Raw genomic sequence first — 54,442 nt, 5'->3', positions numbered from 1 at the left:
ATCCCGTGTGCTGCAACTAAGACCCAGTGCAGCCAAAATAAGTAAATAAATAAATATTTTAAATAAATAATTAAAATTAAAAAATAAAATATCAGTGTAATTTAGCACATTAGCAAAATGGAGAAGGAAAACATGATTATTTCAACAGATGAAAGAAAGAATGGGACAAAGAGCTCTGTGCGTGCCGGCTCGTGAGTCCACATCACTGGGATTTGTGGAGCTGAGGTGGGGGGATAAGCACACGCTCCCACTGGTAACAGCACACAGCTGGATGCAGCTGGACGCAGACCCAGGAAGCTGGGCCTGGCCGCGGTGCTCTGAACTGCAAGGCTACAGTGCAACAGGCCATGGGGTCACACAGAGCAGTGTTTATATCCGAGCTCTGCTGCCCATGGGCACGAAACCGGCGCAAAATGCTGAGTACCTGTGAGCTCCACTTTTGTCGCCAAGAAGTAGAAACAGCAACACCCACTATCAGGTCTGCAGTGAGACATAGATGCAGTGGAGCTCACAGTGACTGGCATAGGATCTAGAAGCCGGTGGCCCTCACCAACAGGAGCTGCCACTAACACTTCCATCACTGACCCCTGGTGCTGCCCCCACCCCCGAGCTGAGCCCAAGGTGGGGAGGGAAGTGGTTAAAGAACATCCAGGATGAAAGCGTCTCCAGCTGAGCCCGCTGTGGGTGCCAGCTGTGTGACTCCTCCTGAATCCCACACTGTGACCTGCAGTGCGAAGTGGGGACATGGGTCACTGCTTCTCTGGTGTCACGTCTGAGCCGTGCAGCACCCTGACAGCTTCAATTCTCTGATTATGTCCCTGGGACACACACAGGCCTGTCAAACCACAGGGGAAGATGCCCATTGTCATTCACGCCCTGTGGTGGCTCAGCTGAGGTGACAGGTGCCCACCGCACACCCTCTGCAGGCGTGGCCCAGCACTGCTGCTCTGACCTTTACAGCTGCTGTCATCTTGTCAAAAGCTGCCACACAGCATGACTGTCACTTGGAGGGAAAGCTCAAGGCAGGAACCTGGGCCCCAAATAAAGTAGAAGAAGCTGTTCATCAGGCTGTCGTTCTGAATAAGTCAGTGGGCCGGGTGTGGGGAAGCCGGGAGTGGGGAGCATGAGGCACGTGGCCTCTTCAGCCTCTCGGTCTCCCTCCAGGACTAGGCAGAGGCCTCTGCTGGCCTCCCTGCCTCCAAACCTGTGCTCCAGCCATCCTCTGCACAGGGCCTGAGGGGCAGAGAAGACCACTTCCCTACCCCAGCCTGACCATGGAAGCTGAGGCCCCTGAGCCAGACAACCAGACCCTCCAAGGTCCAGCCTCTGCTCTAAGTCCACCTGCTGCAGAGGCTGGGGGCTGGGGGGACTGGGCTCCCTGCAAAACCTTCCTTAGCTTTACAGGGTCCAGCCCACGCAGCCTCACTCTCAGAGCGCCTCAACCCCGAAGTCTTTTCTGGTCAGCTTGCCCCCTGGCTTCCCACAGCCTTTGCTCTGTTCCTGTCATTAGTCACTTGTCACCCAGTAGGAACCATGACTTCTGCCTCACTGTGTCCATGGTTTTATTTTTAAATTTTTATCCTTCACCTCATATTTTTCTTCCTACATTTTATTATGGAAATTTTCAAAACTACAGCAAAGTGGAAACAATTGTACAATGGACACCCCTCTCTCCACTACCTGGATTTACAATTTATATCTGACAACATTTTTCTTATCATTTATCACGGGGCTACCTCACCTCCAAACCCTTCATTGTGCATATCTTTACCTGGTAACAATTTTTGTTAAGATTTCTCTTTTTGAAATACAGCAAACAAGTGTTTCATTTGATGACTTCTGACTAGGCAGACTCCCAACCACTGCGCCACCAGGGAAGCCCCCTGCAACTTCATTTTCATCCTGTAACTGTTGGAGGAATTGGGTATGGGGTGTTGGGAAACAGAAGAGGCTGCTACCTGGACAAAGAAAATTCTTTTATTTTGAAGTGTCTTCTGCTCAAAAATCTGAAACCACCACCCTGCCTTCCACTTTGGAGACTTGCCGTAGTTCAGAAGACCCCCTTAGGGAGCGGCGGTGCCTGGGGCACAGGGGGCTCTGCTGCAGAGGTGAAGCAGCACCCGAGCGGGGCTGAGGGCAGCAGGAGACACAAGGAGGAAGGAGGGTGTCCAGGCGGAGGGCAGCGTGCACTGCTCCTGAGGATGCGGCACGGGTTGTGCGCTGGGCTATCAGACGGCCCTGCACTCGGCTGCCGCCCTCCTTCCCGTCACCTACATGGAAGAGGAGGCTGCGTCCAATCTTCACCATAAGGCTGGGACTGGCCATGTCCCTAATCGGGGCTTTCTGGTTCCATCTCACAGCCCAGTGAGCTGAAAAACCACATATCAGGGTATCAGGACATGTCCCCGGAGAGCAGGGTGATAGATGTTTGGAATTAAGACAGGAGTGGAGGAGGTGTAAGTGGGTGCTGGATTGGGTTCTCAAGATCAGATCCTCACCCTGAACCTGCCAGGGGTTGGGGGGTACCTCCTGCCCTATCTTAGCTCCAGTTTCCCTCTCTGTAAAGCTGGAATAGTAGATCATGCCTAGCTCATGGGTTCGGGAGGTTTAAGGAAGTGTAAAGATTGATTGGTGCACAGTAGATGACTGCTTGTCGGGGATGTCATTTTGGATGAACACAGGGTACATGACTTGGCCTGGCACAGATCTGCCCATTTCTGGTTCCTCTTGGCTTTTTGTTTGTGGCAGGAAGGGTATACTGGCTCTTTTTGCCTCATCTAGAGCCTGACCTCTCCATATTCAGGCAGCTGAGGTTTCCCTTCTCTGACTGTACCTACTTACAATATGGTTTATTAGTTTAGAGTTATGCTTCTTTGCAAAAAATAATCCTAAAGTGTAAATTGCAAAAATAATCCTCAAGTGAGACTAAGGGGCAGCAGCCCTGCTCAGGGTGGACCAAGTTGTGTTGACAAAGGTGCGTATGCAGGACACAGTCCCAACTGCTTTTTCCAGGACAAATACGGATTCCCGTGTCATGGTGAGCAGGGCCTTTATGAAGTGTGAGCAGTGAGGGTGCAGCCTGGCAGATTTGGGTTCAGAAGCAGCATTGTGCTGTTGGCCACTGGGCATGGCATGGGCTGTGTCACTTAGGGAAATCAAGGCTGCCCTGAGTGGGCCACACGTCTGATTTTCTTAGCACAAGGTAATCAGGTCACCTTCCTTGCTCTTTTTCCAAACCTCAGTGCTCTCCCCATTCTCCCATGTACTTAGGCTCTTCCAAGGGCAGGGTCACTGCCATCAGGTGCCCTTGGAGGCCAGGCAAATACCACAAGTAAGAGGCGTGGGCCAGGCCAAGCCAAGGACGATTGGCTGCAGTGAGCGGGGTCCTGGAGGGAAGTTGGTTGCTGGGCCATTATGGAGCTTTCCGATCCGAGAAGGGCAGTGGCCTCTAGCCCAGTCAATGGTCGCCCTGCAGAAATACAAATCCACTGATGCCAGATGTTCTCACTTTTCCAAAGAAGCTAGTAATCTGGATTATTATCCAGATTACTAGCAGACTATTACTTTTTTTGAAAATTTTAAAAATTATTTTTTATATTGAGGTGTAGTGATTTACAGTATTATATTAGTTTCAGGTGTATAACATATGGATTCAAAAATTTTATGGCTCATACTCCATTTAAATTTATTATAAAATATTGGCTATATTCCCTGTGAGGTACAATATATCTTGTAGATCATTCATTTTACACATAGTAGTTTGTACTTCTTAATCCCCTACCCCTATCTGGTCACTCTCCCCTTCCCTTTCCCCATTGGTAACCACTAGTTTGTTCTCTTTATCTGTGAGTCTGTTTCTGTTTTGTTATATTCATTTTTGTTTTATTTTTTTCAGATTCCACATATAAGTGATAACACAGTATTTATCTTTCCCTGTCTGACGTATTTCACTAAGCATAGTACCTTCCAACTCCATCCATGTTGTTACAAATGGCAAAATTTCATTTTTTATGGTTGAGTAATATTCTGTACTGTGTAATATTCCACACATATATACATATATCGCATCTCCTTTATCCATTCATCTGTCAATGGACATTTGGGTTGCTTCCATGTCTTAGCTATTATAAGTAGTGCTGCTATGAACATTGGGTTGCATGTATCTTTTTTTAAAATATCTATTTATTTATTTGGCTGGATCTGGTCTTAGTTGCAGCGCGTGGGCTTCTCCCTAGTTGTGGGACGTGGGCTCTAGAGTGCACAGGCTCAGTAGTTGTGGCACACAGGCTCTCGAGTTGTGGCACGCAGGATCTAGAGCACATGGGCTTAGTTGCCCCATGGCATGTAGGATCTTAGTTCCCCGACCAAGGATCAAACCTGCGTCCCCTGCATTGGAAGGCGGATTCTTAGCCACTGGACCACCATGGAAGTCCCGCATGTATCTTTTTGTATTAGAGTTTTCTCTGGATATATGCCCAGGAGTGGGATCGCTGGATCATATGATAACTCTATTTTTAGTTTTTTAAGGAACTTCCGTGGTGGTTATACCAACCTACATTCCCACCAACAGTGTGCAAAGGTTCCCTTTTCTCCACATTCTGGCCAACACTTGTTATTTGTGGTCTTTTTGATTATAGGCATTCTGACAGGTGAGAAGTGATATCTCATTGGGGTTTTGATTTGCATTTTTCTGATGATTAGTAATGTTGACCACCTTTTCATGTACCTGTTGTCCATCAGTATATCTTCTTGGGATAAAAAATGTTTATATAGGTCTTCCGCCCATTCTGTAATCAGGTTCTACATTTTTTTGATATTGAGGTGTACTCCCTGTTTATATATTTTGGATATTAACCCCTTATCTGCCATATTACTTACAAATATTTTCTCCCATTCATTAAGTTGTCTTTTCATTTTGTTGATGACTTCTTTTGCTGTGCAAAAGCTTTTAAGTTTAATAAGATCCCATTTGTTTATTTTTGGTTTTGTTTCTTTTTCTTTAGGAGACAAATCAAAAAAATATGGCTACAATTTATGACAGAGTGTTCTGCCTCCTTTCCTTTCTAGGAGTATTATGGCTTCCAGACATATATTTAGTTCTTTAATCCAAAATGAGTGTATTTTTGTACACGGTGTGAGAAAATGTTCTAATTTCATCTTTTACATGTAGCTCTCCAGTTTTGCCTGCATCAGTTATTGAAGAGATTGTCTTTTCCCCATTGTATATTCTTGCCTTTTGTGTCATAGTTCAATTGATCATATGTACATGGGTTTACTTTGGGGCTCTCTGTATCTATGTGTCTGTTTCTGTATAGTACCATACTGTTTTGATTACTGTAGCTTTGGACTATAGTCTGAAAATAAGAAGCATAATACCTCCAGCTCTGTACTCTCCCAAGAAATTTTTGGCTATTTTGTATTGAGAAAGTATGCAGACTTTTAAACATGGGGTCCAATTGTTTGAAGACACTTGAAAAGTTAACAAAATATGTCATCCAGCCAGCTTCAGCCCATAGGCTGAGAATCTATTTTCTTCAAGCAGAGAAATTGCAAACTTTGCCTTGATCTGATGGGACCTGCAGGAAGACCTGAAGCAGGAGGAATCAGACTGCCAGGTCCAAGGCTGTGCTGGCATTTTTGAGGAATATTTTTCGAGTTAATTGACTTTGGGCAAATCAAGCATCTGGGATTGGAATTAGCAGCCTGGGCCAGGAGGCAGAGGTGGAGGCTAATAACCTTGGACTTGCAACAGGATGACTTGCATGTTATCCTGGACAGCTCCCCAGAGGGCAGGCCCAATAACTGCCCTCTCTGGATCCCCCAGTATTTGCTTCAGAGGCCAGAAATCCCCAGCAGCCTGGAGAGAGGCTATGGCCCAAAACTGTATCTTAGCAAATCAATGTCTCCCACCCTGACAGAAGGAGGTGCTTGCTGAATCCCTGGGGGGTTGTGTGAGGCACGTGAAGGGGCAGGAAGAGGGAGGAGAAAAGCACTCATTGCAGACTTCAGAACCACAGCTAAGACAGGTTTTCAGCTTCCATAGAGGATTCTCCTGTGCAGGGTCCTCGCCTCCTTCTTGCCTCACCCAGGTCCTGGCCTTGCTCCTGGGGTCTCCAGCCTGCCATAGGCAGAGAGAAACACAGGGAGGAGGAGCAGACTACCAAGTGTCAGAAAGCCCCACAGACACCCAGGCTTGTGTGCTCAGCTCAGACAAGAGTCAGGACTGTCTTCAGCTTGTGTTATCGTGGTTCCTCTGTCATTTACGTAATGGAGGGCCTGGTGGAGAGCACTGCCTGTGCATCTCAGGGAAGACCTTGGACCATCTGGGTTGGAAACGCATGGATGGGTTCACCTCTGTGGAGGGGATGACATTGGGTGCCTTTAATGATCTTAGTGGGTCAGAGGCGGTGGTGAGAGGCCCCCTGATTGCTCAAAGCCCAGCCCCGCTGCCTCAGAGTGGACCATCAGTGACAACAGGTGAGCCCAGGGAGAAAACAGATGTTGGTTCCGACACAACTGCTTCCTCAGAGGAGTCCCCTGGGAATTCAGTTATGGGGTAGCCTGCAATAATTGTGAGATCAGAGGGAAGTCAGCACTCAGCCACTCCTAACACAAACCTTTGGATGTTGCCCTTACAGAATCCTACCAACTTGGGTTTTATGCATATGGCCTAAGTCCAGACAGAATGAAAGACTATACTTGCAGATATAAGTTGGACAAAACCGAAGTCTTCAGTAAGTACCTACCTTGGTGCCTCCAAGTAACACACTTCCCACATTGCTCTGCATTCCTTAGAGCCAACCAAGACTTCAAAGCCCTTGCTGACCACTCACTGTGGACACTGTGAGTATAGAGGCAGCATGGACAATGGAAGGAGGGACCTGGCTGGGAAGCCTGGCCACTGCTCCCTTCATCTCAGGCCAGGAAGTGATCAATCCCCAGCACATCAAGAGCTTCTTGGGTCAGGGTGTACACCTTTCAAGGCTGGGTTGGGGGTGCTGGGTCTGTCCTCACTGCTACACTCCCCCCACACTTTCCTCGGCCCTCACTTCCCTTGAGAGACAAGGACTTGAATCTCACGAGTCTGCTGGTGGGAAGTGGAGGCGGCCCCAGGGCCCTGAGTCTGGGTCAGGTGCACTGAGTTCACCCAGGACCGTGTGGTCACCTGGGATTGAGCGAGGATGCCAACTGCCAGGCCTGGGCCCCGGAATCCTGGCTCTGGCCCACATTACATGTGTGATCTTGACCTAATGAGTGTTCTGCTCTCAGCCTCTATTATCTGTACTGTGAAATGGGGCCAGTATAGTAGGTGCACTAACTAAGCCCTATCACATATTGTAAAGCTACTGTTTGGAAATACTCAGGCACCAGGTGTCCCTCCAGGATGGGTGAGAGGCCTGAGGAAGCACACAGTTGGGGAAGCAGATGTGTCCTCAGGGCTGAGGTGGGCCTGCTCTCCCCCACAGAGCGCCTGGGGACAGTGGGACTTTCTCTTCTTCCTCAACTCTCTCAGTTAGCCCCATGATACATTGATTTAATATGATGATATTATGTTCAGTGACTTCTCATTCCAGGGCCATCTAGTAAACCCAGAGTGAGCCCTCGCCCCATCACACTTCTGGGCCATCTCTCCTTCTTCCACGGGTGCATAGAACGCGCAGGGCTCTGCCGTTGCCACACTCTCTCACCACATAGTGTGTAGATGGCCTCAGGGAGTTAGGTATCTCTTGGTTTATACTTCAGAAGTGATTTGGACTGAGTAACACATTTATATGGGGAGCTAATGTTTACTACATCTGGTAGTGGACTGTGTCTTACGTGCACTACCCCAGTTAATTCTCAAAAGACCTAGTGTTACTGCTTTGTATGCAGCCGATGCGGCACGAGCTAGAAAGTAGACACAGGTGACCTGATTGCATAATATAGGACTTTGACCTTGCTGATGACAGTCCTTGAAAAAGATTGGGAACAGCCTGTCCTCCAAGAAGTGTATTCAGATACCTTCTCTGGGTTCAATGGCTGTACTGTTTTCTCACCCTTGCTGTCACCTGTGTTTCCCTCTGAGGTGGACCAGCATTAGGGTTTCACATGTCCTGCGCTCCTCTGCTGACCGCCGTGCTGCACGTGGTCAGAGGCTGACCAGAAGTGGAGGATCAGGACTGTTTATTGCCATGAGCCCCGATGCACTGATGAGGACTAATGTGGTTGTCTCTAACTGTATTTTCCTCTGATTAAAACATCTGGGAAAACATTTTCGTATATATAGAAAAGCATAACAAGGAGTAATTTTAAAACCAATATTTCTGTATGTTTTATATTATCTATTTTAGTGTATAATGATTTCATATATTAAGAAATCTTTAAAATACAGCAATGGAAATATTTGGTTTAATCAGTTAATATTGGTTTCAAAGCTCCTCTGCAGTCAACCATGCCTTTCTTGGCCCTCAGTATACGAGGTGCCTGCATCACCTCACTCTCCCTGCTCTGTGAACACTATGGAGATTACACCACATTTCTTTGTGATTTTTTCACACTAATCCCAATCACCCTAACCCTCAGGCACAAATCCTTCCCCCTAAATGTAACTGGTGATTAGTTTCTATATCAGTACCAATGAAGGGGAACACAGTTCAGAAGTTCGTAGCTAATCTGAGAACTGAGTTATAGCCAATAGGTCACGTGGAAGGGGACCATCTGTGTGGAACAGGCCTGACCTGTGGCCACTGTCAGGGTGTGAAAAGATTTAGGGCTCAGGAGAGACGAAGGTTCCACAGCTACTAGTTACGGACTGTCTGAGCCTCCGGAGTGCCACCTCCCAGCTCCCATAAAATTACAGAACAAGCACGAACACAGAAGCCCTGTTCCCCTCAGGCTTCCCTGTGTCCATAAATGTCACCACCACCCACCCAGGCGCTCTGCTCACTAACCAGCACATCGTCCTTGACTCCTCTTTGCTCTCATCCCACATCCAGTCCACCTGCAGGCCCTGCTATCTGTGTGTCCAAACTTACCCGAACCTGGCCAGCCATGCGACAGGCTCACTGCACTTAGAATAAAGCCCAAACCCCTTCTCAGGGCCCACGAGGCCCCGCCCCCGCTCCTCACTCACGTCTTTCCCACAACAAGCTCAGCTAGTTCCGCCTCAGGCCTCAGAACAGGTGCCTACAGCCTGGACCCTCTTCCCCAGACCTTTCCCTGCCTTTCCCCTCATCTGGTTTCACTCCGGCACTTATTTTCTTCATTGCTTGTTACTTTATTGTCTGTCTCCCTCTCCAGTCCCACAAATGTCAGGTCCTTGAGAGCAGGGCCTCTGCCTGCCTTGTTCCCACTAGACGCCAGAGCCCTGACAGTGCCTGGTGCACAGTAGGTGTCAGAAGAAGGCAGAGAAGAGAAGCTGCATCTGCCAAAGTGGTAGCTCTGCTTCCAAGGGCAGGCAGAAGGGGAGGGGCGGATGGGTGGACAAGTCCACTGACATTCTTCTCATGTGATTGCCTTTCAGCTAAACCACCTGACTCAGTGACTACAGAAAAAATAATTTGCCCAGGACATACTTTTCTTAAGGATGGACAGTAAGTGTTTAGGTTAGGGGGCCATTTGGGCAGGTGTCGCTACCATGAGTACAGAATGTGGACTGCCCCCTTTACTGGGGCAGCACCTGTCTGTCTCTGGGAGGGCTCAGGGCATCCTCCGCACCTGCCCTGGTTGACAATCCCCCGAGGTGCTCAGGGATCCGCGGTGGCCCAGGCTCTGCTGAGGAGGGCAGGATGTGGGAGATGGTGTGCCCCAGGGCTGGTACCTTTGCTCCAGGCAGCTTTTCCGAGTGAAGCCAACATACCGTGTACATACAGAGGAATCGGGATGGTGCCACCATACAGCCATCCCTGGTCACTTCGCTCCTGGTCTTGAGGGCATCTGACCCCATGCAGGGCTCCTCACTGCCTGGTCAGCCCTCATTGCAGAGGTCAATCTCATGGTGTCTGGGGGTGAGCTCCCCTTACCCTTGCTGCCTGCATTTGAGGAGCCCCAAATGCCTAAATGCAAAGCCATTATCATGAGGAGAGCTAGGGCTACAGGTTGAGCCAAGTACAGGAACTGTGTCTATCCTGTCTCTTGGGTCACCATCTGCCCTTTCTGTGCTTTAGGGTGGTCGTTGTTGATTACTCTCTGGACCTGGGCAATACCTGGAGTGAGAGAAGATTGAATGTCACCAGCAAAGACTGTGTGAGTGAATGTTGGGCTGCAGCATCCCTCGGGCTAGCCAGAGACCCTGCTTGGGAGGGAGAGACAACCAGGGATGCAAGAGAGGGGAATAACATCACCAGGGAAAGGCCAGCAAGTAAAGAAGTAGCCTTTGCAGGTATGCACCTCTGGTAGCATTTCACAGCCAGCTCGGTGCCCTTAGTCCTTTACTGTGGAGCTGTCCCCCTACTCTGGTTTGTGAAATTCACTGGAATGCTTCTACAAGACTTGGGGTAAAGCCAGCTGCCCAGGTCCTGCAGAAACTCTGCCCTCTCTGTGAACCAAGTATCATTGAAAGTATGTGGAAGGGACCAATTCGAGCTCTAATCAGAGTTCAGAAACAGTGCTGAGGCTCTGCCCACCCTGGACCCACCTTGCCACCTCCCCTGGCGCCAGCCTTGTGGTGAGGAGCTCAAGGCTCCATCCTGGATTCCAGCCGGGGTGAGCAGGAGAGGCTGGGGGACTGTGTACAAGGAGACAGGGTCCAGGGCCTCTGAGACAACTGGGCCCTCCAAATCGGGGTCCCCGGCACAGGGGTCTGGAGAGTGGGAGCAGCTGTGGCCATGAATAGTCAGGGTGTGTTTGCACTGCGATGGTATAGCAGCGGGCAGGGCTCTGGACCCCTCTCATAACCGACACAACCCTGGCCTCCCACGCCTGTTTGGGGAACACCGACTGTCACTTAGCAGATGTCATCAACCTCCCTGCGGCCACTCCTCCTTTCTCGTGCACCTCAGTTGCCCCTCTCCACTAACTGGCTCTGACCTGTGCAGGGGGACTCTCCCCTCTGTTGCTGGGAAGCTGGCAGGGCCGGTGGGAAGGGCGGGGCTCAGCTCAGGGAGAGGAAGCTGCGAACAAAGTGCTGCTCCCAGGGGCCCTCTTTTCCCAGCTCCACAGCATCCGGGCCCCTTAGCCTGGGGCAGCCCGCCATGGGGGACAGAGCACATTAGCCTGGAGTGAGGTTTCCCTGGGAGAAGGAACGCGTGTGCCTAATGCCACCGCCCATGTGTCCAGTCCCAGCTGGTGAGGGTTCCCGCAGCGTGACGATCCCCTGTGTGTCTGTCTCCGCTTGTCCCTGCACAACCACCTCCGGACCCGAGATTAACCTCCACGTTTCCCAGCAGCAGTCCTGCCACGGAACGGCCCCCGTCCACAGGCACATTGAGAACTCGGGAGCCGCCCGTGACTCCGGGCCCAGCACAGGGTCACCCTCAGCCCCACTCGGCCTCTCCTTTCAGCCTCGCTGTTTCCTGGGCACAGGTTCCCTCTGCCCCCTTCCCCCCCCCTGCTTCTCTCAAGCAGAGGCTTGATGTAGGGAAGGGCTAGGCAGCGCGGGTCCACAGATGCAGCACACATGCCCTTATTATGCACAACAAGAGGAGAACAGAGCCCGTTCCTTAATCCCCCATGTGGACCTGGCCTGTGTGTGGGCTTTCTACAGTCGCTCTCAAGTGCCCGCTCACTTCCTCACTCCAGATGTGCAGACGGAGCCTCCGAGAGTGGGAGTAGCTTGGCCCGAGGTTGCAGAATGGGGAAGTAGGGGAGGGAGGCTATGGGGAGGTGAGCAGGGTGTCCTGCCTCTGCTCTTGCACCCACACCTCTCTGGGGCCCTGAAGCCCCTCCCTCACCAATCTGTGTGTCGTAGCATTTTGTGGTCCTTACAAAACCCCTGTGCTCTCAGCCAAGGCAGGCAGTGAGGGCAGGGTTGTCACTCCTTGGAGGACTGGTATTCCTTGACTGGGCCCTGGGGAGAGTCTTGGAACAGGGCCAGTGCTGGGGGTCTGTGGCCCAGGGCTCAAAAGTGGCACTCTGGGTACCAGCCATGATCTCCTCTCCCCACTGTGATCCCTCTGGATGAGGCTCCCCTCTCCACTAACTGGCTCTGACCTGTGCAGGGGGACTCTCCCCTCTGTTGCTGGGAAGCTGGCAGGGCCGGTGGGAAGGGCGGGGCTCAGCTCAGGGAGAGGAAGCTGCGAACAAAGTGCTGCTCCCAGGGGCCCTCTTTTCCCAGCTCCACAGCATCCGGGCCCCTTAGCCTGGGGCAGCCCGCCATGGGGGACAGAGCACATTAGCCTGGAGTGAGGTTTCCCTGGGAGAAGGAACGCGTGTGCCTAATGCCACCGCCCATGTGTCCAGTCCCAGCTGGTGAGGGTTCCCGCAGCGTGACGATCCCCTGTGTGTCTGTCTCCGCTTGTCCCTGCACAACCACCTCCGGACCCGAGATTAACCTCCACGTTTCCCAGCAGCAGTCCTGCCACGGAACGGCCCCCGTCCACAGGCACATTGAGAACTCGGGAGCCGCCCGTGACTCCGGGCCCAGCACAGGGTCACCCTCAGCCCCACTCGGCCTCTCCTTTCAGCCTCGCTGTTTCCTGGGCACAGGTTCCCTCTGCCCCCTTCCCCCCCCCCGCTTCTCTCAAGCAGAGGCTTGATGTAGGGAAGGGCTGGGCAGCGCGGGTCCACAGATGCAGCACACATGCCCTTATTATTCATTTCGACGGAGGAAATTTATAGAAGTAAATGCATATTTTAAGGAAGAAAATATTTCAACCTAAGGAACTATTTATAAAAGCACAAAGTTAGTAGAAGGAAGAAAATAATAAAGATTGGAGCAGAAATAAATGAAATAGAAAACAATATTAAAGATTAACAAAATGAAGAGCTAGTTTTCTGGAGAACATAAACAAATTTGACAGTAGTTTAGTTAGACTAAGTGAGTAAAAGAAAGAGAAACCAAATTGGTAAAATTATAAATGAAGGAGAAGACATGAAAACTGATATTACCAAAATTAAAGTAATTATAAAACTCTACTATTTAACAACTACACATCAACAAATCGGACAATATTGAAGAAAAGGGGAAAGTCCTAGAAAGTACAACCCACCAAGACTAAATCCTGAAGAAATAGAAAATCTTAACAGACCAATAATGAGTAAGGAGATTCAATTAGTAATCAAACCTCCCAACAAAGAAAAGCTCAGAACCAGATGGTTATACTAGTACATTCTACAAATGTTTATAGAAGAATGAACAACAATCTTTCTCAAAATTTTCTGCAAAAATTGAAGAGGAAGAAACACTACCAAAGACACTTTACAAGGCCAGCACTACCCTAAATCCAAAGGCAGAAAAGGACATTTAAGAAAGGAAAACTATAGACCAATATCCCTGGTGAATATAATGGAAAAAACCTCAACAAATTACTAGTGAACCATTTAAAGGATCATACACCATAATCAAGTGGGATTCTACCCTGGAATGCAAGGATGGTTCAACATACACAAAATAATACATGTGACAGATCAATACATTAAAGGATGTTCAACATCCTACTCATTAGGAAAATGCAAATCAAAGCCACAATGAGATATCACCTCACACCTTTTGGAATTTCTATCCAGGTGCACTAATGCATGGAGATGCTTGGAGGGATCCATGTCAAAAGCCCATGTCCTCACTGAAAGGGGTCTATAAAATGTACATTGAGCTTTTCCACCACTACGGTGCAGGAAAGCCAAGTAGAAGGGATGACATACACAGGTTGATTGAACCAACAGACAGAACCTGTCACTGTGGCACTGAGTACAGCTCACCACATGAAGAGGCTGAGGGGACACATACATGCAACTCTGTTCCCCAAAAGTATCCTCTCTCCCCTCAACTGTCTTTGAGTAAACAATTTTTTGTGGCATGTGGCCAGTGGTGGTTCAGAGCCAGCTCATAGTGCCTTGTAATAGTAAACTATTAATAAATTATATAAACACAATAAATATCCCAAACTCACCACTTCCTAATTCTTTTACTAGTTTTCACTATTGAATATCTTGGTGCGGATGGTACCGCAACGGTTGGGTCTGTATGTGGGCTGTGGTGCCCTGCTTCTGTGCATTTCTGCCCAACTCCACACCTAATGACATCAAGTCAGCCATAATGGGAGCATCTATGGCATATGCTATAAATCGCGGCTTCATTTCTTGGTTCATTGTTTTTCTGGACTTAAGAATGTGAGGGGGATAAGTTAATTCAGTTTAAACTAAAAATTATGTCCTGTCTGAATTCTTTCCATTGTGATTAGTGCAAAAATTTGAAAGAATATTCTTCAACTGTTAAACTATTCTCTATTTTGAAAAAGACATCACCCAAAACACTGAGAAACAAGTGAAATTTAGACAGCTGTCTTCATTGTTTCATTTTCATGTTAACTTTACCGCAAATGAAAATACCATCTGACATTCCTGTTGTAACTACATGCTGAGAGCCAATTATTAAACATTTACCCGCACACCACCCATGAGACCCAAATGATTTGGAATTCTGGGCACTGGAATACCAGAGACACCCTCCTGGTGTTAGAAAGGGGGCAGGAAATCCTCCAAAGGGCAGGAAGAAAATACAATACAAAAAGAGAAGTCGGAACTGCAAAAGCAGGTGCAAGGCAGTTAAAGAAAAGTAAGAATTAAATCACAAGTGTTTTGCAAGGACTGTTTTGAGCAAGGCATATGGTCCAGACACAGAAACCCATTCCATATCTCTTAGGGGTGATTTTCATTTATTTACTCAACAAATACAAATCTCTGCTCAGCCTGTAGATAAAAAGATGAACACAGTGGGGCCACTACTGCACATTCAGTAAGAGGAAGAAAGCCTAGTTATAGTAGGATCTACTGAAGCCTGTGCTAATGGTGTGGGACAACTGCGGTAGGACCAGGGATGAATAGTCACTAATAATGTGCTACCTAAGAAATGCCCCATCAAGGAGGTGACATTAGCTCTGGAGTTTGATGGATGAATAGGAGTTTTCCAAGAAGCAATGGTGAAAATAGCACAGGCAAAGAAGGTCTAGGCATCCTCCAGTCATGAGGAAAAGGTTGAGGGACACAAGTTTAGTAGGACAAAGAGCCACCCCTAAATGATACCCTTCTATTCATACTAAGCCATCCAGACTCACCTGTGACTCCATCCCCACTGAGTGCGTCAAGGGAGGGAAAAGGAAGAGGGTCACAGTAAGAGCCATCAATCAACTTGCACAGCTCCTTTCTCTACAGACCTCAGAACAGCTTACCTTCATTAACCCTCATGTCCTCAGGCTACCCTGGGAGGTGGAAGCAGGCACCCACCCCCCATCTGATGCCCTGCCCGGGTCACAGTCCAGATGGTGGGCTGAGGTATTCATAATTGCCCCGCCTGCCAGATAGAGCAGGTAGATCAGGGGCGCAAGTCAGGGGTCCTGATTCCCAGTGCAGAGACTCACAGAGAAGTTCTGCCCACACTCCAGGGGCCAGTACCTAAACTGAAGGCTGAGAGAGGACTACTTTTATCCCCAACAGAAATTATAATCCAGTGCTATGCCCTTCCACAGCTAGCAAATTTATCCTGTGTGAGGACTGCCAGGTTTGCTGTCAGGGTTGCAGAGCCAAAGCTCAGTGTGTGTGGAGCCTGCTGGGGCCCCAACACTGTCCTTGCTATTACCCAGCCTGACCCTCTCCTCCTGGAGAAAGACTGCGTGTCTATTTATCTGTGTACCCCACAGGACTTCATGAGGTGGCAAGTAGCACACTCTCAGGAAGTGTTGGCTGCACCGGACTTAAGGGCACTCTTTTGTACCCAGGTTCTCAAACCAGCAAATGGGAAGGCAGGATTACATGATAACTATGAGAGTAAAGCAGACATCCGATGGTTTGGTTTGAATTTATGCTGCCAGCATCCTTCCTAAGAAAACCTAATTTCAGTTTGAGGGGATTACCAGACTCTCTGAAGCAGCTCAATCCCTGTACTTTTCCAAGATTAGTTCTCCAGTCCTCCCTTTGATGCTGGGATCTATCCTCTCCTCTCCTATCGCTTCTCACCCTCACCAAAACCTTCTAACTAATCTTCTTGACTAAGATGGCCAGAGTCGGTCTTTGTTTTTGATATCTAAAGAACCCAGACTGCTATAGATGCAGCAACTCACCCTGACTCAGAGCGCAATGCCACCTGCTTTCACCTTCAGCATTCCATCACAGAGGAGGGACCACACCGCACAACTCTGCCACGCAGAGGTCAGGCTCAGTACTGCCCCGCATCTGTCAGCATCTGTCAATACAGCAGCTGCTGTACTGACACAAGGCTTCCACCAGTTAGTTTTGACTTGGTTGACAACTCTAATACGCTTGCACCCTGATTCACAGCAGATTATTTTCCTTGCTGCTCTGCATGCCAGCTTTCCTCACAAATCCTCACATGTGCTTGGACACTTTAAACCCCTGGACACGGGAGCTGCTGCAGCACAGGTGACCAGAGGGTAAAAGCTGGACAGTAACATCCAGACATGGCGGGTTGGGTCTGGAGCTGTTCCTGTTCCCTGCTCCCACATCTGGGGGCAGCCATCTCTCCACCAGGCCCTGCCCCTGCACCAAGTGTGGGTCTTCCTCTCCACTCTCTTGAAGTGACCACAACTGTTCTTCACACATTCATACACTTGCTTCTCCTCTGCTCACCTGTCAAAGCTCACCTGTCAAAGCTTCTGCTTTGCCCTTGAGGCGCTCACGGCTGCAGGGGAGACACACAATGGCCATAAGTAAGGGTGGCATCCAGGAGGAAAGGGAGCCGTCAGCCCTTCTGGGAAGACATTCATCCCTGCCCTTCCCTGATCTGCTCCACCAGCAAGTTCTTAAGGCTTGCAAACCCATCTTCAAGCGCCCCCTCAGCTTGTGAGAGGTTTGCTGGACCACGCTCAGCTGAGTGTTCCGAGTTGTCATCGTTAACAAATATGTCTCCTGAGCCCAGGAGGACCGTGAGGAGGGGACAGCTCTGCTCCTTCCTCACAGGAACATCACTTGAGTTCATCTTAGCTCTTTCCTCTTGCCCTGCCTCCTGCCCCACCTGGAAAAGGAAGCACAGGTGCCTGCCCTCCTTCTCACTATCTTGGCAACAGGAGTCTGTGACACATGTTTTGCATATGTCACCTCCTTCCATCTACAGCACACCTGAAGGGTCATCACCCTCTTTCACAGATGAAGAGGACCCAAGTCCTGCAATACTAAGCATCCTGCCCTATGCCGCCTGCAAGGATGAGGCGCAGCTGAGATTGAAACCCAAGTGTGTGTCGCCAAGCCTGCTTTGGTTGCACTGGCCATGTCACCCTCCCAGCCCCCAGAGGTGAACACCAAGTCAACCATGTGACCCAAACACCAAATGAGGGCATGTTGAGGGTTTAGGTCTCCTTTTCCTGCCTCCTCTCCCACTTCTCCCAAACTTTTACCCAATCAAAAAGTCAGATTCTAGGGCTTCCCTGGTGGCGCAGTGGTTGAGAGTCCACCTGCCGATGCAGGGGACACGGGTTCGTGCCCCGGTCTGGGAAGATCCCACATACCGCGGAGCGGCTATGACCCGTGAGCCATGGACACTGAGCCTGCGCGTCCGGAGCCTGTGCTCCACAATGGGAGAGGCCACAACAGTGAGAGGCCCGCGTACCGCAAAAAAAAAAAAAAAAAAAAAAAAAGTCAGATTCTATGTCTAACCTCTGAGCTTTCAACAGCTCCTGAGGAAACACACGCCAGTGTTACCCTTCATCCCACTCCTGTGTGACCCTGGGTTTCATTTGCCGTTTTATCCTGAAAGGATGTCCAAACTGTGCCACCAGGGACATCTGAGCCTCTCCTAACATCCTTTCCAGACTGATTCCTCAAAGGAGATGCCATTGACATCAGAGATTAATGAGAGCCAATGTTCCTAGAAGAGACATAAGTGGCTTTATCAATCCAGTGAGTGACCCTGAACTGACTATCCCATCTCTCTCAGCCTCAGTTTCCCATCAATAAACTGGGGTTGGGCTAAATTATCTCCACAGTCCTTTCCAAATCTACCAACGTATGACTCCAGCTGGGATGAAGCTGGAGTAATTACTTTTTTAAAACTCAAAACCAAAAATATAATTAAGAAATAAGAAAAGGTATTTTTTAAATCCTGAACATAATACTAGGAAATGAAATACAGCAATGTATAAAAAGGGCAATACATCAAGACCAATGAGGGATCACCCCAGAAATGCAAGTCTGATTCAGGTTTGAAACATCAATAGAATTTACCACATCAGCAAAAGGGAGAAGGGAAACATGATTATCTCAATGAAGGAAGAAAAAAGTTGTAATAAGTTCAAGTCCAGCATCGTAACAGGAACAGCCTGACAAAAGGCATCCGCACAAATTCTCTCAGCTAACCTTATCCACAGTGGTTCAATGGGGACAGCTTCTCCCTGAGACCTGGGACTTGACAAGGATGCCCTCTCTCCCCCCGAGAAGGTCCCTGTGTCAGTGTGGGGAGGATCCTGTGCAGTTGATTTTCTGATAGAAGCCAACTCTCAGAATCATCAAGAAGTGTCTGATGAGGACAGGGGTGTAAGAAAAGTCATGACTGGGACTTTCAACTCCGGGTACCAAGACATGGGGCTCCTAGACACGAACATTCTCTGTAAAAGCCTGCTGACCACATGTAGGTTCACATTCCGAGCTCACCGAGCACATAAACCTCAAGAATTAATTGGAACAGGCCCTGACACCTGTTACCTCCTTCAGAAAGGACCCTAAGTCTCTAGAACAGAAGACCAATCCCATTAGTAATGAGAAGAATGCAAATTAAGACCAAAAAGAGATGCTGAATCGATAGGAAAATATATAAAAATAGGACAATACCAAGTGTCATGAAGAATATGAAGCACGGAAGACCCAGTAGGTTATTGGGAGAAGTACACCAACTGTCTCAATTCCAAAACACCATTTATTTAAAATATTCCATTATTTTAAATACCACTCCAAAAATGCTTTAGATCACTTCCAAGTTATGTTTTACGTATTGAAATACCTAAGCTTACTAGAGAAGGATTTTAACATATATCACTCTCCTTTTATGCATACAAAAATGAAGGTAATAAAATCAACTGGTTAAGGTATTCTAAAAAGTTTTACATTCACAGTCTTAGCTTTTTAATCACTTTTGACTTAGAGTTGTGTATGCGCACATAGAACAGAGACAAGCCATCGCCACTCAGCCTTCTCTGATTTCTGGTCACAGAACCCAGGAGAATAACAAAATCGTTCTTGTTTTATGCGACTGATTTTGGGGTGATTTGCTACACAGAAGAAGATAACTGCAATGGCCCTCATTCACAAAGGACTTTGACATCCTTACAGGCCTTCCTCCACTTCTAGACCCTTCCATCCACTGGGTCACATGAGTGACCACTGCAGCACTCTAGGCTCCCAATTCCTTGACCCAACAGTGATGTCCTTATCTAAGCCACCTCAGCTGCCTTCTTTCAGTTGACAGAAAGGCAGGGTTTCCCGAGGAATTTAATGGCCACCTGAGAGGGATTGGGATAAAGAACAAATGGACGCTTCATCTTACTCCCACCCATGGGAGTAAGATGGGACTGTCAATAGCAGGACACTGAGCAGACCTGCGGATCACAAAGCCACCATGCCAACCTTCCTGTCCATCATAAGGGACATCACAGGGGAGGATTATGCAGGTAGTGAGGACATCTCCCAGGGCCAGCCTCTTGCCTCTTCTGCCCTCAGGGCAGATACCAGGGGAGGCTTACAGCAGCAGTGCACCTTAGTGAAAGGGCTGGAGGAGTGGTGGTCCCTTGGAACCAGCGAAGGTAGCACATGCCCCAGCCTGAGGTGGCCTGAAGTGGCCAGGGTGTAGTGGGACCACGGGGACTGGCCAAGAAAATGGGGAATGTTGGGCCCGGGATGCTGGGCTCCATGCTCTTCCTGATGCTGGCGCTACAGCCTCTACAGCTGAGCCCAGGGAGATCCCTGCACCACCTCCCAAACCACAGAAGCTTCCACCTAGGCACCAGCCATCACAGAAACAACTGGAAGAAGCTGAAATCCTGCGACGGTGCCTTTGACCTGTACTTCATAGTGGACGCGTGAGTGGCTCTCCCGCCTGGCCCAGGTGCTCCTCAGGGCACCTCTGTCCACAGGACCACTGATGACAGGAAGTAGTCCAAGAGAACCCAGCCTCTGAGAGAGGGGAGACAAGAACAGTCTTGATTAGACCCAAGCAACACACCTCTGTGGCCTCCTTGTTCCTGAGTTAGAATTAGTGCCCCAGGCCTTTGTTCCCAGGAACATTTATATTTGGAAAGTAAACAAAACACCATAGAGTTTCTGGATGGTTGTCAGTCTCTCCATCAGCTTGACCTGGATCTGTGACCTGCACGTCCCTTAAACAGCTGGAGGGGCAGGTGATTGCTAGAAGCTGTCTTGTCAGCACTCGGAAGAAGCTCACTGTGATTTCTGGGTTTGTTTGGTGTTTGTTCTGTTTTGTTATTTACCCGAATGACCTCTGTTTTTCCTGGGCCCCAGGGAGATTGCCGTGTCATCTGTTAGGCATTCTCCTAGTGTCACTGCTTAGGAAGTCCTTTGCTTGGCTGGTTCTAAATGTTTTGCTTCTTCCTTTGACAACTTGGAGACCCACGTTACAGTTTGTGTGCACTTGATGAACAGTCTGGTCTGTCTGCTTGTGGCCTTGGGAAACCAGGGTTGTGCATTTTGTACCTTCTGGCCCTCAAGGAAGGAAAGGGAGGGGCGTGTCCTCAGACTGGACAGATTGCCTAGGTTCCATTTTCAACTCCTCCGTGGGGCTGAGGACAAATTTTACTCATTCAGTAGTAACAGCGGTATGGTTCCCAATATCACTGAAGCACTTTACGGTCCCCAGAGCCCTTTACTGCACATCTGTCATCCTCAAAACATTCTGGGAGGTAGAGTAGGGAAGGTATTTGCTTATGCAATCAACTGGAAAGGGGGAAAGCTCCTAGACATTGGATGAAGTAGCCCAGAGGTTAGTGGGTGTGACAGGACTGAGTCTTGCTGGATTCTGCAAAGGGGAAGAGGAGCTGAAGGTGTCCAAGAATGGGCCCTATGCACCCATTTCCCATCCCCAGGCCATCAGTGAGGAGTAAGCCTAGAGCATGGCTACAGTGGGCTAGGCCAGGTTTATCTGAAAGCACAGCACCTCATCCTCACCCGCTTCAGGCTCCTCAGTCTCCGTCCTGGCACTAACGTTAAAGACAATGGGAGCAAAAAACTTGATGGAGACCAGGAAGGGCCTGCAGTTTTCCCTGCTGGTGGGTATCATGATGTCAGGACAGCAGTGTCCCAGGCCTAGTTTGCAGGCTGATGAGAAAAAAAATGGTAATAAAACAGTCTGAGTAACACATGCTCCCTGGCCTGAGGCCAGGGTACCTGTTGGGTGTCCATACGTGAGGGATGAGAGCCAACGTGTCAGAATCGCTGGAGGCATTTCTAAACAACGAATTCTCCCTCTTTCCTTGTCTTAAAGCCCCAAGCAAAATGATCAACCATCCTGGTTTGCCACCCAAAGACCCTCATCCCCCTGCACATGGGTCTGGTCGTTTACCCTCCCCAGCACTCACAATGATGGAAGTCACCACCAGGGTGACCCACTGAGGTCACTGAGGGAGTGTGGCAGCCTTTTGCTACCTGGGATGGGGAGGATTTGCCAAAGTGTCTGCTGGAAGCTCGAGAGGCAGAAACACTGCCCACTGGATGGATGCGCCTCATCCCTCTGACTCAGGTCTTCTTTGTTTTCAGGTCACAGAAGGCGAATGCTATTTGGAAGAACATTTACAAATTAGTGGATGAAATAGTGGAGAAGTACACAAAGTACGGCTAGTGTTTTCTTCTGCCGGGCAGGGTACATAGCTCTTTAGACTCGGTGGTCACAGAAGTACCTTTGGTCAGGAGCACAGAGTCCACAGGGGTGTTCTGAAGCAGAAAGGACAGATCACGCTAGTTCCATCAGGTCTCAGCAGCTTTTTTGGCTCCTGCCTGAGGTCAGGCCACATTGTAGGGGACACAGTCTGCCCCTGAGGAGCGCACAGATTAATAAACAGGCAAACCAGTAACCAAACGCTGAGTTAAATTGTGCCAAGGGCTAAAAGAAAAGTGAAAAGGAATTTCTAGTAACTTTAAGGAAAAAGCAAGTATTCTTATCTTTTTAAAGTCAAGTATGACTTTCTAGGGGATGTGGAATTTTGAACTAGATCCTAAAGAATGGGGAAAAGAGGGTAGAAGAACGATGAAGGACATTTCTTGTGGAGTGAGTGGTCTACTTGACTGGAGAGTAGCGTTAACTCAGGGAAGGCTGAGAGATGAGTCTAGACAGAGCACGGTGGAGCCAGAACCACTGAGGATCATAATGCCAGGCCAAGGGGCTTAGAATTCCGCTGTGAGTAGTTGGGAGCTATAGATGATTCTTGAGCAAGTGTCTAATATGATACTTGAGGTCCTCCAGGTAGAAAGTCTGATACTAGTGGTTAAAATGATTTGTAACAAGAGCCAAGAGCAGTAGAGAGCACAGCTAGGGACCTATGGTAGCAATTGAGAGAAAAAATAATGAGGGTCAATGGAGCAGAAGACAGTGGAGGGAGAGAAAAGGGAGGGATGTGTGAAAGGCTGAAAAGAGGTAGAATAATTTCTTTGAGATGGTCAGGACATGGGGAGGTGGGCAAGGAGAGAAAAGGGGTGAGTCTCAAAGTATTTTACAGTAGGAAAGAGGCCAGTTGGGAGACTCATGCAGAAGTACATGAGTATCTATCTTCTTGTGCATGCCTGTGTGTGTGAGAGAGAGAGAAAGACCGACAGAGAGATTTGGGGTGGGGGAGTATAAAGAGGGAGCAGGAAGGCCCTACACCTCCACAGGCCTCAGAATCCTTTACTAAGTTATAGGAACTTCCAGTGTTCAGGAAACGGGTCCCCGAAGCAATACACTTGGAATGGGAGCAGGGAAATTGACATGCACCCCCTTCCGGGTTGCTTGTTGACTTCGTCTTCATACTTCTCCAGCCCTCACATGCGGATGTCCTTCATCACCTACTCCACTCTGGGCCACACCCTCATGAAGCTCACCTCAGACAGGTAAGTACTGCTTTAATCCCCCAGGCAGGCCTGGTGGGAGTGCTCACAGGGAAAAACAGGGAACTGAGGGGTTCCCTGAGACCTCATGCGGACCCACTGGGAGCAGGCTGGGCCAATCTGGGCTCCCCTCAGTGTCCACTCTGACCCCCAGTCCCGGCTCCATGGCTCCCACTGACCCCTGGCTGCGATGGCCCTGGCAGACCCCGTGCTGCTAGACCATCTCCGCCCCCTCTAAGCCCTGCCCTCCACCTGTCCTGTGTCCTCTCAGCGCTCTTCCCTTTCCTGAGAACTGGCTCACTGCAAGGACTCCTGGGATCTGGTGGAGCAGATGTGTGGGCCCTTTGTGAACATGGCCTGTGTTGGGCACCTGCTCTGTGTGTCACTCTCTGCTCTGGGCCAGTGGGGGAAGAGGGGAGGCACAGTCAGAACCAGGAGGCGGGGGTGGGCAGTGCTGAAGTGCTGGAGCTTCAGTGGAGGGGAGCTTGGTCCCTTGGTGGGTCTGAGACAAGGGAGCCCATGAGTGTGGGCTGGGGTGCAGGAGGGAAGCATCACACGCCAGCATCCTAGGCGGGCCGCTGGGAGGGCCCAGCGATGTGCCCAAAGCCCTGGAGGTGGGAAGCTACAGAGCTCCTGAGTAGCCGGCAGGGTCCGACGCTCGTGATGCAAATGACGGGAACCCAGGGAGTGTGTTGGTGCCAGTGCGTGGACACAGCACTCCCCATGCCTGGCTCCCAGGAGAAGCAGGGGCTGTGCTTCCTGTTAGGTGAGCTAGGGGAAGACGTGGTTTTTTTGTGTCCCTGTCTTCTGCATTTCAGAGACAGAGACCTGAGTGAGGTTGAGGTGGAAGATAGCAAGCCAGTGGGGGGCTGTCAGGCAGGTGGCAGAAAGAGAGGCGGGGGCTGGGCGGGGGCCTCTGGGGGAGGAGCTGCCCGTGGGGGACAGGAGGACCACTGCCTCCTCCAAGGTAGGGGTTCAGAGCCTGAACCAAGGGAGCTGTGGGGAGGCTCTTGAGGGTCTCTGGGGTCCTCTCTGGAAAGTAGAGGTGACGATGCCTTCCTCAAGGGAAGGTGTCAGAAGTGGGAGTGGGCTCAGGGGAGTGTAAAACGGGGTGGAATCTTAAGAAGTGAAGGGCCTGATGAGGGCATAAGCAGCCTAGTGCACAGAGCTGGGAGTAGGGACGGGGCGGGGAGAGCCCAAGAAAAAGGCCCGCTCAGGCAGGAGTGAAGCCTGGCCAAGCTCAGTCCCGGGCCAAAGGCTGGGGAGAGATGAGAGCTCCAGCATATTTGGGGGTGCTGTCAACAAAAAGGAAATCTTCCCAAAAGTGTCAGGAAGAGGGGAGGGTGTTTGTGCTGGGGTGCGCAGGGCCTGGTTTGGCCTCCACTGGCCCTGGGTCACAGCCTCCTCAGCTCCTGGGCTGGGTCAGGCAGGGCAGGACCTGGGGCTCTCAGATCGCACCTCGCGGCAGAATCCCTTCTGCGCAAGGCAAGAGCCAGCCTTCAGAGACCATGTTCTCCTTAGACTTGCTGTGACAGCTCAGCCCATCACACTACATTAGCCTGAACCTAAGCCCCACCCCTGGTGTGTCCCAGTCCCATCCCCTGCTATCTGCTTTAACAGAGGCCGACAGCCCATCCCCATGGCAGCCTGGGGCCACTTCTCTTCCTCCCACATGGACGGGCCTCAGGCCTCTTTCCCAGCTTATGGTCTCTTTCTTCAGGAGCACATGAAGCCCAGGAGCCCTAGACTCTAACGGAGCATCCTGACTGCTTCCTTTAGTACCGATCCAGAGGGGGAAGTGGCTTGGAGGGACCAAGTCCACCTCAGGAATCTGTGGCAGGGGAGGAGGGCACAGGGCAGGGGTATCAGCAGAGTGACCTTTCCAAACTCAGCCTTGCCTGTTGGAAGGTGATGTGCCCTCACCAGGGACCCCTTAGGTGCCAGCAGTACCGCCAGTCACATTGGGGGTGCTGGATTCACAGGTGCGCAGCCATGGGTGCTCCCGCCTCACCACGGACGGTCAAGGCAGCGCCCTTGCTGAGTCCGCCGAGGTCTGCAAGCCTGAGACAGGGATGAGCACATTGAAAGCCAGGCCCTACCCATGGGACCAGCAAAGCAGCATCCTCCACACCCGCTGAATGGGGGACAGAGAAGCGTTGACCAAGGCCTGTCAGTGTCAAAAACACAGGCAGAGAGGTCACCACAGGGCCACATGTGTCCTCTCTGGTCCAGGCAGGTCTCCACAGGGCAGAATGGCACCAGGACAAGTGGTCTGTTTTGTAACAGTCAACCCTCGTTCCTCCTCAATTCCCTTTACTGATTTTTTTCAGAAATGAAATTCGTGATGGTCTTAGCAGACTTCAGAATATAGTACCTAGTGGAGCCACAAACATGCAGGAAGGATTTAAAAAGGTACAGATCCTACAGCTCTGAGAATTTATTCTGCTTTACCAAGTTCTTAGAGTATTATTGGGTCATCTCACTGCCCTCCACCAATTTCCTTCATTTTGTTGCAGGCAAATGAACAGATTCACCGAGCTTACTTAGTAGGTAAGCTTCCTGCTGGCGTTACTGTGCTCAGGTGGGACAGAGCCAGGTGCGGGCCTCAGCGAGGGCTGGTGCAGACCCACCTTGGCCAATCCTAGCGCTGACCTTGGAGCGAGTCCCTTGTCCTCTCTGTGCTGCGGGTTCCTCCTCTGCGCAGTAAGGATTAAAACCACCCCCAGGGATGCTTCCGAGAACCACATGGCTTCATGCATTACATTCCTGGTTCTTACTAGGTATCAAGTGCTTGACCTATGGTTGGGCTGCATGAAAAAGAAAAGAGAACTTCCAGGGATGGCGAGCAGACGGAGTTCAGTTTAGGGAACAGAGACCTTGGTGTCCCCCTGGCTGCCCACACTTTGTCCACCACAGCTCTGGCTCTGCCTCCTTTTCCCTTGAGCCTCTTCCCTCCGGTTGACTCTCATCCTGTGACTGTGCCTCCACCAGTGGAAATGGCTGTACTTGGCCCAGACCACCTGCATCGAGACTGTAGGGTTGCAGCCCTTGTCAGGAAGGATGCATGGGCTGCTGGGGAAAGGCGGGGAGCTGGGCGGGGGCTGCTGCCCAAGCACCTTGACCTCGAGTTCTGAATAGCAGGACCCACAGAGCCAGCAGGAGTGCCTGCCGGCGCCGCCCAGGACAGGGCCCACTGCCCCCTGACCCAGGGGGTGTCTTGTGCAGTCATTCTGGCTGCTCCTCCCTGCGCTCACCTGAGAGGCTTGTCCTCGTCCAGTGAAGTAGCTGCAGTTGCCTTTCAGGGCAAAGGCCGTGCCACCTGCCCATAGTGAAGGTCCACTAGGAAGGGCTCTGATCCAGTCTCAGGCTCCTCGTCTGTCAAGTGGGTCCTGGGCTGAGGCCCCTTCTCCCTCCAGGCGCTCTGGGTGGTGGGTACTCGGGTCAGGGTGGCCTCTCCCCAGGAGGAGGAGGTGTGAGAGCAGTGCTGTGGGCCTGGCAGCCTGAGGCAGGTCACTCCAGGTGCCCTGCTGACCAGGCCACTCCCTGCTTCTTCTGCAGACAGCAGTGCTTCCAGCCTGATTATCACTCTGACCACTGGACCACTGCTGCTAAGGACGTTACGAGCAACTAAGAGTGAAGTGAGTCTAGTCCATCATTACCAGCTTTGTGCTCCATGTATTGGGGTATTTTTACTCAAACCTTTTTTTCCCTCTTAGGCTGCCAAAGCTCGGAATATGGGGGCCAAAGTTTACTGCCTGGGCATGAAAGACTATAAGAAACACCAGGTAATTCAGAACAGCTAACCAGGTGTTCAGCTAACCAGGTGCCACTCTTGAGCCCAGATAGGGAATGCTTTCAAAGGCAGCTGTCCCAGAGACCCCCAGATGATGGCCCTCTACCCACCCCAACTGTTTGGAGAACACATAGCCACCGCCAATGTATAGCAAATGTTGTGGAAACCTACACACCAGAGGTGTGGATGGACGAGCTTTCCACTCGCTAAGGGTGGGCTGCTGGCAGACACCAGGATGTGGCCCTTGGAGTCCAACACATCATAAGGCAAGAGCCTGTCTCCTGGGACAGGATCTGCTGTGTCCTCAAGCCCTGGCTGTGTGCCCACCATCTCCACTTCCCTTGTAGCTGTATGATATTGTAGAAAGAAAAGACCAAATGTATGGGATAGACGAATTCAAGTCCCTGGAAAAGCTTGTTTCCTCGGTGAGTGTGGGCTAACCGTGAGAGGGGAGATGGGGTGTCTTCTCCCTATGCCTCTGCCATCAGTCTCCCTGACCCTGCCACCCCACTGTCTGTTCCAGCTGGTGGAAAATTCCTGCATGGAAGTGACGGCTGGGGACACTTACTTTGTCTGTTCAGGAGGTAGGAGCCAGAGTCACATATCTATACAGAAGTGTGTGGTTCTATGTGTGTGTGTGACACATTTGGGTGGGGTGTGGGTGTTGTGACTGTGGGGTGTGTGTACATGGTGTGTTTCTGTTTGTGGTGTGACTGTGTGTGTGTGTCGTATGTGTGGTGTGAGTGGAGTGAGTGTGTATGGTGTGTGTGTGGTGCCTATGACTGTGGTGTCTGTGTGTGATGTGTGTGTGTGAGCTGATTGTATGGAAATCTGTCCAACACATGAGTGTGCAGATATATAAGTCAGTGTGCCATTGTATGATGCGTGCACGTTGGGAGTTGTGTGTGGATATGCATGTGTAATTACTTTTATCATCCAGCTTTATTGACATGTAATTGAAATATAGCTCTGGATAAATTTAAAGTATACCACATAATGGTATAGACTTGAATACATATATTGGAAAAAGGTGACCAAAATGAATTTAGTTTATAAAACTAAAACAAAAATTTCTTTTAAAAATTAAATATATACTTCAAAACCTTCAACAATGCTTAGCAAATGAAATCCAACAACACATAAAAAATATAATACATCAAAACTAATTAGGTATCAAGCCAGAAATGCAAGTCTGATTCTGTATGTGAAATACCAATGTAATTCACCACATCAGGAAGATGGAGAAGGAAAACATGATCATCTCAGTGGATGAAGAAAACAGTTGGACGCAGTTCAAGCCTGACAAACACATCCAACAAATACTCACAGCCAACGCTACACCAACCGGTTCAACGGGGTCGGCCTCTCCCTGAGATCTGGAACCTGACAAGGATGCCCTCTCTCCCCCCGGAAGGGTCCCTGCATCAGTGTGGGGAGGATCCTGTGCAGTTGCTTTTCTGATAGAAGCCCTCTCTCTCAGTTTTCCTGTCATTAGTCACTTGTCACCCAGTAGGAACCATGACTTCTGCCTCACTGTGTCCATGTCTTTTGTTTTATTGATCAGTAAATTCTTTTTCTTTCAAACTTTGATTATGGGTAATTTCAAACCTGCAGCAAAGTGGAAACAATTGTACAGTGGGCACCCCATCTCTACCACCTGGATTCGCACTTAATATCTGACTGTATTCTCTTTCATATTAATCTAGCTAGCTCTCTTTCTCTGTCTCACTGTCTTCATCAGTCAATCTGATTTTTTGATGCATTCCAAAATAAATTACCGTCATCAGGCTACCACACCACATATCTTGAATTTGGAAACAATTTTTGTTAAGATTTCTCTTTTTGAAATTCAGCAAACTTAAGTGTATCACTCGATGAGTTCTGACAGATGCACGCAATACCTGTGTAACCACAAACCCCATGGAGAGTCACAGCACTACATATGCCCCCAGAAAGTCCCCTCATCTCCCTTCCCAGACAATCCCTGGTCACAGCTGGTCCAGAGATTGGTCGGTGGTACTGCCAGGTCCTCTGTGGGGGCTTTCTGCTTCCAAAAGCCTATCAAAACATGTTAGCAGGCCAGCTTCAGTCCACAGCCCAAGAATCTGTTTACTTCAAAAGAGAATTTGTAAACTCCACCTTGATCTGAGGTGACCACAGGAAGATCTGAAGCAGGACGAATCAGCACTGCCAGGTCCGAGGCTGTGCTGGCATTTCTGAGGAATATTTCTCAAGTTACTTGACCTTGCGCAAATCAAGTATCTGGGATTGGCATTAGCCGGCCTAGGCCAGGAGGCAGGGGTGCAGGCTAAAGACCATGGACTAGCAGCAGGAAGATCTGCATTTATCCTGGCCAGCTCCAGGGGCCAGGCACTCTAGCTGACCTCTCTGGATCCCCTAGTATTTGTTTCAGTTGTCAGGAAGCACCAGTGGGGACCCAGAAGCCTGGGGAGCCCCTATGGCCCAGAACTGCCTATCAGTGTCTCCCACCTGGGCCTAAGAAAGTGCTTGGTGAATCTCTGTGGTGGGCGTGGGGGGTTGTGTGAGGCACATGAAGGGGCAGGAAGAGGGAGGGGCAGAGCACTCATTGCCAACTTCAGAACCACAGCTGAGACAGGATTTCACCTTCCATGGGGGATTCTCCTGTGTAGGGTCCTCACCTCCTCCTTGCCTCACCCAGGTCCTGGCCTTGCTCCTGGGGTCTCCAGCCTGCCATAGGCAGAGAGAGAGAGACACGGAGGAGGAGCAGACCCCCTAGTGTCAAAAAGCGCCACAGACACCCAGGCTTGTGTGCTCAGCTCAGACAAGGGTCAGGACTGTCTTCAGCCTGTGTTGTCTGGGCTCCTCTTTCATTTATGGTGGAGAGCACTGCCTGTACCTCTTAGGAAAGACTGTGGTACTTCAGGGCCTGGGTTCGCCCCTATGGAGGGTAGGAGACTGGGTGTCTTTTAATGTGCTCAACAGTTCAGAGAGGTTTGTAGTAGCAACCTGAGTGCTCAAAGCCCAGTCCAGCAGCCTCAGAGTGGACCCTCAGTGACACCAGGAGAGGATCTGGCACAGCAGGTACACAGATACTGGTTCAGACAGAGCTGCTTCCTCATAGGAGTCACTTGGGAGTTCAGTTTTGGATGACCTTCTGTAACTGTGAGATCAGAGGGAAGACAGCCCTCAGCCCCTCCTAACACAGACCTTTGGATGTTACCCTTGCAGAATCCTACGACGTGACATTTTTTACAACTGACCTAGATCAACAAAGAAAGGATGAAATCGTTTGCAGATATAAGTTGGGCTTCAGCAAAGTCTATGGTAAGTAACCCACTTGGTGCCTCCAAGTAAGAACTATCACACAACACACTGCATTCCCTTCATCCAACCAAGCTGTCAAAGCCCTTGCTGCCCACTCACTGTAGACACTGTAAGGATAGAGGCAAAGTGGACAAGTGGAGGGAGAGACCTGGATGGAAGCCTGGTAACCTCTCCCTTCATATGCAAAGCCGTGAAGTAATCAATCCCCCAGCACATCAAGACCTGTTTTGAAAAGATAAAGACAATGGATAATCCTTTAGCCAGGCTCATCAAGAAAAAAAGAGAGAGGACCGAAATTAAAAAAATAAGAAGTGAAAGAGGAGAAATCACAATTGATATCACAGAGATACAAAAAGTCATAAGGGAATATTACAACCAGTTATAGGCCAACAAATTGGACAACCAAGAAAGAATGGATAAATGTCTAGAAACATATAATCTTCCAAGATTGAATCAGGAAGAAATAGATAAGCTGCACAGACTGATTGCTAGTATTGAAATTGAATATGTAATCAACAAACCCCCAGCAAACAAAAGTCCAAGATGAGATGGCTTCACAGGGGAATTCTACACAGAAGAGCTAATATCTATCCTTCTCAAACTATTTGAAAATATTGAAGAGGAGGGAACACTCCCAAAATCACTCTATAAGGTCACCATTACCCTGATACCAAAAGTAAACGAGGTCACTACAGAAAAAGAAAATTACAGGCCAATATCTCTGATGAATATAGACGCAAAAAACCTCAACAAAATGTTAGCCAACTGAATTCAACAATATATAAAAAAGGATCAACACCATGATCAAGTGGGATTTATTTCAGGGATGCAAGAATGGTTCAATATCCACAAATCAATGAATATAATTCACCACACTAACAACAGCAACAACAAAAAAAGGATAAAAATCACATGACCATCTCAATAGACACAGAAAAAGCATTTGACAAAATTCAACATTCATTCATGATTTTTAAAAAAACTCTTATCAAAGGTGGTATAGAGGGAGCATATCTCAACTTAATAAAAGCCATTTATGACAAACCCACAGATGACACAACACTTGACAGTGAAAAGCTGAAAGCTTCTCTTTTAAAATCAGGAAAAAGACAAGGATGCCCACTATTATCACTCCTATTTAAGATATATTGGAAGTCCTAAGCGCAGCAATCAGACAAGAAAAAGAAATAAAAGACATCCAAATTGGAAGGAAAAAGTAAATCTGTCACTATTTGCAGATGACATGATACTATATTCAGAAAGCAATACAAAAAACTCCACCAAAGAAAACTATTAAAACTAATAAATGAATTCAATAAAGTTGCAGGATGCAAGATTAATATACAGAAATCTCTTGCATTTCTGTACAATAAAATATCAGAAAGTGAATTTAATAAAACAATCCCATTTACAATTGCATCAAAAAGAATAAAATACCTAGGAATAAACTTAACCTAGAAGGTGAAAGACCTATACTTGAAAACGATAAAACATTGATGAAGGAAAGTGAAGAAAATACAAATAAATTGAAAGAAAGGTCTTGTTCATGGATTGGAAGAATTGATATTGTTAAAATGTCCATACTACCGAAAGCAATCTACAAATTTAATGCAATTCCTAGGAAAAAAATCCCTGACATTTTTCACAGAAATAGAATAAGTAATCCTAAAATTTGTATGTAACTTCAAAAAAACTCTAATAGTCAATGCAATCTTGAGAAAAAGGAACAAAGCTAGAGGTATTGTGTTCCTTGTGTTCGGACAATACCACAAAGCTACAGTAATCAAAACAGCAGAGTAATGACACAAAAATTGACACATAGATCATCAGAAGAGTAGAGAGATCCCAGAAATAAACTCATGCACATGTGGTCAATTAATCTATGACAAAGAAGGCAAAAATATACAATAAAGTCAGTCTCTTCAACATGTGGTGCTGGGAAAATTGGACACCCTGCACATAAAAGAATGAGATTAGAACATTTCCTCACACCATATACCAAAAAATCTAAAATTGCATTAAAACAGTAGATACTGGAGAGGGTGTAGAGAAAAGAGAACCCTCTTACACTGTTGGTGGGAATGTAAATTGATACAGCCACTATAGAGAACAGTATGGAGGTTCCTTAAAAAACTAAAAATAGAACTACCATATGACCTAGCAATTCCACTCCTGGGCATATACCTGGAGAAAACCATAAGTCAAAAAATACATACACCCCAGGGCTTCCCTGGTGGCGCAATGGTTGAGAGTCCGCCTGCTGATGCAGGGGACGTGGGTTCATGCCCTAGTCCGGGAAGATCCCACGTGCCGCGGAGTGGCTGGGCCCGTGAGCCATGGCCGCTGAGCCTGCGCGTCCGGAGCCTGTGCTCTGCAACAGGAGAGGCCACAACAGTGAGAGGCCCGCGTACTGCAAAAAAAAACATGCACCCCAATGTTCATTGCAGCACTATTTACAATAGACAGGAGAAGGAAGCAACTTAAATGTCCATCAACAGAGGAATGGATAAAGATGTGGTACATATAAACAATGGAATATTACTCAGCCCTAAAAGGGAACAAAATTGTGCCATTTGCAGAAACGTGGATGACGTAGAGACTGTCATACAGAGTGAAGTAAGTCAGAAAGACAAAACCAAATATTGTATATTAACACATATATGTGGAATCTAGAATAATGGTATAGATGAACTTATTTGCGCAGCAGAAATAGAGACACAGATGTAGAGAACAAACGTATGGGTACCAAGGGGTGAAGGGGCAGGGTGGGATGGATTGGGAGATTGGGACTGACATATATACACTACTATGTATAAAACAGATAACTAATGAGAACTAACTGTATAGCACAGGGAATTTTACTCAGTGCTCTGTGGTGACCTAAATGGGAAGGAAATACAAAAAAGGGCAGATGTATGTATACAAATAGCTGATTCACTCTGCTATACAGCAGAAACTAACACAACATTGTAAAGCAACTATACTCCAATTAAAAAAATGCACTGAAGATGTAACTATAATACCTGAAATCATACAACTCCTAGAAGAAAACACAGGCAGAATAGTCTTTGACACAAATTGTAGCAATACCTTTTTGGACCTGTCGCCTAAGGCAAAGGAAACAAAATCAAAGATAAACAAATGGGACCAAATTATACTTATAACCTTTTGCACACCAAAAGAAACTATTGACAAAATGAAAAGAGAACCTACTGAATGGGAGGAAATATTTGCAAATGATATGACTTATGAGTCAATATCCAAAATATATAAATAGCTCAAACACTTCAGTATCAAAAAAAAAACCGGTTAAAACATGGGCAGAAGACCTGAATAGACATTTTTCCATAGAAGATATACAGATAGCCAACAGCTATATAAAAAGATGCTTAACATCACTAATCATGCAAGTCAAAACCACAATAAGATATCATCTCACACTTGTCGAAATGGCTCTGATCAAATGTTGGCCAGGATGTGGAGAAAAGGGAACCCCAGTATACTGGGGTATTGGTGGGAATGTATTGCACCAAAAATTGGTGCAGCCACTAGAGAAAACAGTATGGAGATTCCTCAAAAATGTAAAAATAGAATTACCATATGATCCAGCAATTCCACTACTGGATATATATCTGAAGAAAAAAAAACACTAATTTGAAAAGATACATGAACCCCAACATTCACAGCAGCATTATTTATAATAGACAAGATATGGAAGCAACATAAGTGTCCATCACAGATGAAGAGATAAAAAAGATGTGGAAAGAACGCAAGGTGGGCCTCAGGCTGGTGCACCGTCACGCCGGCCTCTGCCGCCGCAGGCCCGCCCCGCACTCCGCACCCCTCCCTCCCCCCGTTATTTTGCCAAATGGTGATTTTCTTATTCTGTCATTCCTTCTCCATTTATTAACTGGCTTTTTACTGGAAGAAAGAATGTTTCGTCCCTCCCTCCCTCCCTCCCTCCTTTCTTTCCTTCTTTCCCTCTTTCCTTCTTTCTTTCTTCCTTTCTTCCGTCCTTCCTTCCTTCCTTCCTTCCTTTCTTCCTTTCTTCCTTTCTTTCCTCCTTCCTTCCTTCCTTCCTACTTCTACGAATTCTTTCTCTCTACTTTTTCTCCCTTTTATTCTGAGCCGTGTGGATGAAAGGCTCTTGGTGCTCCAGCCAGGAGTCAGTGCTGTGCCTCTGAGGTGGGACAGCCAACTTCAGGACACTGGTCCACAAGAGACCTCCCAGCTCCACATAATATCAAACGGCGAAAATCTCCCAGAGATCTCCATCTCAACACCAGCACCCAGCTTCACTCAACGACCAGCAAGCTACAGTGCTGGACACCCTCTGCCAAACAACTAGCAAAACAGGAACACAGGGCTTCCCTGGTGGCACAGTGGTTGAGAGTCCTCCTGACAATGCAGGGGACACAGGTTCGGGCCCCAGTCCGGGAAGATACCACATGCCGCGGAGCGGCTGGGCCCGTGAGCCATGGCTGCTGAGCCTGTGCGTCCGGAGCCTGTGCTCCGCAGCGGGAGAGGCTACAATGGTGAGAGGCCCGCATACAGCAAAAAAACCAAAACAAAACAGGAACACAACCCCACCCATTAGCAGAGAGGCTGCCTAAAATCATTCAGGAATGTACAGTGGAGAATGGACAGCCTCTTCAATAAGTGATGCTGGGAATACTGGACGGGTACATGTCAAAGTATGAGATTAGATCACTCCCTAACACCATACACAAAAATAAGCTCAAAATGGATCAAAGACCTAAATGTGTGGCACATATATACAATGGAATATTATTCAGCCATAAAAAGAAACAAAATTGAGCTATTTTTAATGAGGTGGATAGACCTAGAGTCTGTCATACAGGTGAAGTAAGTCAGAAAAAGAAAGACAAATACCATATGCTAACACATATATATGGAATTTAAGAATAAAAAATGTCATGAAGAACCTAGGGGTAAGACAGGAATAAAGACACAGACCTACTGGAGAACGGACTTGAGGATATGGAGAGGGGGAAGGGTGAGCTGTGACAAAGCGAGAGAGAGGCATGGACATATATACACTACCAAATGTAAGGTAGATAGCTAGTGGGAAGCAGCCGCATAGCACAGGGATATCAGCTCAGTGTTTTGTGACCAACTGGAGGGGTGGGATAGGGAGGGTGGGAGGGAGGGAGATGCAAGAGGGAAGAGATATGGGAACACATGTATATGTATAACTGATTCACTTTGTTATAATGCAGAAACTAACACACCATTGTAAAGCAATTATACCCCAATAAAGATGTTTAGAAAATAAAATAAAGTAAAATAAAAACAAACCCAAAACATGTAGTCTAGGCTCACAAGGAGCTCAAAATCAAACAGAAGAGGCAATGTACATTTAAAAAAAAAAAAAAAAGATGTGGTATATATTACTCAGGAAATATTACTCAGCCATAAAAAAGAATGCAGTTCTATAATTTGCAACAACATGGATGGACTTACAGGGTATTTATGCTAAGTGAAATAAGTCAGACAGAGAAAGAAAATACTGTTGTGTTATCACTTACACATGGAATCTAAAAAATAAAATAAATGATTGAATATCACAAAACAGAAACAGACTCATAGATGTAGAGAACAAACCAGTGTTTGCCAGCAGGAAGAGGGAAGCAGGAAGGAGCAAGATCCAGGGGTAGGGGATTGAGAGGTACAAATTGCTATGTATAAAATAAATAAGCTACAGTTTATATTGTACAGCACAAGGAATAGAGCCAATATTTTGTAATAACTTTAAATGCAGTATAATCTATTAAAAATTTTAAATCACTATGCTATACCCCTGAAACTAGTATAATATTATATATAAAAAAAAAACTATACTTCAATTAAAAGAAAAAAAAAGAGGGCTTCCCTGGTGGCGCAGTGGTTGAGTGTCCGCCTGCCAATGCAGGGGACGTGGGTTCATGCCCCGGTCCGGGAAGATCCCACATGCCGCAGAGCGGCCGGGCCCGTGAGCCATGGCCGCTGAACCTGCGTGTCTGGAGCCTGTGCTCTGCAATGGAAGAGGCCAGAACAGTGAGAGGCCCGCGTACCGCAAAAAAAAAAAAAAAAGAAAAGAAAAAAAGAAAGCTCCTCTGCAGCCAACCATGCCTTCCTTGGCCCTCTGTATGCGAGGTGTCTGCCATCACCTCACTCTCCCTGCTCTGTGAATACTATGGAGATTACACCACATTTCCTTGTGATTTTTTCACACTAATCCCAATCACCCTAACCCTCAGGCACAAATCCTTCCCCCTAAATGTAACTGGTGATTAGTTTCTATATCAGTACCAATGAAGGGGAACACAGTTCAGAAGTTCGTAGCTAATCTGAGAACTGAGTTATAGCCAATAGGTCACGTGGAAGGGGACCATCTGTGTGGAACAGGCCTGACCTGTGGCCACTGTCAGGGTGTGAAAAGATTTAGGGCTCAGGAGAGGAGAAGGTTCCACAGCTACTAGCTACAGACTGTCTGAGCCTCCAGAGTGCCACCTCCCAGCTCCCACAAAGTTACAGGACAAGCACGAACACAGAAGCCCTGTTCCCCTCAGGCTTCCCTGTGTCCATAAATGTCACCACCACCCACCCAGGCGCTCTGCTCACTAACCAGCACATCGTCCTTGACTCCTCTTTGCTCTCATCCCACATCCAGTCCACCTGCAGGCCCTGCTATCTGTGTGTCCAAACTTACCCGAACCTGGCCAGCCATGCGACAGGCTCACTGCACTTAGAATAAAGCCCAAACCCCTTCTCAGGGCCCACGAGGCCCCGCCCCCGCTCCTCACTCACGTCTTTCCCACAACAAGCTCAGCTAATTATGCCTCAGGCCTTGGAACAGGCTCCCACAGCCCAGACCATCTTCCCCAGACTTTTCCCTGCCTTTCCCCTCATCTGGTTTCAACTCCAGGAACACCGCCGCAGTGAGAACTTATCTTTACGGGTAATTTTCAATAACATACAAAAGTAGCAAAACTTGTTAATGCCCTTGAAGCAGCCTTCCCCTACTTTCAGTAATTACCAATCCTGGCCAATCTGGTTTTGATGATACTCTCACCATTGATTATTGTGAAGCAAATCCCAGACATCCAATCATGTCCTGTATAAATATTTCACTTTTTCTTAAAGAGAAATTGAGTCTCTAAAAGACAGGGCAGGTCACCTGCTCCTAAGCAGCTGTCCCTTCTCCTCCCTTCTCTATCCCGTCCCTTGCTTTCTGATGTCACTGCACTTTTCACTCCGGCACTTATTTTGTTCATTGTTTCTTACTTTATTGTCTGTCTCCCTCTCCAGTCCCACAACTGTCAGGTCCTTGAGAGCAGGGCCTCTGCTTGCCTTGTTCCCATTAAATACCAGGGCCTTTTATAACAACTATAAATGGAGTACAACTTTTACAAAGTGTGAATCACGGTATTGTACACTTGTAATTTAGGGAATATTGTATATCAACTGTACTTAAATAAAGTTTAAAACACCAAAATACCAGAGCTCTGCACAGCACTTGACACATGGTACATGTCAGAAGAAGGCAGAGAAGAGAAGCTGTTTCTGCCAAAGTGGCAGGTCTGCTTCCAAGGCAGGCAGAAGGAGAGGGGTGGATGGGTGGACAAGTCCACTGACATTCTTCTCACGTGGTTTTCTTTTAGATAAAACACCCACCTTTTTGAATCAAGAAAAATTTATTTGCCCAGGACATACATTTGACAAGGCTGGACAGTAAGTACTACGCTTGGGGGCCATTTGAGCCAAGAATATCAGAAGCCACCACTGCTGGGGCAGCACATGTCTGTCTCTGGGAGGGCTCAGGGCATCCTCCGCACCTGCCCTGGTTGACAATCCCCCGAGGTGCTCAGGGATCCGCGGTGGCCCAGGCTCTGCTGAGGAGGGCAGGATGTGGGAGATGGTGTGCCCCAGGGCTGGTACCTTTGCTCCAGGCAGCTTTTCCGAGTGAAGCCAACATACCGTGTACAGAGGAGTCGGGATGGTGCCACCATACAGCCATCCCTGGTCACTTCGCTCCTGGTCTTGAGGGCATCTGACCCCATGCAGGGCTCCTCACTGCCTGGTCAGCCCTCATTGAAGAGTTCAATCTCATGGTGCTTGGGGATGAACGTCCTCTACCCCTGCTGTCTGCTCTCTGGTAGCCCTGAATGGCTGATGTTCAAAGTCATTTCCATGAGGAGAGCTGTGTGCTATGGACTGAGTCAAGCGCAAGAACTGTGTCTATTCAATCTGGTGGTTACCCTCTAACTTTCTGTGCTTTAGGGAGGTCTTAATTGATTACAGCCTGAACAATGGTGTCACCTTCACAGGCGAAGACATGAAAATTGCCAGCAAGGACTGTGTGAATGAGAAGGTAAGCCTGAGCCTCCCTCAGTGGATGGAGGCAGAGACATCCTGGGGAGATGAGGTGAGGGGAGCAAAGTCCCTGGGGAAGGCAGAGCACGTAGCTTATGAGACAGGCATCTCGGGCAGCACCTCACAGCCAGACAGGTGCCCTTAGCCCTTCATCAGGTTGGTAAAATTCATTGCAAATTCTTCTACAAGAGCACCGAGGTTTCAGGCAGCTGTCCAGGTCTTGCAGAATCTCTGCTCTCTCTGTGAACCAAGTGTCACTGAAGGCACTTGAAAGGGACCAATTCGAGCTCTAAGCAGACTCCAGAAACAATGCTGAGGCTCTGCCCACCCTGGACCCAGCTTGCCTCCTCCTCTGGCCTCGGCCTTGTGGTGGGGAGCTCAAGGCTCCATCCTGGATTCCAGCCGGAGTGAGCGGGAGAGGCTGCGGCACTGTGTACCAGGGGACAGGGTCCAGGGCCTCTGAGACAACTGGGCCCTCCAAATCGGGGTCCCCGGCACAGGGGTCTGGAGAGTGGGAGCAGCTGTGGCCATGAATAGTCAGGGTGTGTTTGCACTGCGATGGTATAGCAGCGGGCAGGGCTCTGGACCCCTCTCATAACCGACACAACCCTGGCCTCCCACGCCTGTTTGGGGAACACCGACTGTCACTTAGCAGATGTCATCAACCTCCCTGCGGCCACTCCTCCTTTCTCGTGCACCTCAGTTGCCCCTCTCCACTAACTGGCTCTGACCTGTGCAGGGGGACTCTCCCCTCTGTTGCTGGGAAGCTGGCAGGGCCGGTGGGAAGGGCGGGGCTCAGCTCAGGGAGAGGAAGCTGCGAACAAAGTGCTGCTCCCAGGGGCCCTCTTTTCCCAGCTCCACAGCATCCGGGCCCCTTAGCCTGGGGCAGCCCGCCATGGGGGACAGAGCACATTAGCCTGGAGTGAGGTTTCCCTGGGAGAAGGAACGCGTGTGCCTAATGCCACCGCCCATGTGTCCAGTCCCAGCTGGTGAGGGTTCCCGCAGCGTGACGATCCCCTGTGTGTCTGTCTCCGCTTGTCCCTGCACAACCACCTCCGGACCCGAGATTAACCTCCACGTTTCCCAGCAGCAGTCCTGCCACGGAACGGCCCCCGTCCACAGGCACATTGAGAACTCGGGAGCCGCCCGTGACTCCGGGCCCAGCACAGGGTCACCCTCAGCCCCACTCGGCCTCTCCTTTCAGCCTCGCTGTTTCCTGGGCACAGGTTCCCTCTGCCCCCTTCCCCCCCCTGCTTCTCTCAAGCAGAGGCTTGATGTAGGGAAGGGCTAGGCAGCGCGGGTCCACAGATGCAGCACACATGCCCTTATTATGCACAACAAGAGGAGAACAGAGCCCGTTCCTTAATCCCCCATGTGGACCTGGCCTGTGCATGGGCTTTCTACAGCCGCTCTCTAACGCTCTCAAGTGCCCGCTCACTTCCTCACTCCAGATGTGCAGACGGAGCCTCCGAGAGTAGGAGTAGCTTGGCCCGAGGTTGCAGAGCAGGGAAGTAGGGGAGGGAGGCTATGGGGAGGTGAGCAGGGTGTCCTGCCTCTGCTCTTGCACCCACACCTCTCTGGGGCCACAAAGCCCCTCCCTCACTTCCTGAGGGACCAGCCCCATGCCTGCCCCATGATCCTGCCTGTGGCCGGGTTCCATCAGCTCTGGGGTCCTCACACTAGCAAACAAGGCACAGACTCTGTCTTCCCATCCCGGGCATAGACACAGCCGGCTTCTAGGGGGCCACCTGCTTCATGCATTCACCTTCACAGGGAGGCGGCCTATGGAGTGTCCCAGCCCCTGGGTCAAAAGGACCCCAGGCCTCCTGAGACCAGGGCTGCCCCACAGCAGTCAGACTTCTGAAGGACTCAGGTAGACCAAGGCCCCAGGAATCTCCGCTGTTGGGGGACAAAGAGGGGTCTGCAAGGGCACTGATGGCCCAAAGGGAGAAGGATGCTGGCCAGGAGGATACTAACCCTGGGGGCAGCTGTGCCTTTGAAAACAGCATGGATCCCTGTCCATCTCTGGTGCTTTCCGTCATTCCTTCATCAGTCATCACTAAGCCACCAGGATGTGCAGGGCCCCATGCTGGGCACAGATGGGCAGAAATGAAGCAGCCGCCACCCTAGCCCACAGGCGCTCACCATGTCTGGTCTGGTATTGGTAGCTGGGGGGCATTGAGGATAAATGTCACCTTCAGAGGGTGTGGCAGGTGTGGTGATAATGATAAAGGACAGAGACTGGCCCTGGGTGGGAGGGAAGGCAGAGGCGCTGGCCAGCTGGGTTTGCAAGGACACAGGCCAGAGGTGGGTGAAGAGGAGGAACAAGCAGAGCTGAGAAAGGACAAGCAAGGCAGCATAGAAGCCAGCAGGTCAGATTTCTGCAAAGGGCGAGAAGTGAGGAGAGAAAGCCGGGTGGGGGAGAGGGAGGTGGACTGTCATCCCTGAGGGCTGGGAGGCAGGGAGGGCTGCAGGGGGAGGGAGGGCAGGGGAGAGGAGGAGGGGTGTGGGGAGTGTTCTCTTGTCTTCATATGATGTCAGGGCTGCGGCTGAAAACTCTACCAGGGACCAGGGGCCTTAGTCTGCCTGTCTCCCCCTTGACCCTCCACGGAGGTACCGATTCCCCTTTGATGACTGAGGAGCCTGAGGCTCAGGGAGGCACCTAGGTTGACACCCCAAAGCCCATGTTTGATCCCTTACTGCTGACGAGCAGGGTCCTCTCCTGTCTGCATAGTTGAGCCAGCACCTTCCATGCCCCTTCCAGCCAGTGTTTATGTCTCTTTAACATCCTAGATCGTCAAGGAGCCACCACCAGCCCAGAAACCAGAAAAAGTAAGTGGTGTGTTTCATTGTGATGTTGTCACCATACTTGATGCACACACTGACCTGCAGAGAGAGGCCCTCTGACATGTATGGGGAGATGCCCTCCTCCACCCCTCCAGCTCCCACCTACCTGGGCAGAGAGAGGTGGCAGAAAGTAGAGGGTGACAGAGGGCAGGGAGGGACCCCAGAGAGGACCTGAGACTCACAAAATGTCACCCGGACAACACGGTTCACCACCTCTGAAGACAGCCTCAACCAGGGCCTTTATCACTGAATCAGAAAGATGGGGTAGCCTATTTCAGGAACAGCTATGATCCCTCCTGATATAAATGGGCTTTTTCTCAATTCCCAAAAGACTCTTTGTAGACTGATCCTTCCCAAGACTGGTGCAAGCATTTGGAGAAGGATCCTCAGGTTTCAGGGACCTGGTCCCCTCCCGAGGCTCTGATGTATGCTGGGCTCCATTTCCTTGGTCTTCGTCCCTGGCTCATGTCAGGGTGAGGGTCGTGACAGGGTTGGCCTTTAGGGCCTGGGGAGCTGAGGAGGGAGGAGGGACTCTTACTGGGCATTGAGCTTTGAGGGAGGCACAGCTCAGGTGAGCACAGGGACCAAGGATCAGGTGAGGAGGCTGGCGCTGACCCAGGGTAGGGGCCCAACCCAGGGCCCATAAGAAGTAGTTAGAGTAGGGGTGCCACGTCGAGGCAGGAGGACCTGGGCCTGAGATCTGGTGGGAAACAGGGTCACTGCCCAGGCTGATGTCTACACTGGCTGCAGTGTGGCCTGGGAAGGCTGGATCTGCCAGAGTCGGGTGAATACAGCCCTGTCACTTGCTAATGCCCACACCCCTGCCAGCTTCCGTCCCATGGCAGAGCCTCACACCCAGCTTTTCCTACAAGAGTGGTTGCCAGGAACCAAGGGGACAGGATAGAGTTTGTTGATGTTTGGAGAAGAGCCATCTTTGCAAACCAAAAGGAGTTGGTGTGTTTTTCACATGGAGGCCACTCTCTTACGTGCCGGGCACTGCCCATTTGTCCTTGATTCTCCAACAAACATTGGCTGACTGGCCAGTACTTGACAGGAGCCCAGGCAACAGATGTCATGTGTCTGCACCCAGGAGCTGCCAGACAAGAAAGCCTGCAATTTTTTTCTCTTTCTAGAAGCCATGCCCTGTACAGACCAGGGTGATTGTCTCCTGCTGTGGGTGCCAAGAAGACAGGATAAAACAGATGGAGGTGACAAGCACCCTTAAGAAGGGAGGGATGAGCCCCTCAAGGCTGGAGGTTTGGAGGAGGGGGAGCCAGGTCAATGCACACAGACTTGGGCCTAAAACACCTGGCTTGGATGGAGATGAGCTCTATGGGCTCTGGTCTCCCACCTCTCGGTGACAGAGAACAACCAGAGACCCTCCCGACCCTATGGCTCAGGGGAGGACAAAGAGCTGAAGGCTCAGGTGCCCCCTGCCTCCAGGCAGTCCCAGCACCAGGGACCTCGCTTTGGGATGGGCCCAGGATTCTGGATGTTGGGGGCTGACTCACAGCCAGCCAATTCCTGATTCTCACAGAGATTGTCATCAGCTCTGGCAATCTCCTGGGTTTCACTGGCCAGTAACTGCATGACTGAAAACATATAATGACAAACAGACACACACCAGTCAGGGGAAAAAAAATGAAAAAGAAAAGAAACTTCTGAGCCAAGATCTTACCAGCATTAAACTACCCGGGAGTGCCTATGACTCCTGTCTACTCAGTGAGGGAGGGAGAGAGCTCACTGCATTGTCCTTGAGGCCCCTGAGATGGGGTGACAAGGGCCACATGGAGGAGGGGGAGTCACTTCCCTCCCCCAAGTGACTGAGACCCCAGCTGGCAGGGGGCTGAGAGATGACAGGGACGAAGAGGGTCCCAGGTGGCGGGTCTGAGGAAGGAAGACCCCACCATCTCTGGGTTCAGCTTTGCCCTCCTCCCCCTGGTCCTGCCTCTGTCGCTGTGGGATCCATTGGTCCTCCTGGGAGCTTCAAATGGCAGCCGGAGGGCAGGCCCCACATCTCCCCTGAGAGTCAGTGTGAGGGCACAGACAAGCCAGAGCTCACCTTCCAGAGAGGGAGGAAGCACCTGCCAGGGGCTCATTCCTGCCTCAGGCCCGGCCCCACCTTCCGCCCACACCACATCCATGTTTTCACCGGTTCTTTGGTTTCCGCATCTCTCTCTTTCCCCCGTTTCAGGACCCTTCCCCCTGAGCAGGGACTGGGACTTTTCCCTGCCTTCTCCCTCTGAGCCCCCCAAAAGCAGGCCCTCTTCCCTCTTCTTCAAGCTCCTGCCCAGTCTCCATGCCCCCCTCACCTTTCTCCTTGAGGACCTCTCCTTGGCTACTGCATGTCTCCTCCAAACTTTGACACTTTTTTCAAAAGTAGCCCCGACTTCTCCTCCTACACCAAAAGTACCGATTTGTTCCAGAACCCAAAACAATCTGTAACCGACAGTGACGAGCTCCCAAAAAACACAGAAGGCTTTTAAGCCCACTGCCCCAGGTGATGGCTGCAGTGCTGTCTCAGCCAGTTTGTGGGGAGGGGACACCACCCATCTGGACGCAGCGTCTGTGCCTGTATCTTCCTCACAACCACATCTGCTTTTCAGGAAAAACTGGATACTTTTTATGACTTTGTCCAGCACTGCAGCCAGCTGCCATTGATGTGGTGTCCGCCCAGGGACATGGTAAGCAGGGCACAGGGATGCTCCCCGTGGGCTGGGGTCTTGCTTGCTTGCCCTTGACAGTTGCCTCCGGCACTGTGGGTCAGAGAGCCCTCTCCGGGCATCTGCCGAGAGGAACGTCCAAGGCGTGGAGACCTGGAGCTCATGAGCCTCCAGACGATTCTCAACATGGTGCCCGTGCATTTCCCCTGCGTCCTCGTCTCAAGGATGTCAGGACCTTTCTTCTCCAGAGCAATGCCCAGCAATTCCAATCTTAAGCAAAAAGGGCTGGAGAGGCCTATTGGACTCCTGTCCATCGTCCCTCCCCACTGCCTACCTGACCCTGTGGGACTGCTGGCTGCACCCCATCCATGAGACCCTCCTGGGCTGCTCACTCAGCTGCAGGAGTGGCGGAGGACATGGTGACACCCCCTCCCCAATGTTGTCTGGTCAACACTGACTGGTTTTACCAGGTAGTAAAGATGCCCTCCTTGTGTCAGTGCCTGTGACAGTGGGGAGAAGCCCAATTTCTCCACTTGTCATCCTTGTTATTTAATAATAATAATGATAGATAATTTTATTGTGTCCTTTCTGTGGGTCAGTTGCTCAAGAACTTTACATGTTTTCACTGCTTTAATCCTCCCAGTGAATGTACAGGTAGATACTACTGTACTGGTAGATCCCAGCTCTATGGAGGCAGGTGTGACCCACAGAGAGGCTGAGTGACTTGTCCCAGCTCAAAAAGGATGGGAGAAGCAGAGCGGGACTTTAATTCTGAGCCTGGCTCCACCCTTCTCACTGCTCTGCCCCCCATTCGGGTCAGCACTCATGGTCTCATGATGGTTACCCCCAAACCATCAGAGACCTGTCCTTCTCAGGCCTCCAGATCCGAGGAGGGCCTTGCTCCTGGTTCTCTTGGGAAGCACCTGCCTGGGCATCATATTCCTGGGTGTCCCCATTATCAGACCTTTTGTACAGACTGGGCCAGGGGCCTGGAGGATGTTGCATTCCCAAGATCTGTAGTGAGGTCTGTACTGACCACATTCACTGAATCAGGAAAACACTGGCTCTAGGTGGATGGGCAGGTGGGCGTTTGGAAACTCTAGACAGGCCTGAAAGCCTCTGGACACTGCTGGTGACACACCTGAGGCATGCTCACACCCAGCAGAGACACCGTCTGGTGACAGTGGTGTCGGGGCTCCTTCTGCAGCTGGGCTCCCGGCTCTGGGTCTGAATCGAGCTCTGAGTCCCAGCCTTGCTTGCACAGAAGCCCCATTCTCCACCTGTCTCTAGACAGCTCTCTAGACACTTGAAAGTCATGAATATCTCAGTGAGTGCCTGTTTGGCCAGATCAGAATCTGTGAGAGAGTGACAGTTAAGCCGAGAAATAACTGATAAAAATAAATCCAGAGAGGTCCTTCCAAACGGAGGAAACAGCCAGTGCGTATGGCCTGGGGCTGTAGGGCTTGGTGAATTGAAAGGCTCGAAATCAAGTACTGTCCTCATCAACCCAATGGTCAAGATGTTCACAAGATACCCAGTGTCACCACATAGGGTGTGGGGGACAGAGGCACACCAGTCCTGCAGGTCAGAGTGTTGCAAGGGCACCAAATCCAGCTGTTCCACTGCATGTGGTCCACACACACTGAGCCCTCTGATAATGAATGAATGAATGGGCACTTCTAGTTACACGAGCTCCTGTGTAGAGGCTTTAGGTCATGTCTGTGATACAAGGAGGCATTTTGGATCTGACAATATAGGGCACAGAAATCTGCTTTGCGGGACACTGTGCAGGGATGGGGAAAGGTCCCTTTGGCATTTTCAGGAGTGACTGTAGGAAAGTACTGACTTCAACCTGTTACTAAATCTGCCAAGTTAGTCTAGTTTCTGAAACGCTCTATGCCTTACCTTTTTTTTTTGACAAAAACAGGGATAAAATAATAAAATGCCACTGAACAAATAATGCAGTTATGAAGAATGCTAGGTCAATTTTTGCTGAGGCTAAGAAAGTGTCCAGGTGAGTCCGAATAACCCAAAGTCCAGAGGTCCTGGAGTCCCATTGACAGATCCAGTCCAGGGCTGCCCAGAGATGCTGTCAGCTGGTCAGTGTGCTCACCACCTCCCTGTGGTGCTGCAGACAGATTATGGTGTCCCAAAGGGTCTGCATCAATCTCTACCCAAACCAAGGGGTCTGTATGTGCTGCTGCCTCCAGAGCCCATCACCCATCTGAGGGTGCCGTCACCTGCCCTTGCACTGCGGACTCAACCCCAGCCTGAGGGTTGTAGTGAGAACCCATCCCTTCGGCACACACTCACCAAGAGAGCCTGGGCAATGCTGGGGCTACAGTGGCAATACGCCCTTGTCCTTGCTAACCAGGCTCCCAGTGCAGAGGGGAGCAGGCAAGTTCAACACCAGAGCAAAGGGAGTCCAGAGTCAGAACAACGGGGCTCCATAGGGAAGGAAGGGCAGATGTCCAATATCTGAACAGACTCTAGAATTAGGAGCGCCGGCTGGAGGCCGGCACCTAGGGAGAGGAAGGGCATCAACAAAGGCGCACCCTGGGGATCCTGACAGGTACTGAACCTAATCCCCTTGAGCCAAGGAAACCACAGCCTTCTGCTCCCAATTCCAATGGCTTCTCAGTGACCTTCTCTCTCTACTCTTCTTCACACAGGGGAGGTGCATCAACTTCACCTTAATGAATCCCCACTGCACACAAATGTTCCGCGGCCCAAAGATCTGCCTTCAACCCAGCCAGGAGTGCTTCCCCCTCAGTAGCTGCTGTTCACATGGTCAACATCTCCCACCCATATGCTCTCAGTCACTCACCAGGATGCTGCCGCTGATCCCTCGTACTGCCCGGAAGCTCTGCAGAAGTACTTTGTCACTCCCACCCCCGTAGCCCAACATCTAAAGCACCAAAAACACAAAATTGTTAAGAGCCCCTTTTGTACTGAATTGGACACATATATTGTGTTTGGGTTTCCAGTCAAAAGGTGTTGGGATTTGTTGTCGATTAGCAAGAGAGTTTGTTACGTGGTGAGCACTGCTCCACTGTATGAGATGCAGCTATACTGCTCCTGCCAGGACAAAGCACCCTGGTGTCCTGTGGATGTAGACATGATGAGTCTCATTCCCCACAGACAGGTCTTCATCTGTCACCATGGGTTGAGATACGTGGGGTTTTAGCCAAAATATGCTCTTTCCAAAAAGCCCAAAATATCTTTGATGTATGAATATAGTCTGGTGTCCATTACTCACTTGCTGTTACTTAATCTTCTGGGCAAGTTACTTAATCTCCCTGTGCTTCAAATTCTCACTGAAAAGATGGATAATGGTGTCTCCTCTACAGGGTGCCTTGAGGGTGATAGTAACTGCTACAGTATGCTCAGAACAGGGCCAGGTCACTTGTAAAGACTCAGGGGCCCAGTAGTTAATGTCTTCCTCCTCTGCCCCAGGGAGGGAGAGGATGATGAGCTCAGAGACATCAAGAAATGTGCAGTGAGGACCAAGGTGTTAGAAGAAACCATGACTGGGCCTTTCAGCTCTGGATACCAGGACATGGGGTTGCCACACTTGAGAATTCTCTGTAAACTGCTGACCACATGTAGGTTAACATCCAAGGCCACCACCCATGTAATCTCCAAGGCACTGTCAACAAAAGGTCCTCAAACCTACTACCTCCTTCAGAAATGTAAGTTCCCTTCTTGTACCTTAATATTTCTCATAATATTAAGGTAACTGCAGGGTCCCAATTTCCCATCAGCTCTTCTGATGACACAGACACACCTCCCAATTTTTCAGATCCCTCCTAAAGAATACTTTGAAGACATGATCAGGTTTCCTTCCACAGTTACATGCTAGAGGACTATCAACAGGCAAGAATTCACTGTGAAAATCACAGAATATATATGTGAAGATGAAGCAACACCATGGAACACAGAGTCCAAGAAGGGAAGAAGAGACTGCTTACTCAAAGACCAGTGCGCATACCAATGCAGCAAATCAGGGACCATGAAGAATCAAGGAAACATGAGATGATGAAAAGAAATGAATAGACTCTCTGAAGAAAAAGAGATCTATGGACTCTTGTAGAGAGAATTTAAAATAATCCTCTTAAAATAGTTTAGTGAAATTCAAGGAGCACACATAAACACACAACTTTATGAAATTCAGGAAAAAAATGTATCAACAAAATGAGATGTTCAGCAAAGTAATAGAAACCATCAAAAGAACAACTGGAAACTAGAGCTGAGGAATACAATGACTGTACTGAAGAATATAATAAAGAGATTCAACAACAAACTCAAGCAAGCAGAAGAAAGAATCAGTGAACTAAAAGACAGGTCATTTGAAGTTATCCTGCCACAGGAGTGAAAAGAAAAATTAATTTAAGACTGAAGAAACACTATGGGACATTACAAACAGAAACAATTGTGAATTATGGGAGTCCCATTGAGAAGAGGAAGAGAAAAAGACAGTATGTTTGAAACAAAAGAGTTGAACACTTACCAAACATGGAATGAGAGATGTACATCCAAATTCATGAAGCGCAAAGAATCCCAAATAAGTTGACTCTGCAATGGCTATGGGAAATCACATTGTAAGTAAATTGTCTATGGTCAAAGACACAGGGGATTTTGAAAGCAACAAGAGAAAATGAGTCACCACATGTAAGTCACCACCATAAGAATTTAGAGGGACTTCCCAATACAAACTTTGTAGTCCAGGAGAGAGAGGGGTGATGTATTCAAATATAGAAAGAAAAAAAAATCCTGTCAAAGAAGAATATTGTACCCAGCAAATCTGTTCTTCAGAAATGAAGAAAGAGATCGAAAATATATCAAAACAAACAAAACTGAAAGAGTTCAGCACCAGAAGACCTGCTGTACAAGATTTCCTGCAGGAATTTCATCAAGCAGAAATAAATGCATAATAATTAGCATTGTGAAAACATAAGAAGTTTGTAAAACTCACCGCTAATGACACATATTGTCAAAATCAGACCCTGTAATATTGTAATTTGGGTGTGTAATTCACTTAGAACACTAGTTAAGAGGTTAAAATGTATTAAACAACCATAACTACAATAATATCTTGCTACAAAACATAAAAATATATAAATGTTTATATTGATAACCTAACATGCGAAGGATGGAGAAATAAAGGGAAAATTTATGTATGCTATCAATGTTGTTATCAGTTTAGAATAGGATGTTGTAAATATACTTTAGGTATGGTTCATAATAACCACAAAGATAAAACCTCTGGTAGATACAAAAAAGATGATAAAAGAGGAATCTAAGCATACCTGCTACAAAAAGTCATCAATTAACAAAAGACAGCAAGATAAGAAACTAGGAAAAATGGACCTATAAAACACTTGAAAAAATAAAATGGCAATTATAAGTATTTACATATCAATAATTACTTTAAACGTAAAAAAATTAAATTCAATAGAAACACATAAAATAGCTGAATGGACCAAAAAAAAAAAAAGAAAAAAACAGCGGTCCAGAAATATGTTTCCCCACAAGAGAATTACTTTAGCCTTATAGACACCCAAAGACTGACAGTCATGGAATGGAAAAAGATACTCAAGCAAATGGTAACCAGAAGACAGCATCGATATCTATACTTACATCAGACGACATAGACTTTGAGCTAACAATGCTCCAGGGACAAAGAAGGTCATTATATAATGATAAAAAAAAAACAACAAAAAAACGACAATCCATCAAGAAAACATTGCAATTGCACATATATATATGCACTCAATATCAGAGCACCTAAGTATATAAAGCAATTATTAACAGAACAAAAGGCAAAAAAATAACACAATAATAGGTGAGGACTTTAATAACCACTCTAAACAATGGAAGGATCATCCAGATAGAGAATTGATAAGGAAGCAGCAGACTTGAACAAAATTATAGACCAAAAGAGGCCTAAAAGATATACACATTTCATTTCATACAATAGCAGCAGAATATACAATTTTCTCAAGCACCTATGGACCATTTTCTAGGATACGTCATATTTTAGGCCACAGGCAAGTCTTGATAAATTTAAGAAGACTGACATCATGCCATGCATTTTCTCCAACTACAATTGTATGAAAGTAGGAATGAATATTGTGAGGAAAGCTGGAAGATGCTAAATTACATGAAAATTAAACAACGCATGCCTGAGCAACCAGTGGACCAGAGAAGACTTTTTAAAAAACAAACAAGTATCTTGAAAAGGCAAACACAGTATGTAAACCAGATCATGCAGTATGCAACAAAAACATTTCGACGGAGGAAATTTATAGAAGTAAATGCATATTTTAAGGAAGAAAATATTTCAACCTAAGGAACTATTTATAAAAGCACAAAGTTAGTAGAAGGAAGAAAATAATAAAGATTGGAGCAGAAATAAATGAAATAGAAAACAATATTAAAGATTAACAAAATGAAGAGCTAGTTTTCTGGAGAACATAAACAAATTTGACAGTAGTTTAGTTAGACTAAGTGAGTAAAAGAAAGAGAAACCAAATTGGTAAAATTATAAATGAAGGAGAAGACATGAAAACTGATATTACCAAAATTAAAGTAATTATAAAACTCTACTATTTAACAACTACACATCAACAAATCGGACAATATTGAAGAAAAGGGGAAAGTCCTAGAAAGTACAACCCACCAAGACTAAATCCTGAAGAAATAGAAAATCTTAACAGACCAATAATGAGTAAGGAGATTCAATTAGTAATCAAACCTCCCAACAAAGAAAAGCTCAGAACCAGATGGTTATACTAGTACATTCTACAAATGTTTATAGAAGAATGAACAACAATCTTTCTCAAAATTTTCTGCAAAAATTGAAGAGGAAGAAACACTACCAAAGACACTTTACAAGGCCAGCACTACCGTGAATCCAAAGGCAGAAAAGGACATTTAAGAAAGGAAAACTATAGACCAATATCCCTGGTAAATATAATGGAAAAAACCTCAACAAATTACTAGTGAACCATTTAAAGGATCATACACCATAATCAAGTGGGATTCTACCCTGGAATGCAAGGATGGTTCAACATACACAAAATAATACATGTGATAGATTAATACATTAAAGGATGTTCAACATCCTACTCATTAGGAAAATGCAAATCAAAGCCACAATGAGATATCACCTCACACCTTTTGGAATTTCTATCCAGGTGCACTAATGCATGGAGATGCTTGGAGGGATCCATGTCAAAAGCCCATGTCCTCACTGAAAGGGGTCTATAAAATGTACATTTAGCTTTTCCACCACTGCGGTGCAGGAAAGCCAAGTAGAAGGGATGACATACACAGGTTGATTGAACCAACAGACAGAACCTGTCACTGTGGCACTGAGTACAGCTCACCACATGAAGAGGCTGAGGGGACACATACATGCAACTCTGTTCCCCAAAAGTATCCTCTCTCCCCTCAACTGTCTTTGAGTAAACAATTTTTTGTGGCATGTGGCCAGTGGTGGTTCAGAGCCAGCTCATAGTGCCTTGTAATAGTAAACTATTAATAAATTATATAAACACAATAAATATCCCAAACTCACCACTTCCTAATTCTTTTACTAGTTTTCACTATTGAATATCTTGGTGCGGATGGTACCGCAACGGTTGGGTCTGTATGTGGGCTGTGGTGCCCTGCTTCTGTGCATTTCTGCCCAACTCCACACCTAATGACATCAAGTCAGCCATAATGGGAGCATCTATGGCATATGCTATAAATCGCGGCTTCATTTCTTGGTTCATTGTTTTTCTGGACTTAAGAATGTGAGGGGGATAAGTTAATTCAGTTTAAACTAAAAATTATGTCCTGTCTGAATTCTTTCCATTGTGATTAGTGCAAAAATTTGAAAGAATATTCTTCAACTGTTAAACTATTCTCTATTTTGAAAAAGACATCACCCAAAACACTGAGAAACAAGTGAAATTTAGACAGCTGTCTTCATTGTTTCATTTTCATGTTAACTTTACCGCAAATGAAAATACCATCTGACATTCCTGTTGTAACTACATGCTGAGAGCCAATTATTAAACATTTACCCGCACACCACCCATGAGACCCAAATGATTTGGAATTCTGGGCACTGGAATACCAGAGACACCCTCCTGGTGTTAGAAAGGGGGCAGGAAATCCTCCAAAGGGCAGGAAGAAAATTGTAAACGGGCCTCTCACTGTTGTGGCCTCTCCCATTGTGGAGCACAGGCTCCGGATGTGCAGGCTCAGCGGCCATGGCTCACAGGCCCAGCAGGTCCGTGGCATGTAGGATCTTCCCGGACCGGGGAACGAACCCGTGTCCCCTGCATCGGCAGGTGGACTCTCAACCACTGCGCCACCAGGGAAGCCCTAGAGAAGACATTTTTTAAAAACAAATATCTTGAAAAGGCAAACACAGTATGTAAACCAGATCACGCAGTATGCAACAAAAACATTTCGAAGGAGGAAATTTATAGAAGTAAATGCATATTTTAAGGAAGAAAATATTTCAACCTAAGGAACTATTTAAAAAAAGCACAGTTAGTAGAAGGAAGAAAATAATAAAGATTGGAGCAGAAATAAATGAAATAGAAAACAAAATGAAGAGTTACTTTTCTGGAGAATATAAACAAAATTGACAATAGTTTAGTTAGACTAAGTGAGTAATAGAAAGAGAAAACAAATTGATAAAAGTATAAATGAAGGAGAAGACATGAAAACTGATATTACCAAAATTAAAGTAATTATAAAACTCTACTATTTTTCAACTATACATCAACAAATCAGACAATATTGAAGAAACGGGGAAAGTCCTAGAAAGTACAACCTACCAAGACTAAATCCTGAAGAAATAGAAAATCTTAACAGACCAATAATGAGTAAGGAGATTCAATTAGTAATCAAAACATCCCAACAAAGAAAAGTTCAGAACCAGATGGTTATACTAGTACATTCTACAAATGTTTATAGAAGAATGAACAACAATCTTTCTCAAAATTTTCTGCAAAAATTGAAGAGGAAGAAACACTACCAAAGACACTTTACAAGGCCAGCACTACCCTAAATCCAAAGGCAGAAAAGGACATTTAAGAAAGGAAAACTATAGACCAATATCCCTGGTGAATATAATGGAAAAAACCTCAACAAATTACTAGTGAACCATTTAAAGGATCATACACCATAATCAAGTGGGATTCTACCCTGGAATGCAAGGATGGTTCAACATACACAAAATAATACATGTGACAGATCAATACATTAAAGGATGTTCAACATCCTACTCATTAGGAAAATGCAAATCAAAACCACAATGAGATATCACCTCACACCTTTTAGAATTCCTATCCAGGTGCACTGATGGCTGGAGATGCTTGGAGGGATCCATGTCAAAAGCCCATGTCCTCACTGAAAGGGGTCTATAAAATGTACATTGAGCTTTTCCACCACTACGGTGCAGGAAAGCCAAGTAGAAGGGATGACATACACAGGTTGATTGAACCAGCAGAACCTGTCACTGTGGCATTGAGTACAGCTCATCACATGAAACGGCTGAGGGACACATACATGCAACTCTGTCCCCCAAAAGTGTCCTCTCTCCCCTCAACTCTCTTTGAGTAAAGCGTTTTTTGTGGCATATGGCCAGCGGTGGTTCAGAGCCAGCTCATAGTTCCTTGTGAGATTTTCGGGAATTTTGTGAATAAGCTATTTTAACACAGCCATTATCAAAACCCACATTAAGTAAACTATTAATAAATTATATAAACACAATATATATCCCAAACTCACCAATTCCTAATTCTTTTACTAGTTTTCACTATTGAATATCTTGGTGCGGATGGTACCACAACTGTTGGGTCTGTATGTGGGCTGTGGTGCCCTGTTCCTGTGCATTTCTGCCCAACTCCACATCTAGTGACATCAAGTCAGCCATGATGGTGGTATCTATGGCATATGCTATAAATCGGGGCTTCATTTCTTTGTTGGATTGCAGGGAGAGGACTGGCGGCGTGAACACAGCCTGAAGAGGTTAGTACACCACGGCTAGCCGGGAGGGAGTACAGGAAAAGTCTGGAGCTGCCGAAAAGACAAGAGACTTCTTCCCTCTTTGTTTCCTGGTGCGCGAGGAGAGGGGATTAAGAGCGCTACTTAAAGGAGCTCCAGAGACGGGTGCGAGCCGTGGCTAACAGCACGGACCCCAGCGACAGGCATGAGACGCTAAGGCTGCTGCTGCTGCCACCAAGAAGCCTGTGTGCGAGCACAGGTCACTGTCCACACCGCC

The 54,442-nt window shown here is 48.1% G+C and overlaps 1 protein-coding gene and 2 long non-coding RNA genes across 5 annotated transcripts; all 3 read left to right on the top strand.

The window, feature by feature from the left end:
* Positions 1 to 6,642: 6,642 nt before the first annotated feature.
* LOC112390471 (uncharacterized) lies at positions 6,643 to 10,224 on the top strand. Its single transcript, XR_003001278.1, has 3 exons — positions 6,643 to 6,734; positions 9,503 to 9,572; positions 10,146 to 10,224. It is a non-coding gene; the product is annotated as an uncharacterized LOC112390471 (long non-coding RNA).
* A 12,020-nt stretch (positions 10,225 to 22,244) lies between these two features.
* On the top strand, positions 22,245 to 50,517 carry LOC112390487 (anthrax toxin receptor-like). 3 transcript variants are annotated; one of them, XM_024731446.1, is made up of 13 exons: positions 22,245 to 22,354; positions 23,101 to 23,172; positions 25,500 to 25,581; positions 25,686 to 25,719; positions 26,728 to 26,807; positions 26,886 to 26,954; positions 27,310 to 27,387; positions 27,486 to 27,546; positions 30,173 to 30,268; positions 37,933 to 38,002; positions 38,552 to 38,642; positions 44,098 to 44,175; positions 46,827 to 50,517. In XM_024731446.1, exons 2-13 carry the CDS (start codon positions 23,108 to 23,110, stop codon positions 47,052 to 47,054), a joined length of 1,032 nt encoding a protein of 343 aa, XP_024587214.1. In that variant the 5' UTR covers positions 22,245 to 22,354; positions 23,101 to 23,107; the 3' UTR covers positions 47,055 to 50,517. The 3 variants fall into 3 exon arrangements, with proteins under 3 accessions (XP_024587214.1, XP_024587212.1, XP_024587215.1); XM_024731444.1 differs by having other exon boundaries at positions 22,245 to 22,483; XM_024731447.1 differs by lacking the exon at positions 30,173 to 30,268 and having other exon boundaries at positions 22,248 to 22,483.
* LOC112390488 (uncharacterized) lies at positions 41,437 to 42,700 on the top strand. The gene is made up of 2 exons (XR_003001284.1): positions 41,437 to 41,476; positions 42,625 to 42,700. It is a non-coding gene; the product is annotated as an uncharacterized LOC112390488 (long non-coding RNA).
* Positions 50,518 to 54,442: the final 3,925 nt, after the last annotated feature.

Source organism: Neophocaena asiaeorientalis, unplaced genomic scaffold (genome assembly GCF_003031525.2).
Source record: "Neophocaena asiaeorientalis asiaeorientalis breed wild unplaced genomic scaffold, Neophocaena_asiaeorientalis_V1.1 scaffold714, whole genome shotgun sequence".
Taxonomy (NCBI): domain Eukaryota; kingdom Metazoa; phylum Chordata; class Mammalia; order Artiodactyla; family Phocoenidae; genus Neophocaena; species Neophocaena asiaeorientalis.
Note: the sequence above shows the minus strand (reverse complement) of the source record. Positions and strands in the feature narration are given on the sequence as shown.

What these genes read in the sequence shown, in the direction of transcription:
- LOC112390487 (XM_024731446.1), top strand. Translation starts at nt 23,108, where the DNA reads ATGCGGATGTCCTTCATCACCTACTCCACTCTGGGCCACACCCTCATG. An exon ending in AAGACTATAAGAAACACCAG is followed by an intron (nt 26,955 to 27,309) that starts GTAATTCAGAAC and finishes CTTCCCTTGTAG; the next exon opens with CTGTATGATATTGTAGAAAG. An exon ending in AGGACTGTGTGAATGAGAAG is followed by an intron (nt 38,643 to 44,097) that starts GTAAGCCTGAGC and finishes TCTGCTTTTCAG; the next exon opens with GAAAAACTGGATACTTTTTA.